This window comes from Eucalyptus grandis, chromosome 9 (genome assembly GCF_016545825.1).
Source record: "Eucalyptus grandis isolate ANBG69807.140 chromosome 9, ASM1654582v1, whole genome shotgun sequence".
Classification (NCBI taxonomy): Eukaryota; Viridiplantae; Streptophyta; class Magnoliopsida; order Myrtales; family Myrtaceae; genus Eucalyptus; species Eucalyptus grandis.
The window spans coordinates 12,566,647-12,633,095 of NC_052620.1; the positions used below are offsets into that span (position 1 = coordinate 12,566,647).

At 38.0% G+C, this 66,449-nt stretch overlaps 3 protein-coding genes across 3 annotated transcripts; all 3 read left to right on the top strand.

Annotated features, from left to right (window-relative positions):
• The first annotated feature begins 1,896 nt into the window (after window positions 1-1,896).
• On the top strand, window positions 1,897-4,920 carry LOC120288099 (toll/interleukin-1 receptor-like protein). The gene is made up of 3 exons (XM_039301447.1): window positions 1,897-2,563; window positions 3,926-4,453; window positions 4,831-4,920. Exons 2-3 carry the CDS (start codon window positions 3,948-3,950, stop codon window positions 4,874-4,876), a joined length of 552 nt encoding a protein of 183 aa, XP_039157381.1. The 5' UTR covers window positions 1,897-2,563; window positions 3,926-3,947; the 3' UTR covers window positions 4,877-4,920.
• A 43-nt stretch (window positions 4,921-4,963) lies between these two features.
• Window positions 4,964-9,168, top strand: LOC104437143 (disease resistance protein RPV1). Its single transcript, XM_039301445.1, has 3 exons — window positions 4,964-5,941; window positions 6,068-6,352; window positions 7,720-9,168. The coding sequence occupies exons 1-3, from the start codon at window positions 4,997-4,999 to the stop codon at window positions 8,968-8,970; spliced, it is 2,481 nt and encodes an 826-aa protein (XP_039157379.1). The 5' UTR covers window positions 4,964-4,996; the 3' UTR covers window positions 8,971-9,168.
• A 43,561-nt stretch (window positions 9,169-52,729) lies between these two features.
• On the top strand, window positions 52,730-53,278 carry LOC120288399 (glycine-rich protein 1-like). Its single transcript, XM_039302354.1, has one exon. The coding sequence runs from the start codon at window positions 52,730-52,732 to the stop codon at window positions 53,276-53,278; it is 549 nt and encodes a 182-aa protein (XP_039158288.1).
• The last annotated feature ends 13,171 nt before the right edge of the window (window positions 53,279-66,449 follow it).

A 66,449-nucleotide genomic window follows, 5' to 3' on the forward strand; every position in this document is an offset into this window, starting at 1 on the left:
AATTACCAATATTTCCTTGGTGACTTCTTGATTTTTTCCAAATTAAGTAACTCAATGGAAAAGGTTAAAAAATTAATAAAAGCCAAATAAACATCTATAGTTAACTCAAATAAGAGTTAGTAATCAGTTGAAAGCTCAATCGAGCAAAAGGTTGACAAATAAGAGTTAGTAAATTTAAGGCACAATGAATAAAGGTGAATGAAAAATTGATTATAAAAATAAGAAAAGTTGGTAATTGAAAAAAAAACTTGGTAACTAATTTAAATAAGAGTTGCTAACTCAAAATTAATTGATAATTTAAATAGAGAAAAGTAGGGAAGTCATTCTAATTAAAATTGGCAATGTTAAGGCAGTTTTGAGAAATGCAACTAGAAGTTTGTAGATGATAAAAAAAAAAATGAAAATCAAAGTTTGAAGGTGTTACCCTTTCATTTTTATTTTCAAGCGAGTGAGGTTAGAAGTGCTACTCCAAGTGTCTACATTTCTCAGACATTTCATCTGATTCTCGCCCCGTGCGCCCTGTCACTTGTGGGGCCTAGGGCCAAACCTTTAATTATATCTCCACCACCTTGCACTTTCTTGTGTGACCATTGCCCATTGACCCTTGTTCCACACGTTGTCCTTGCAACTTCCTTGGAATGCACCATAACGCGTTTTGTATCATCCCAGGCTTGTAAAATCACCATAAAATGTGGTGTGATTTGTTTTCAGAATTTTAGTAGGTGCAGCCAAGGTGAAAAAAAATGAGCTATTTATACTCTTTCCTCAGACTTGGACTTTATATGACCACCTTACAAGTGATTTTTTTTTTTATGACATTTCTATTTTCCCAACGCTTATGTTCCAACAAAAATACATGTATGCATAAAAAAATTCCAGGTTCCATGGGGTAAATGCACTAGAGGACAAATTTTAGCGAATGGTGTTGTTATAGTTGTTGGCAAACTCACTTTGGGTAAAAATGCATTAGTAGCTTATTTGTTGTTGACACTTAAATTTTGATAACTTAATTAGTTGTTAATTGCATAACTAACCTTGATTCCTTGCATTTTGCATATTAGTTGCATTTTTTTTTCGTGCATTATTTGAATCTATATATTTGCATTAAATTGGCGACTGATAGATTTAAGTGAATTATCTCGAACTTAACTGATAAACTAGACTGAATTTATAAGAGCATAAAATTTTGGCTAAGCTAATAGAACACTAAGTGGCCGAAAGTTATAAATGGAAGAACTCAGAGGTGCCAAGGTGGAAAAAATTAATTCATTAGAGTAAATTCGGGGGATAAAGACAATAACTTTGTAAAAAAAATATTTTAAAGGACATTGCAGGAATATCTTCACAACCCCATCACGGCAAGATTCGTTCTACTTCAACGGCTGAGATCATTCTCATCCCAATCGAGGGGCCTGTATTGGTGGGAACAGGACAGGATCGTGGCCATTTCCCTTCCCTTCCCTTCGCTCCCCCCAACCCAAAAAAAAAAAAAGAAAAAGAAAATATTATAATAATTATACCTATGGACTCCTTCTCACATTTGTCCTTCCTCCACAGTAAATTTCCAAGAACTTGTACCCAAGGCTCGATTAATCTCCTCAGGATTCGATCCAAGCCCCAACGTAGACGCCCAAGTCGACGCCCGAGTCAAGGTAGGCACATCATCATAAATGCATCGCTGTCGTACGCGTTGAGGGAAACTACTAAAGGAAAACAATAAATTACAAAGGTAAAGATAATGAATATCTCAAGCAATTTCTGGGAACTTTACGTGAGGTTTGAGAGGTAAAGGAATATTGAGACTAATATATAATTATTTTAAAACAAGAAAGGGGAGACTAACAGTTCACAAAAAAAAAAAAAAAGTGAAAAAGGAAAAAACACTGTATAAAATGACCCACTGAGGAGGGATTGCTTGTGCTCGTTCGCCGGTGTGGTTTAATTTTTCGGCATCATTGCAGCTTTTGTCCGGCGGTCTCTGGTTTGCTTCCTCGTCGAAATTCTCGAGACCTTGTTTGCCGGCGTTGATCTCCGGCTCCTGTCCTTCTGCCAACGCAACCGCCGCGCCGTCCCTCACCAGTCACCGAGCTCGTTGCCGGCTTGTCCATCGTCGCGCCTCTACCTCGCTTGCCGGCACTCTTCGTCGCGCTGCAGCCGCGAGAGCAGTTTTGCCGACTTATTCTAACGCCACAGCAGCAGTCCCTGGCGGTTTCCGGTGATTCCAGGCGGCATCCAGGCTCCACTCGACGCCACCGCTTGCTGTTTTGTTTCCTCTGCTACGTTTGATTTCCTTTCGCAGGTTGCATAGAGCAGACTAGCATTGACTGAATCCACACTGTCGCCGCCAAGGAGAGTCCGGCTGACCTCAGCTTTCCAGTTAGACTGCCCAAAACCAACAAACCTTCACCGTTGCATCTTTTATTCTAGCTAACCTGTCTGCAATTTGCTGTGTCCTTGCTGAATTGCCATCGTCGCTGCTTTGGGCCTGACGTTCCTCCTCACCCGTCGCTGTAAAGCTGCCCGTCGTCAGACCCAATTCTTGGAAAGAAATACTTCAAACTAGGTAATTTCTTGAACCAATCTGATAGGTAGCAATTATTGATTATCTAATTTATAGTATTCGATAATAATCTTGGTTTGTTTGAGATTTTTAAGCATGTCCATGTTAGGAAATTTCCTATTTCAATAATTCGATCTGGGTTATGGATTGCATATACAATTTTTTTTAAAAAATAATTTTGATTTTCCTTATACGTAAATTTTAATTCAATAAAAGATTACATAAACAGCCCATCCAACCTAAATGAATAAGTTAACAAAGTTTCATAAAATTCTATTTTCCCAATCTTCTTTTAGAAATGCATGTATAATTAAAATTAAAAAGCACCTAAAATTGTCAACAATCCAGCTTTTTTAGATTTATTTTTCTTTTTGCTTTTGACTAGTAATAGTACAATAAAGTAACTGCAAAAACTAAAAAGCATCACTTGGTTCAAGACTACGACTATAAATATTAGGCCACTCGAAGCAACCTAGAATAGTAGGTATGCTTCTGACGCTATTCGCCGTCAAGGAGGCAAGTTTTTGTTTCTTATTTTGATTTATATAAGAAATCTTAATGTCAATCAAGTGCCAATTCTTCTTTTCTTTTACTTTTTTGGGTACACGTGTTTCGTATTTTCTTAGACTACGACTAAATTATGTTGACTTGACTCCAGTGGGCCCCCCTGCTAGCCATCACCGGCGTGCAGATAAATGGTGATTTTATCAACGGAAGTGAAAAATTGTTGCTTTGCTTCAATAAGGTAAAAAAAAAACATGTTATCTTAACACTTTATATTTGAATATATATTTAAATCTTAACTAGAAAGTAAAAGGTTTTGCTTTTTTAAAAAGCACCAAGCAAACTGGTCCTAATAAAATTCAACTGGCTTTGGCCAGGCATAAAAATTAGGAAAACTCCTTTTCCTTCTTAAGTTATATTTCATTATGTGTCATTTGTGAAATCCAACTATATATACATTCGCGTCTATCGATGATAAGAATATTAAGTTAAAATGAAATTGATGGTTGGTTCAAACTTAATCATCACATTTGATTTAATATAACTTGCATTACTTATTTTCAGTTTAGGTTTAGACCTTGGTGGGCCTCAGGCCAGCAATGGAAATAGGAAATTGAAACTCAATTTCACAGAATCAACTAATATAATCTTGCTCGAAATTTACCATATTGAATTTCCCATCCACCGGTGAACTCGTGGGACTTAGGCCATTAATTAATCCTTCAATCATATATCTAGCAATTTCTCTCGATCAATGCCAACCCGACGGACGTAAATGAAACTGATCCTCGCTTTCCTACCTGACCATCGCTCGTTGGCCCTTGTTAAAAGCATGTCAAATCTTTTGTGATTTGCTTTCAGAATTTTAGCAGACGCAGCTGAGATGGAAAGAAAGAGGAGCCTTTCTCTGGAAACTGGGTCCACACGCCATAGCTCATCGGGAAATAAGTCTGAGGTGTTCTTGAGTTTTCGAGGACCGGATACTCGCACTAATTTCACAGATTTCCTCTATTATACCCTGCTTGATAAGAGTATCAGTGTTTTCATAGACAAGCAGGGGATTGATGTTGGTGAAGAGATCGGTCCCGAGATCTTCCAAGCCATCGATGACTCAAAAATCTGCATTCCCATCCTCTCCAGAGGCTATGCCTCTAGTAGCTGGTGCCTGCGCGAGCTGGAACACATGATGCAGCGTAGGAAAACCAATGAACTTGAGGTTATGCCCATTTTCTATGACGTGGAACCCTCTGACGTGAAGCTTGAAACCGGAGTGTATAGGGATGCACTAACTCTACATGAACAAAAACGTGGTATTGAGATTGTGCAGCGCTGGGCGGAGGCACTCAAGGAAGTTACTAGAATCAAGGGTTGGGACACCAAGAATATAGGGTAGGTTAACTCACTCAACTCCATCTTCCCTTTTCTCTCTGTTTCTTTTGCTTGAATGCGGATTCTGATTTGAAGAGCACAATCTTTTTCTTTTTTTCTACTTCTGGACCGAAAATTGTGATAGATATCTCATGGAATTCAGCACTCCATTGTCTCAAGACTGAAGGGATTACTTGAATCATGACATAAGCATTATAACTTAGTATCTAGATTGAACAAAAACCAATCTTAGAATTATGTACTTGTTCTTTTGTTCTAGATTGAACATGAGCCCGGCATCAATTTCGTGACTTCATGTTATTGTTTGATTTTGCAAGTTTATAAGTTTCCCATCAATTCTTATAATTAACTTAATTATGTTGTGTTTCATTGCACAGCCACGGAGAACTTGCACGATTGATTAGCTCGGAAAGTGTTAGTTAAGCTTAAGGTGTCTTGTGTTCATATACCCGATCATTTAGTTGGAATGGACGAATCGGTGAATGAATTAGTAGATTTGCTAATGTCGAATCTAAGGACATAAGGCTCATCGGAATTTGCGGGATGGGTGGAATAGGCAAGACAACTCTTGCCAAGGTTGTTTACCGGAAGGTATCTATTCATTTTGAGAGCCATAGCTTCATTTCAAATGTTCGAGAAGCATCATCTAAAGATTTCGATCTTATAAATTTGCAGAGGCAATTAGTCTCTCAAATCATTGGTGACATAGGATTTGAAATTTTTAGCATTGATCAGGGGATGAATATGATCAGAGATCGATTTTGCAGAAAGAAAGTTCTTATCTTCCTTGATGATGTCGATCATACAAGCCAGCTCATGGCATTGGCAGCAAAGAAAGAATGGTTGGGTTCAGGAAGTAGAATAGTTGTTACAACAAGAGACAAAAGTGTTTTATATCGATTCCAAGATCAATTTAATTGTTGTTTGATTTATGACGCTAAGGAACTCAACTGGCCCGAAGCTCTCCAACTTTTTAGAAAGCATGCCTTTAGAAGCAACCCTACTTCAAATGGATTCTCGATTCTATCCGCGATAATTACTAGAAAAACCGGAGGGCTTCCTTTGACTATAGAAGTGATTGGCTCATTTTTATATGGAAAAAGGGAAGCGGTTTGGCAAGATGCACTGAAAAAGATGGAATATCATCCTTATAAGGATGTGAAGGAAAAATTAATGTTGAGTTATGAGGCATTAGATCATTTGCAAAAGCAAATATTTCTTGATATTGCTTGCTTTCTAGATGGAAAAGATAAGAGTTATTCACATTATATGTGGGACAATTGTGGATTTTTTCCAGATGAGGGGATTGATGTTTTGCTTTTAATGTCCTTATTGAAGATTAGTGAAAGGAATAGACTATGTATGCATGATCAGCTTAAGGACTTAGGCAAGAGCATTGTGTACGAAGAATGTCGCAAAGACCCAAAAAAGGGTTTTCGGGTGTGGTCGAATGAGGAGAAAGGTCCTGATATTGTCCAGCAAAAGAAGGTATAAATCTAAGTGCACCCTCGTCTACTTTTTTTTCATTGCAGAAATCTTCCTTAGACTGTTTTCCCTTTATTTTAGGCTCTATTTGGAACTCCTCACATTAAACCGACTCTTTCCTCAATTTAGGGAACCGAAACTGTTGCAGTGAACTATGAGAAATATTGCGCGCGTTATCAAGACTCTTTGACATCGGAAGACTTTATCAAAATGCCAAATATTAGATTTCTAGAAATGTCTGGTAGGTCCCTCTCTGGAGACTTTGAGGATCTCTTTTCGGAATTAAGATGGCTTCATTGGAACTTTTGTCCAAAAGAAATGCAGGCAACCAACTTTTGCCCAAAAAATCTAGTCATCCTCAACCTATCACAGAGCAATATAGACGAACATTGGGGTGGTTGGACTCAACTCAAGGTATGTGTGTGCAAATAATTTGGTATAACATGTTATATTTTCTTCTAGTTGCACTAGCTCATGTCACATAGGTTTGTAAATCATCATTTTATTGATCTTTTTTTTTTTTTTAAATTACATTTTATTGACTTAATTCATAGAACAAATCTTGGTCTCGGAGAAGGCTGATGACACCAATCCCTCATTCCATAGGTTTGAAGCTTAAATATATATATATATTGACTCAAACAATTGCTTTATATTCATGGCATAGAGGGGTTGTACACATTATGGTCAATGGAAAGAATGTTACCTTTGATCACAATTATTTCATTCTTTCAATATTGTATTCACGTGTAGATCTTTCAAGATTGCATTTTTTTATTTTTCCAAACCAAACAATTAATTTAACAAAAAAAAGATGTTAAGATTTGGTCATTATCATTAATTTGCATTGCATTTTTAATTTTACATTGATACTATGCTATTGTTGTTTTATCAATTATGGCAAATCTTTTCCTGATAACTTTCTCCAATTCAAATCGATTGGAGCTGCATAATTAAAGGGTATTGTAATGTGGACATTCCATGTTACTAGTAACTCCATTATTGGGATTAGATATTCATACAAGTAATTTATAGAATTGTTAAATCATCTAATGGAATAATTGTTGTTGCTTGATATTTATTGACTTACATTCCTTTTAGAGAACGTTATGTGAACATTCACGTTGTTTTGAGTTCCCTAATCAAGCCAATGAGTTGTCACTATTAGATGTTTAGATTAAGTTAAAAATAAGTGGTTAATAAGACTATCGGTACTATACATAGGATGCCAGAAAATTGAACATGCAAACTGACTTGTTTAGTACATCAATAGTATACAAAGATGCTATAATCTTCAAAGGTTATGTGAAAGCTAATAACGTCCTTATCTTAACGTATGAAACAAAAACAAAATGCAAAAAATAGTAGACTGCAAATATAGATTAGTTGATGGTCAGAAGACATAAAAAATTATTTCTATATTGATGTTTTGATAATGCATTAACATAGGAAAGTCATAAGTAATTGTGTCGGGGACAATATCGGTAATTCCATGATGAAATCGGAAAGGGATGTTTTCATAAGAGATATGTTGGTTACATTCTTGTCTTTTTATTTCTATATTGATGTTTTGATAATTCCATTTTTTTCTTTGTTGTTGAGGACAATATTAGAAGAAATAAAAAAGTGGGAGACAAAGTGTGGTTTTGGCTTAAGGAATTGATATGCATAGAGTTTTTATTAAGTTACTTTGGTGGAAAGCTTCCGTGGTCGATATATTTATTTATGCCTTGCAAGATTTTATTAATCAAACTCGTTGAATATACATAATTATTTTACAGGTGGCTAGAAGATTGAAGGTCCTTGATCTATCTTATTGTTGCTGCTTAAAGGAAACTCCTGACCTCTCTGCATATTTAACCTTAGAAATATTAATTCTAAGGATGTGTAGAAATTTGTTAAGGATTGATCGATCCATTAGTTATCTGAAACGTTTGAAGCAATTGGATGTAGCTGAATCTCGTTCTCTCCAAGTCCTTCCTAAAGAATTGGGTGCTCTAGAAGAATTGACCGAGATGTTATTCGATTTCGGGGACTTTCCTTCAAGTATTAGTCAGGTCCCAAGCTCAATCGGAGCACTCGTAAATCTTGAGCGCTTGGCCATTTGTGGAGCTCCCCACCTAACGAAACTTCCCGACTCAATCGGAATGTTGAAATGTTTAGTTGAGTTGGATATCTCAGACATAGGTATTGCAGAGTTGCCAAATACTATTATCAATCTAAAGAGCTTGAAAGCATTGAATGTGAGCGGAAGTTGCATACGAAAGTTACCCGAGACAATTGGGATGTTGGAGAAACTTGAAGAAATTTATGGAAAGTATTGCAATTGGCTGGAGACCATTCCTGGTGACATCGTGAGACTACCATTCTTGAAGAATTTGATATTAACAGAAACTCGTGTGGGGGATGTACCAAAGCTTCCTCAGAGTCTGATATGTCTACATCTGTCCTCAAGAGCCTTAGAAAAAGCTCCAGATATCTCCGACCTTGTGAATTTAAGGAGTTTGCAATTGTGTTTCGCTAAAAGCCAGTGCTTCTATCAACCAATGCGTAGCTGCCGCTATGATGTGAATTGGAGAATTGGAGTCGCACAGTGTAAATTGGAACTTCCGAGTATCTCCAGTATAAGCTCATATTTGGGTTGCCTTTGCCATATAAAAGAAGTTGAACTCATCAATTGCGAGAACTTGCGTCAGATTGGACAACTTCCCTCTAGTTTGACAGCACTTAAGGTCAACAATTGCAATCTTCTTGAAGTTGTAGACCTTTCCAACTTATCTGACTTCAAGAATCTAAAGGACCTTGGAGTATACGACTGTCCGAAACTAGTCGAGATTCAAGGTCTTGACCAACTGGAGTCACTGGAAAGTCTTGCAATCAGACGCTGCAGTTCCTGGCTATGCTTACCTGATCTATCCAACTGGAAGAAGCTAGAGATGTGGGACGTTGATGCTCTTACGACATATTCGGCGAGGGGAAAACGAGCAGCTCAAAGCAAATATATTCCATACCGGCGCTTGAGTACGGCTTAGATGATCAGCAAATCTTGAATTTCGAGGCGTGTAGGAATTTGTCATCAAATATATAAATAATATACGGACTCATTGTACAGTGGTTACTGAAGCAAATAAACTGTGACGTTTACATTTTTGTCAAGTAGCTCAAGAGGTGTTTCAGGCACTCTTCAACGAAATCCCAGTTACAAAAAGTATAGACAGTATCTTCTCGCACATTCAATATCCTACACGAAGAAGACTAAGAAATATCATTAAGCACTTGATCTCTCCAAATCTAGCTTACTTTTTGCAATAAAGTAATGATCTATGAAGATAATCATTGACGTAGCAGTATTTCTATTGATACAAGAGCATCCTAGTTACCGGCTTTAGCTGGTGTGGAGTGTACTAGTGTAAGTAATTTGTTCTAACATGGATTTGACAATTTTCTTAATAATATAGAGTTGTGCCTATGGTGTCTTTTTAGTCATTTTCACGAAATTTGGCAGAGATCAACTATTTGGTTTTGAAACATATTTTTAATTTGAAAATAACTTTTTTCATTTTAATTTTTCATTTTCTCGAGAACGTGTTTGGTTTATTATTATATAAGTGGATTACAACTCACAACGGTCCCCCATTTAACAACTCATATTAATAAAATACTTCAGAGAAATTCGTTTTCATTTGGCATTGGGACACAATTAGACTGGGGTCACGTCAGGAGAACTCGCAAGGTTCCTAATGATGCATGACGAATTAAGGGGGCTTGAAATCTCGTCCGTCGGATGTCATCGCAATCCCAACCGTCAGATAAAAAATGCTTCATGTTAGCCGTCAGATTGGGCATGACAATTTCGTTGTGTACCGGGGCACGACATGGACACGCCAGAACTGTCCTCATGCATGATGAATTGGCTATAATTTAGTAAACTATATTCATTTAAAATTTGAAAAGCACGAGTTTTTTATACAGAAACTCTATAGTTTTTTTTTTACACTAGCCATTGCCAGGTACGTCGATATGTATACTTATGATTTTAGATGATTAAGGTGGCTCATTAATAAAGATTACGAGGCTTAAATATTATTTGGATGATGTGCATATACGTGAGTTGAACAGCGATAGATGCTTATTGATATAACTGAATGATAACTAAGCTTGAGTTGAGATTTTTTAATACATTATAAATTATCTATCTGAGAATATATTTGTGATTGGAACTTGTTCCCATACATCATATACATAGCACAATATTGTCAAGGTTGGGCCTCGCCATAGCCAGTGAGGCTTGACCTAGGGCTGAGCGCGGTTCTCGGGTTGCGGGAGGCGGAACCGAACCGGAGGAGGGTCCGGTTCGGTTCCCGGTTCCAAAGGGGACCAGTTCCGGTTCGGTTCCGATTCGGTTCCGTAACCGGTCTCGGAACCGAACCGGAACCAGTCTCGGAACCGAACCGGAACGGTCTCGGAACCGAACCTATTTCGGAACCGGAACCGGAACCGGAACCGGTTACTTAGGGCAGAAAAAGCTCGACCTTGGATGTTCTAGTGACTTGTATGTGATGTTCTAGTTGAAGTTTGGCTTCGGTCTCTAAATGAAAGTTGTAAAGGACTTCTTAGATTATAACATACTCAAATTTGGGACAAAACAAACAAGTATAAGTGGGTGAAATCGTTATTCTTTGGAAAGACTGGATCTGGAGATTTTGGGACCGACCCTTGATGAATGCATGGACTGTAAGGCAACCTTTTTGTCGAAATTTCACTTCGGTTTCTTAACAAAAGTTGTAAAGGACATCCTGAGGTACAACATATTAAAAATTTAGAGAAAAAAAAACAAGAATAGGTAGGTGAAATCGTGGTCCTTTTGAGATGGTTAGATCTGGAATTACGGTACTACGAACAGGGATTTTAACCGTCCATATTTAATTATCTAGGACGAATTTGACTTCTATGTTTTCATGAAGTATCTACCTTATGGTCTTGGCTATCACATAGTCGAATTTCATAATTTTTGAAGGTCATTTGGGTATTTAATCGGAAATGTTTCTAAAACTGTGCAATCTGATGTGTTCGGATCTTGTAAGTTGCAATGCGTGGACTATATCATTTTGTATGAGGTTCTTTTGGAAATGTGTTCTGCATTAAATATCTCTCTTCATGTCTTCCCTACAACATATTTAAATTTCGTAATTTTTGTAGTTCATTTACCTATTTAACCAAAAATGTTTCAAAAACTGTGCAAGTAGAGAATAGGAAAAGTAAATCGATTTTATCTTTTAATTCAGAACGAATTAGACTACGATTTCTTCATGAAACTTGTACCTCTAGGTCTTAAATACAACGTGTCCAAATTTCAGAATTTTCTGAGTTCATTTAAGGGTTTAATCGAAATTGTTTTCAAAACTTGTACCTCTAGACATTCTTGTTCTAGTGGTGTTTTATTTCTACTTTCTAGTTTGCTATTTGTTTTGAAATTTCTAATTATATTCTATTATTGTTGTGCAGTGCGAAGTTAATGTATCAAGATAACATGTCAATGGGAAGTTACCGTGTAGTAGGGGTGAGCAGTGGTCTAGGGTTGACCCTGGACCGACCTGGACTGGCCCAACCCCGCGGTCTGGTCCGGTTCCCAAGGGGGCCCAGGTCGGTCCTTGGTCCTGAAATTCCGGGACCAACACTTTGTGCGGGTTGGTCCTCGGTCCTAAGAGTTTTGGATCGGTCCAACCCTGGACAAATCCTGTATATTATATTATATTATATTATATTATTTATATTATTTATAATTATTTTATATATTCAAACCTAAGTAAAATGTCTGTTATATTATATTATATTGAGATGTTCTATCAATAGCACTAATAGTAATTTCAATTTAAAACTTTTGTTGAGTATTAATTATGTGTCGTTTGTTTTGTTTTCAGGTGTTTAGAAGTTCAAGTGAATTAACAAGATGTTAAGTTATATATTCATGGTTTATATTAAGTATTTTGAACTTTTTATGGTTTAATTGTAATTTACTAATGAATTTTAGCTGCACTTTGCTTTTCAATTTATGTCAAATGGTAGAAGTTTTTGAAGAATAAAGTAGTATTGCAGTTGCTACGGTGATTTGCTAGTCAAGTGGTATGAAGCTCATTTTTTTGTTGAGTGGACTCTACATGATCAAATGCAGGAAAACACTTTTGCATATGTTGTTATGAATATTAAAGATAGATGATTACAAGAACTTTCCATCTTGTCCCATATCTCGATGAGTGGTTAGCAGGTACGAAATTTCTATTATTGTGTCATCTTAAATTTGCTAAATATGTATTGGTATTTATAGTTTAGTTGCACAATGCCGCATTGTCGATAGATGTGTAATTTGAATTTGTAAGTTTGCTTTTTTAGGGAATATATAAAATAAGACAAAAAAAATTATCGGTTGGTCAGGTTGACCTGGAACCGGACCCGAACCCATTGGGTCGGTCTAGTCCTTGGTCCCAGGCTCAATAGGGTCGGTCTTCGGTCCTAAAAATTGAGGACCAACACTGTACGGGTTGGTCCTAGGGTTAGGGGGTGGCCCGGACCAACCCGGACCATGCTCACCCCTACCATATAGTATACACATACATTATAATTTTTTGGTAACGTGTGCATACGTTATTTTTTTTTTTTTAGTAACGTGCGTGCACGTTATAATTTTTTGGTAACGTGCGCATACGTTTATTTTTTTTTTTGGTAACATGCGTATATGTTATAGTTTTTTTTTTTTTTTGGTAACGTGCGCGTACGTTATAGTTTTTTTGGGTAACATGCGCATATGTTATAGTTCAAATATGAAAATAACAAAAAAAAAAAAAAGGAACCTGTTGGAACACAGGAACCGACCCTGGAACCTGTGACAGGGTAGATTCTAGATTTTCGGTTCCCACGGGTAGGTTCCAGGTTCCTCATTTTGAGGAACTTGTACTCGAGGGTAGGTTCCAGGTTCCGGACGGAACCGAACCGGAACCTGGAACCGCTCACCCCTAGCTTGACCCTCATCAGATTTGGTGAGGCTCACCTCGCCAGCTTAGCACAAGGTTGTTGCCCTCATGGCCTTTGGTGAGGCTCGTTGCCGTCACCTCTGGCTTCTCTAGACCTCAGCGACCGACTAACGGAAGAAGGAAGGGAATGAAAAAAAAAAGGATTAAATAAATAAACGATTAAAAAATATTAAAATATTATTAAAATTTATCAATATTAACACTAATTATGTCACGTAGGCCAACTAATGTCTACATTACCAATATTTGGTCAAAATTAGCCGGAATGATTAAATTGATACTATGTCAAAAGATTTATGATTAAATTGACACAAATATAATAAGTGTAAGATTTTTCTGACACTTTTTCCTTCCAGGTGGGCATTACAAGCTTACGAAAGAGATGGACGCAAAAAACTCCTCAATTGTATTCACTCTAACTTCTTTTGTCCTTTTCGATTATATGACTTTTCGCCGAGTTTTCTCCAATTTATAGATCTCCAAATTCGGACGTTGTCCTTGAAGTCCATTTAATTCTTTGAAGAGAATTTCGGCAAAATATCTCCTGAAAAACATGTGGGGAATCTTCCCTTAGTATAGACTGCAATCATATGTTCTATTGATGGCTGGTTTTTATCACACCATCTCACCAAAATATTAAACGAATTTAGTTAGTCATTTTTTTTTTTTTTGCATAAATAATTTTGGGATATCATACTCTATTGATATGAGCTGGGTCTCAATTTGGGAACTCCAACGGTCATCAAATCTATATAAGAAAAGTGTCCGATGATCAGAAAATCAAGATTTTGGACATCGTCTAGAAGTGAAATTTTTATGAGATTTCTATCTTTCCTCAAAAGGATGAAGATTAAATAACTGATTGATGCAATGTTATTGATTTTTCTGGAGCTTTCTCTTCTGAAACAATACTAATTATTTAGAGTCTATATTTATGATTAGCTCTTTTGGTTCAAACTAAACTGTTTCATTTTTTTTTCTCAATCTTAATTTTATTGTTGAACCTAATCAAAAGAAATTTGATTAGTGTTTTGGTGCAAAAGCAAAAGGCGTCTGTGAAGTTGATAGATGGCCCTCTTCTCAATTGACACATATCCCACTTTGATCTGTTTATTGTTCTTTTCCTCATCCTTCACCGTTGCCACATATCGTTGTATTCTTTGAAAGACAACATAGCCAACATAAACAAATAGTATGCAGAAGATTCTTTTTTTCCATTTTCGAGTAAATTCCAGTTCAATAAAAATTTACAGAAACAAACTATCGAACCTAAATGAAGATAACTTAGCAAAGTTTCATAAACTTATGTTTCCCCACTCTTTTCTTGAATTGCATATAGAATTAAAATAAACAAGCACCTAAATTAGTCATTACTCAGGTGCTCGATGCTTGCTTGGACTGCTTGTTTGGAGTGCATGCTAGGTTTCTTCGGGAGAAACCAGAGAAAGAGAGAGATTGAGCCGTGACCGAAAGGGAGCGAGAACTAGAGAGAAAAGAGTGAGGCCGCGCGGGTGTTTTCCAGTAGTGGCCGCGCCTGAGTCCCGGCCGCATTGAGCATGTGGCCGTTGCCCCTTTTTTTTTTTTTTTTTTTTTTCGGTTTGGGTCAATTCCTCGAGGATCCCGGATCGGAGGTGCGCGAGGCGAACGGACGTGGTCCGATCTATCGAGCTTCCCCCCACCATTCGCCGCCGCCGAGCCGAGTAGAGGGCGCCACCAATGGCCCCCGTTTGCCAGGTTTTGTGCCCTGTTTCGGCTCATCGGACTGGGCCTCGTCGGGGTCCGGTTTGCGCTAGTCCCAGCCCCCATCTATGTTGTGCTATGCTGCATTTTCATCTCTGCTTGTCGAATGCTGAGCGTCTTGGGCGGGTTGAATCCTGGTTGACTCAATAGCCTCCCTTCATTCGATGCCCGTCATGTGTTCGTGCAAATGCCCAAACCGAGCTTGGGCAGATTTTCCGTGATTTTAGTTTGGTTCTAAGCGTTTGTCGGTCCTTTGACATGCTTGTGGACTCTCATTGTCATCCGTGGAGTCGAGCGCTGTTTCTTTTCCGTGTCGTGTGTGTAACGCGGCGGACGGTGATGAGAATGGGGGCTGGATGTGGCCAACAGGCAGTGTCGTGGTGTTGGCTCGAAACGGCCAACAGAGCCGGCCCGGTGGACGAGGCCAGCGGACGGTCCTATTGATTGAGCGAAGGCCAGAGACGGGCCGGCTCATGGCCGTTCGTCTCTGTTCGGACGGAGAGAGAGCAACCGAGAGGGTGAAGTGGGAGGCGTTGGTTCTGTGAAGGATGAGTGGTAGGTTGGGCTTAATTTAGGTTAGTGCGTTTAGGTCCGTTTCCGTTTTCATGGGTTTGTTAAGTTCGGGCCTGATTTGCTTTAGTCTGGCTTTAGAAAACTTGGGCTTAAACTGCTGTGCAGTGGGCTTAGTTTGATTAGAAGAGGAGGCCGGGCCAGGTATATTTGGTTTGAGCGAAATAGGTTTATTCGGGCCGAGCCTCGGGGCTGGTCCGGATTCTTGACCCAACCCGTACCTTTAGGGTCCGGGTCAGACCCATGTTCGGACCGGGTCCCTGACCCGATCCGATTTCCTTTTTAAAAAATTAATAACAATAAAAATACTAGAATGAATTTGATAGCTTCAATTAGTTTGAAAATCCCTAATCTTATCAATTATGAACTCTACCTTTTGTTATTTTTCAGAAAAAAATAGTACAAACAAATCGTATGTAAACTAATCTAAGCTTAAAATTTCATTGACAACCTTATACACGTTACAAATTAGATATTCAAGAGGATGAATTCTAGTATATATGAGACATTTTCTTATAGTTTCATTTTCTTGACACAACGTGCGTGGATGAATTCTAGTATATTAAAGAAAAGCAAAGCACAGTGTTGTGTGTGTGAAAAAAGAAAATAAATTACTTAAGGAAAAAATTGTTATAGATTTAAGGAAAATAATTGGTATGGTTATTGTTTATCCCATTGCATGATCTTCATTAAAATTTTTTGATAAAAGTGTTAGCATTAATTCTACTTTTAAGGAATCTCTGTCCCTCTTTCTTACGCAAATGCCATAAACTTACGATCGTAAATTGTCCCGAGAACAAATGCCTAAATTTAAAAAAGATGAAATAAAATAATCACACGTTAAACTTTAATTATCTATTGTACTTCATTGACTCCACATTCGTATTTCTCTCTATACTATTTGTCCTTTTTAAGTACAAGAAAACTCCACATTCTCAGTTCTCTTTTGTATTTTTACTAACTAAATTTTCCATTTTATGTATAATTAGTCACTCTTAGAATCAATTATATGCAATATATCCAAAGTTGGAAATACAGGCATTTTACATGTGCAGGAATTCTTGCACAAAAAGATGAGAAGAGAGGTTTCTAATTTTCAGGGATATTTTCTCTCTTCTCTCCCCAAGTACCTTAATTAAATTTTAAATGACAAATAAAGGAGGACAATCATGTAATTTAAGATTTTTTTTTTCTTTTATAGTAATCATAGTTAACTTTTTTTTTTTGCAATTTCAAGAAAATACTTTTCTCTTCCTTTTATGCCATTTTAAGAAAATCTAAAAAGTTTTTGTTAATGAGTGCTCTAAAAACATTTGCTAGACATCCATCAAAGAAATTTTGTCATTTTTAAAGTATTTTTCTCATATTTTGCACAATCACTGCATTATTAATGTAAATATTTATTTGCTACATATGGCTAACAAAGTGCACTGGAGGCACTAATAAGACCTAACCCAAAATTGGACGCAGTAAGCATGTGTTTGATAACCACATTTGGTACTTTTGATAATCTCTAACTCCACAGAACTTAATAAATTGTTTTAAGTATAAATCACTTAATATAATATGTAAGGATGCGACTATGGTTAAGTGCAAAAAAAAAAAGAAAAACAATAAAAATTGTAGTGACACCAATTACATAGTTAAAAACTTCCAATAATGTTCACTATTCTATATTTGGTGAGAAACAGATTAATTTTTTATTTAATGTTCATCTGTTATAAAAACAACCTTTTATTTTCATTTTCGGTACTTAAACAATTCAACAATTTTCAATACTTAAAGTTTCACCACTTAGTTTTTGTTTTCTCAAACGAGCCCGCGAGTAGGGATGAATCTAGAGAAAAGATGTTGGCAAGCCAATAAAGGCCAATTTTACTTGGCAAGAGTAAGAATTACCTAATCACACATAATGAGTGCACAAAATACATTGAACTTTCATTGTTATTTCATTTGATATCACATGCCTAATGTTTGATATCACGCGCCTAATGAATGGCATTGTACAATATCTCAACTTCATCTACTGATTAGAGTGTTGATATCCTCACCAAGACATCCATATGAGTGTTTTTTAGATCTATTCTCCAATTCAAATTGACTTCTTTCAAGTTACCTTTAGTTTGAGAGGTATTTTAGATTATATTAGGATTACTCTTTTAGGCCAAGTTATTTTGTAATTTACATTAGTTGTACTTAAGTCTGATTGCTTTTTCTATATGTATCTTATAATCTATCTTATAATATTCATTTTGGTAATGTATAGGATTTTACATTCCTGTCGTTTTCATTACAATTCTCAACTGATATATTGAGCAAATACTAGTTAGATTGAAAATCTTGATTATGCACTTTCGTTTACTAAGTAGAGGATATAAGGAATAAACAATATTGACTGGCTCAAATCTATTGTGAATTCAATAAATTTTGTCACATAAAGAGAATGTAAGTAAAAAAAATGTGAAGTATGGCATTTGGTGTAGCTCTTTCTTCATTCAGGATATTTGTTTATGGTTACATTGATGGAGTAACATTATTTTTGGTTATGTCCTGCAAATTTTCTGCTAATTCAACTTCTTAAAAAATATGATTTGCAGGTGGCTACAAGATTGAAGGTCCTTAATTTTTCGTATTGTTGTAGGCTGATTGTAACTCTAGACCTATCAGAACATTCATCCTTAGAAATACTAGTTCTTGAGGAGTGTGAAAATTTGAACTGGATTGATCCATCCATTGGTCAACTAAGGCATCTGAAACACATGAATCTAAATGGATGTTGTTCACTCTGGGAAATGCCTAAATTAGGTTCTCTGAAAGCTTTAATTTAGATGTTCATGGATGGAGTGACCTCTGCACTAGAAACTTATGGAAAGGATTGGTCATATGTAGAAGTCAAAGCTATCATGGATGGAGGCACCTCTGCACGAAAAAGTTATCGAAGGGATTGACCATCTAGGGGAAAAAGTCTAGGCATTAGGTGTGTCCCAAGCTCAATCGGAGCACTTTTGAATCTCGAGTGCTTGTCCATTTGTGGAGCTCCAAGGCTAACAAGACTTCCAGAATCAATTGGGTTGCTGAAGTCTTTAGTTGAATTGAATATCTCAAACACAGGAATTATAGAGTTACCTAGCTCGATTGTGCATCTTAAGAACTTGAAAATCTTGAAGATGAACAGCGGCAATTGGGATGTGGGGGGAAACTAGAAGAGATTCATGGAGAGGATTGTTCGGCATTAGGAATGATTCCTAGAGATGTTGCAAGACTATGTTTCTTGAAGATTTTAAAATTAACAAAAACTCATGTGAAGATAGTACCAGAGCTTCCCCCAAGTTTAATAAGTTTATATCTCTCTTCAATAGCAGGAGTTTCGGACTTGTCAAATCTAAGAAATTTGAAATTGAGTTTTCTCACCTCAACATCCATCACAGTTATGGAACTGGATAGAACATACAACTCATAATGGATTGGGAAACTATTGAGATTGGAGTACTTAAGATTGGAACTTCCAAAGCATCACCAGCATACCATCATATTTGGATCACCTTTGTTGCTTGAAAGAACTTCTATTCATTCGTTGTAAGTGTGAATGCTAGTATGAGCACTTAGAGGGGGTGAATAGGTGTAAAAACAAACTTTTGTGAAGGACACTGTAAAACTTTACTTTTAACCTGAGTTTGTTTAACAGTAGACTTTAAAGTAGAAACGAGACTCTAACAATTAAATAAAGTTATGAGTAAAGTAAAAGAGTTTAGAGAAGAGAATAAGAACACAAGGTTTATAGTTGTTCGGCTTAATCCAAGTCTACGTCCACTCTCCCGCACTGACAGTCCATCGGCTGGATTTCACTATAAATCAAAAGAGTCGTTACAGAATCACGTCATTGATTCCATAGTGTAGAGACTCTACTACACTTCCTCAAGGTCTCGCAAATGTATAAACTCTTTTTTTGAGTACAAGTTTACGCTCAACAATTGAATTGACAAAGAACAAAGAGTTTTAGAATTTGGAATTTATCTATCGCGTACACACTCGAATAACTAGAATATCTTCCTTATATACTTCTCCATGCCTTCATAATCGTTGGCACTTTCTAAAAGAGCTCTTCCAATCTACCCGTTGGACAAAATCAATTAGGGAGATCTCGAGTTATTTAAGGAATATGACAATAGCCCACCAATCCTGCTCACTCATACAATCGGGATCTAGGTTTCTATAAGTAAAACCTTCCAAGTATGTTTTGCCAATCAATGGATCTAAATTACCCGAATCAAAACGAATAATAGATTCCGAGATGCTGTATCCAGCCGAGAGATCTTCTTCAGTTGATAGAATCAAATCCTTAAAGAAATACTCAACTCTTGATAAGTCTTTTTTAACGGATTAGAAACTGTCAATGATGGTAGACTTTGAATCTTGAGTCTGGTGGTCCGACGGTTTTCAGACTTTGACAAAAGAGTCTGCAAGTCTTCAGACTAGATCAATGAAAACGTTTTGTCAACTTCAAAATAAATACGGAAGTTTTCTCCAACAGTAAGAACTTGCGGCACATTGGACTGCTTCCCTATCATGAGGAAACTTACAATTTCCCACTGTAGTGTTCTACAAAGTATAGATCTTTCTAACTTGCAGAAATTGTTGGACTTAAGTCTCAGTTTTGGGATACCAAATATTCAAGGCCTTGAAGGTTTAAGATCATTACAATGCCTGAAACTGTCCTCTTGTGAGTTTAGCAATCTTAGTGGGCTTGAAAGACTAGAGAATCTACAACTGTTATCGATTGAACTTTGGCCCCTCCTTCATACATTGCCCAACTTATCCGACTTAAAATATCTGAAGGACCTATTTCTGTGGAGCTGTCAGAAACTGATCGAGATTCAAGGTCTTGATAAACTCGAATCACTACAATCGATCACCATTGGAGGCTGTAGTTCCTTGCAAGGTTTACTTGATCTATCCAATTCGAAGAAGGTGGAGTATTGCGATAATGAATGTTGTTCTAGAGGTAATCCTCAAGGAGAAGTATAGCTCAAAGCCATCATGAACTCTCAGTCTGCCATGGTTGAAAAAGCTCGTAATTGGAGGAGCAAATAACATGAAGACTCTCTCCACTTTGTGATCATGTATCGCTAACAAACACGTGAACCATGAGTATTTTGATCCATTTAGAAATTATCTACTCTCCTGCTCCATTTTCTATGGATAGATCTATGAAAATCGTTAAGCACTTCATGCTCTAGATCAAGTATACATCCTCTACTTAGGGCTCGGCCTTTTTGGAGTATATTAATTATGTAGCTATTTAGTTCCAACATCAGTTCTTTAATTTTCTTCAAGAAATAAAAAATAAAATCAGATTTCCTAGGAGGTACACCACAACTTCGTATATTGAAAACAATATTGGAGAATAGAATAATCTTTGCAACAGGGGCATTGCACCCGGCCTCTTGTCCGGTTCAATGCTCTTCACCAGGTTCAACTAGTCAAACTAGGGGGACAAGGAACATGGTGCATATATTACAAAAAAAACATAAGTGAAGAATACATGAAAATTAAAAGTAAAACTTAACAATAACATTAATAATAGAATAGGCCTTATTTAAGAAAAATCCAATCTTTACTCGACTCTCGACATCCAAAATATAGAATCAATTGAGATAGGATAGAATAGAGTAAGGTAGATAAAAAATATATAATAAAAATTGGGAGACGTTTCAAAGTATCATAAATAATTAGGCCCAATTTTTCGCCCCTTCCTTTTGAGCATTATGCGCCTTCCCTACATCTTTAGCCCTGACATGCCTCTTCTTGGTGTTTGGCCATAACGTAATCATCAAATGATCGAAAATCCATTCTACCCAAAAGATATGAGAACTAGGGTTTATTTTTTGTGGGTCCTTGGCTCAGAAATATGTCGGGACATATGAAACACCAAATGAAAAGAAAAAAAAGAGGATAAAAGGTTTTATTTTTATTTTATTTTTTCATCTTGACGAGGTGAAAAAAAAAAAAAAAAAAAAAAACCTAGGGAGGATAGGGAAGAAGAAAGAGACTCTCTTCATTGAATCACCACCTCGTTGGCCATTCCAAAAATTATTTGAAACCATATTAATAAATGTATTATTATGGTAAGGTAGTGCAATCCCTACATAAATAAGTATTAGCATCATGATTATTGACATAGTTAATTTGACGTGCATGATTATCTTAATCTAATATCATTTCATAATTAAATACTATTTTTCGAATAGCTTTCCATACCTTTTTTTCTTTCCAATTTTTTGGTCGATTTTTTTTTCTTTCTGTTTGAAAAATTACTTCAAATGGGTAAAAAAACATCGTACCATTAATGTAAAGCAAAAAACAATGGCATGAGTAAGAGGGTCCAAACGTGGCCGGACTCTCAGCTCGCGTTCATCCGACAGCCAAGCTAGCGTCATCCATCCGATGCGAGAGAGAGAGAGAGAGAGAGAGAGAGAGAGAGAGGGCTAAGGGTCAGAAGATGCCGCGAAGATTTACGGGAAGCACGTATCCTCGCGGAAAATCGTGCTCTTTAGTTCGTATGCTCTTGAAGCACCTCTTCCTTGCCCTCGACTGCATCAACGACGAGGAGGTCGTAGGAGATTATGGAGTAGTCGAATTCACAGATTCCTCTCCAAGGTGCCACTGTTGATAATTTGTTTATAAAACAAATGAAGAGGTGTCTTGTCCCATCGAAAAGATGTGACTGCGCACATCGACGAGATTTGACACTAACCAACGATCATTATTTTTTTGATTGAAAATTCGGATTTATTTCTATAAAAAATTAATTATAAAGTCTTGTTAAAATAGTGCGACTGTTCACGAAAAGTTACAATTATTTTATTTATTTAATTCCGAATTTCTTATGTCTTTTCAACGTAACCTTTGAGACATACTTGTTCATTTTACAACATTTCCCGAAAAGTCGTCTTTGTTCTTTTGCAACCTTTTGAAGGGTTGCCTCTATTCGAAAGAAAAAGATAAGTACGTTTGTTTTGAGATCAAATATATATCTTCTTCCATTTTTTCGTTTTCTTTAGAGAGAAACTGTAGCCATTGTTTCTAATTGTTTACCATGAGAGATTCTGAAGAAATACTAGAATTGCTATCTAGTATTCTCGTTTGAGATTTTGTTATATCCTGGAGGAAATTTGCCGGTGACCATTAGCAACATAGTGGGACAAATAAATCCTTAAAGAGAGTGATATCACGCCTCAAAGTCCGACTTGAGTACTCTAAAAATCCGACTTCATTGTTCTACTCAATTCGAAGCCATATTTTTCCAGCAGCCACTTCGATTTCCAAGACTGGGTTTTGATGCAATGTTCAAGAACAAGCTGGGAGTCGGCTCGCTTTCGCCCTCCTTGGAGATGGATTCTGATCCGTCATTCATTAGAGAGGATGCTGCTGCGTTGGAGATCTCGTCGGATTCTTCATCGGTGATGGATCTGGAAGGTGAGTTGGCGAGCCACGAGAGGCCTAACTGGGAACACTCCGGGGGTTGGCTGACCGATCGATGATCGGAGTTCGTCTCAATTCCAAAAGCAAAGTCAGCATAGCTTGGAACAGAGCAGAGTTCTTGGATGATTCTTCTTGTTCAATCGGAGGGCTCTGATTCAATTGATTCGTTTTCTTTTTCTACGAATGTGAATATTGATTCCGTTACTGCGGACAAGAGATGTACAGACAGATTTTTTGGTGATGCAATAAAAAGAAAAATCACATCTTTTTTGGGGCTGCAATTTTAGCTATGCAAAATTTGACTGAATGCTCTGCACTTTTTTAGTTGATTAGCGGCACATGAAAACTTAAACATGTTATAAAGCGGATATTTGAATTTTAAATTTTTGAATATATCCAATTTAATTCTAAACATTTTTATGAATTTTCAGTGTAGTCCATGCTAAAAAATCACTGATATAATAGTCCAGTTAATATTATCGCCTTACATAGCATAACCAATGTTGATCTCAACAATTTTTATAACTTTCTAAGAAATTTATATTTTCTTTTCTTTTCTTTTCTTTTTCTTCCGTTTTCCTTTACCAATCATTGGGTCTTGATGATGGCCAACAACTAAGGAAGGAAGAAGAAAAGAAAAAGAAAAAGAAAAGGGCAAAAAATTCAAAAATATAAAAGAATTGCAAAAATCGTTCAAATCATACTAGTTGTGCCACACAAAACAGCCAGTATCCATATTAGTAATTTCCAACCAAAATTAACCAAAAAAAATATATTGGAAAATCGTCCAAAATGTTTAGGATATAATTTGCCAAATTAAATAATTTATAACTAATTTAACTGCCGTATAATAGATTTATAACTTTTTGGACGATATCCCAATGCAAAATTGATACACTATAGGTTGCACAGCAAATTCCTTCTAGATGCATAAATGAGTCTATTAGTAAAGGTGTTTTAAGATATGTTTTTGTATCTCCCACATTTTCTTGAAGGTTTTCTTCACCTTGTGTCTTGAAATGCACATGTTAATAGTGTTAAAAAAGTCTAATATCGAAAATGTAACGTAATATGGAGCAATTAATATATAATAGTTGGCCCATACTTATTATCTTAAATTTTTTAGCGAAGGTAAACCTAGTTGGATATGTTGAAGACTTTGGATTTGAGCTTTTTCTTGGTAATCTTCTTATGATAGTGTATCCAGCATCCACTGTGCATCTCATGGTCAATGCAGTTTCACGTGGAAATAGCCATTATGGTTTATCTAAAAGAGGCAACTAGAGCAAAGTGGCCTCAAGTTTGCAAAGACGGTTGCTGCAATACATAGCAACAATGTGGAACTTCATGTTAAAATAAGATGGCGCTAAAGGAAATATGGATTAGAGAAGCATGTTAGGAGGAGATTGTTAAAGTGCTGAGAAAAGTGTTGGAGAAGTCCAACTTGATAAATTTGATATGATATGGAGCAACATATATATCTTAATTAGTTCATCAACTTAAAATTTAAGTTACAGTAATTTCTATTGGATATCACGAATGAGCTTAGACTTGAACTCTTTTTTGGCGATCCCTTCTCCAAAGGACTATGTAGTGGCATCTCTTACTTTTTGTCACAAATATATCTCGAGATTTACTAAAGTCTTATTTATTGAAGAATAGGTACATGGAAGTTTCGATTAGACTAGCACCAACTACACCTTGATTCCATATCTATCAAGATGAAGTTGATTTGTAAATCAATTCCATGCAATACTCCTCAATAGATACAAATATAAGTATGGTTTTGAATATAAAGATAGTACCAATTAAAGTACATATATGCAACCTTGCCATGTCTTTATACTAGGGGTCCGTTCATTTTGCGGAAAAATATCATGTTTTCGGAAAATATTTTCTAGAAAGTCATTTTCCAAGAAAGTTACTATATTTTCTAGTATTTAGCTGAAATCTGAAATTTGAGTGGAAAATGTTTTCCATTTCTCGTTATCTAATCTTATAGGGTTGTGAAATAAAAGAGATCAAGGAAGGAAAATATTTTTCATTTTTTAAAATGGAAAACAATTTCCCTTAATTTAGAATATGTTTTCCACAAGTATTTCATTTTTTGTTAAACGAATGCCGGAAAATTTGAAAAATATTTTCTCAGAAGTTATTTTCCATAAAATAAACGGAGCTAAAGAGTATCTTTCAAAATAATGGACACTAACAAATGCTAAACATGACTGCCGTTAAGGCACTTATCATATCCTGCTCAATTCATGAATGAATCATTACGGTTGTCTTGTTTTATTTTTCGAGGGCATATAATTATTTTCAATGTCATGAACGAGCCACATAACTGTCTTCCGAGGGACGAGATGCATTTCTATTCGTCGCGAGCCCGAGAATTTTCTATGCCGTATCCAACGGATGTCGTGGACTGGACATCGGTTCTGATAATATATAGGTCTCTAATGAAACGAACCGGTCAATTTCCCGAAACGCAATGAAATGGGAAGAACACCACAGGCGCGCAGCCGGTGGACATAGAGATGCCCACCAACCTGATCCGATCAGCGCGAGCCATCACCCCCGCTCCCCATTTGCAGTTGCAATGAATGCAACCTTGGTGGGCCCCACCAGGAGGCCCCAAACGTACAGGATCGGTTTCTAGATCAAAGGGATGGCCCATCCACCGGGGGAAGTTATTGGGTGCAGCCGTGCGATTCAGTGCAGTACGTGCAATCCAAATCGTCGCTTTTCGATTTCGCGGGACGAGGCGGCGCGAATTTTTTGCCCGTGGCTCTCTACTGGTGCGGAGCTCAGGTACTGTCGCGTGTAGAGATCGCGAGTTTCGGCGGGGGGAAGGCCCCGCGGTTTGTGAACAAAAAGGGATGTGACAAGAATAATTCCAGAGAGCGAAACTCTATTCGAAGACTCAATTGCGTGCCACAATGCAAGAAGCTGAATAACTATGGCCAAAAGATTTACGATCCCTTTGAATAACCTTCGAGTACACAAAAAGATGCGTTATATATAATAAAAAATTCAACTATACATCAAATTCCTCATCTAGATAGAAGCAATCTTGAAGATATTCAAAATAAACTTCCAGATCAAGAAAATAAGAGGGGGTAATTGTTGAAATCTTCAACTAGTTATTTGAAGTATTGTCGATGATCACTCGATCACCCATGTGTGTCGATGTCACTCGATCACCCATGTGTCGACATTATTAAGTACTATCCCGTTACAAGTAACTCACCTTATTTCTTATACGCTAGATAAAACAAATAAAATAAAATAAAATAAAGCCCACCCACTCACAACAAGTCATTTCATTAGGCAACAACGTCAGAGCAGAGTTCACGGGGGCTTAAACAGGACCGTTTGCGATAGGCTTTGGCGATTCAATCTATCAGTTGATTTGCATCATGGGGACAATCGGACAGTCAAGCCCACTTGAGCTAGGTCAGCTTTTCTTTTGCCATCTTCGATCCAGATCGAACTTCAGAGTCCCTTGCTGGCGGAATCCACTCGGCAGGTTGGTTTACTCGATTTTTCTTTCGTTTTTCGACGCCTGGGTTCCATCTCATGAAATGGTCATTGCAAGAGCAGCATCAACAATTGAACTCGGATCAGGCCGTCGGAATCGGAAGATGATGGTAGTTCGGGCTTTCCAGAGAAACCCCAGAGCACCGACGGGCTCCTCCGTAATTAGATGACAAGTCAGTTCTTGACTCAAAGAAATTGCAACACCCATTTTTGTCCATTCTAGTATTATTCGGATGCAAAATCTGTACTTTCAGTCTCGGGTCCGATCACATTGCTTCCGTCCAGTGGCACAGAAGGAAGAGATGCTCTACGGTTTCCGGGGCTTGTTTGCACAGAGGACACGGGGGATGAAGTAACGCTTTCTTATGAATAGATTCTCTCTCCCGTGGGAATAGCCTTTTGGCGCTCACTCCATAAAAAGAAACGAATTTTGGGTTAGGATTTCGATTTCTAGATTTCAGTTTTGCCTCTTCTTCTTTCCTTCTTCGAATCCTCTGCTTTCTCTCTCATCAATGGCCACTCATCGTTTCGCTGCGCTGCTCATGACGTGGCTAATGGCTGCTCGACACTACGTCGCCACCAGTCCAAGATTGCGCCACCGCCGCCATGGTGTGTCTTCTCATCCCCTCATTCCCTTCTCTTTCTCTCCCTAGAGCCTGTCAAGATCGAGCCGGTTTATTTGTTAAAACAAAATGAGTGCTTTTTACTTTATCCCACATAAAAAATGTGGAAGCAAGTGAGTCAATTTAAAAATATGAGAATTCCTTTTTGTAGTTAAAAGAATAATTGGGTGGAGCTAGACCCCACCATACCCGCGTGCGGGTGCGCGATTATTTGGCACACGCCTGCGCGCCCGCAATTTAATTAGTATTAATCCCTTGCTATTTATTTATTTTTATTTTTTTAATTCAAAGGTTGCCTTTTAATTGGAGAATTTTTTTCGATTGTTTTTCTATAAAGACCCTGGAGAAATACTAGAATTGTTATCTAGTATTCTCATCCGAGACTTTGTTGTATCTTGGAGGATTTTTGCCGGTGATCATTAGCAACGTTATGGGGCAAATAAATTCTTAAAGAAAGTGATATCACGCCTTAAAGTCCGAGTTGTTTTACTCGATCCGATTTCATTGTTCAACCTATTTCGAAGCCATATTTTTCCAACAACAACGAGGCAGATCTGGTTCAATGGCTTGCGACCTGTTTTTGTCGAGGGAGCACCTATTTGTCGGGGTAGAGAGGGGGGCGACTGTGGTCGGGCCACGGTGATTGTAGTGGCAGGGCGGGATCGTGGCAGTAGCAGAACCGGTAAGGTTGTGTTGTGGCAATGGAGACGTGGCTAGGGAGAGGAGAGGAGAGGAGGGTGGAACAAGGTAATTGATTACTTATTATGCGTGTCCGATAGGAAGGAGTGATCAGTACCTGAGTGGATTTCCGACTTGGTTCAAAAAATTTAAATCGGAATAGGTCCAATTTTTTTGTCCAAAAATCAATTTTTCATATTAAAATATTAGTATTACACCATTTCATTATAAAAACATAGGTTGATAAAGTGGTGATATTGTTGTATCTTCATGCCGAGGACCATTATTTGATTCTTCTTTTGTGCAAAATTGTTTTTCTTTTCTTTTATAAAATGTTTATACATGTTTACAGCAAATAAAATCATTTTACCATATTTGGGATATTTTACGACGAAAATAATTTTTTTAGCATAATCCGACACATATTTACTATATGATGAGTCTTTTTATATCATATTTACCAGATGTTATACACGCACTTCAATTGCCGGCGATGCATTTTTAAATCAATGTATGTCAAGACACTAAATCTTGATTCCAAACCCGATGCTCACCCCATTGCTCCCTAGATATCTTTAATAACCAATAAAATTATGTCGTGTGTCTAGGCTTTTGCGTTAACGATGCATCCAGAGGTGGTATGATCTGTCCCATTACAAAAATTAAAAAGCCTAATCTCAAATTAGTAGTTTGTTAAATTGTTTGACATGTGATGCCAAGGAAACAATAAAATTCATCTCTTGCAAACTTCTTTTAAACTAGAAATAACAAAATTGAAGTTTTTCTAAAGTTGGGTTGGCGTTTCTAACCTCTTATATGAATTAATTGACTTTCGATTGCTTTTGCAACTGGAAATTGGGAAAAAAAAAATAGAGATAACTCAAAAGTAGAAAATGTGCTCAAGCATTAGTATGTATCTATATAAATATATAATGATAATGTCTTTCCTTATCCAGCGAGGTATATGTGGCTATTTTCCTTCATTTGACCACCTTAGAACTTAGAAGTGATCTTTCTATGAGATTTATATTTTTTTCAACTTTTAAGGAAGATTTGGCTAGAAAATCTTTAAGGAAGAAAGGGGAGATTACATCCGACTACTAATTTAAAAAATAATAATAATAATTAAATAATTGCGCTTTCTCTTTTGAAATAAGTGATAATAATTTAGAATTAGTTATTTCGATTCAAGCTTGGGTTGTTTCGTTTTTTATTTTATTTTGTAGTCTAATCTAATATGATTTAATTTGATCTAGTACTATATAGTTATTTGGTGCAAATCAAGAGGCCTGTGTGAAGTTTGACACATGGCCCCTCTTAAACTGACATATATCCCACTTTCATCTTTATATACTTTTTTATTTTCCTTTTCCTTTTTCATTTCTTTATAACATTATCTTCATCCTTTTCCTTTTGGCCACTTATCACTTTATTTTTTGGAAGACAAAAGAACCAACATAAACAAATAGTATGTAAAAGATTCTATTTCATTTTCCTTAAATGTAATTTTTTGATTACATAAGCTAATGATCAAACCTAATGACGATAAATTAATAAAGTTTCGAATAATTGTATTACCAACTCTTCCAATAAGATGCATGTCTAGTTAAATTGAAAAGTAACCTAAATTGGTCGCCAAGCAAGCTTTCTTTATTTTATTTTTCTCCTTGCTTTTGACTAATAATAGTACAAAATAAGGAAACTCCAAAAAAGAGTCAGTTTGATCATGACTGTTGACGCCTGATTTCGCCGGTCTAGTAGGTTGTCACTTATGAGAATACAAAAAATATATAATAGTAAAAAAAAAAAAAAAAAAGAAGGAATGGAGCCAGTTTGACCAGGCTCGTTTGGGTCGGGCTTTAGCCGTCTCCCTTATTTTCTCTCCTCAGCCCATTTCTTTTATTTTGTTTTGGCCCAGTTCTTTTCCCTCTTCAGCCCGATCCCCACTTTTCTTTCTTTCCCCAATTTTTCTTCACCGCTCGCGGAAACGAGCGAGGAAGGACGCTCGTACAGCGGAGTCAACATTGCGGCAGCGGCGGCGATCGTCGAGCGAGAATTTTGGTCGGGGAAGCGACCGACAGAGAGGACGGGGGCGTCGTCCTTGAGGAGAAGGAATCGTTGGTTGGTTGCTCTTTAAAGGAATCGCTGGTCGTCGTCGTCATCGTCGTCGTCAGTGCGATCTTCCGATGATCTCGGGGCTTGACGGGGTCGAAGATGTGAGATCATGGTTCATCCCGTTTTTGTGTATGGAATGAACCTGTTCTTCTATTTCCACCGTCACCATCTCGGGTAGGGGCTCTCGGCGTTTTGGGTGTCGTATCTCCGTTAAGTCGCTGTCCGCGTCTCGTGAGTGCTCTTTGCTTGTTTACTTTGAGTCGCTCTTTCCCAGGGATCTTGGCTTGGAGCCGGCCAGAGCGCGATTCACCTCGAAATCGCCCTCTAGTCGTCGTCTCCGAGCCGGGTAGGGACTTCCTCGTTAAACGGTCACCCACACGAGCCCCTTCAGCTGCGCCTTGTTCCGTTTGAAGGACGACGGGCTTGGTTTCTCCGGTTCTTGAGTGTTCCATGTCCGACTGAGTTGATTTCTTTGGCGCGAGGGGTCTAGATCCGAGTTCGGGCCATAGAACGGTCGGTAACTTCTCTTCGACGCACTGCACACCGTCTGTTTGCAGAAATGTCTAAATGAAGCTCTGTTGTTGTCCGCGGAAGGTCTCCTGATTTAAAACATTTTGATGACCATTTCATTTTTAAATCGCAACATCCATCTTCGATCGATTCATGTCGAGTTCATTTTTCTGTGGTTCGAGTATATAGCCGTATGTCCCGCTCTTTTTTGCTCCCCTCTCGTGCTTGGCTCCTTGTTTTGCCCATGTTTTGGTTTTACGAGTGTGATGCTTGCTGGACGGAGTGTACGGCTGGAATGTATATGATGAATGGACACAATGATTGGTGGTCAATAGTGAAGTCCATTTGTTTGTGGCTTGAGATTTTGTTGCGTTGTTCATAAATTATGAGTCTCGAGGATCATGAGTGAGTTGGTAAAGTTTAATGTCCTCTCAGTCTACTAACTAAAACAATGGACACATAAGTTTAGGATGTGTTTGGTTTTGCTCCTGGGAGTAATTTCTGTTTAGATATAATTTTTTCCATTTAAAAAGTCTTCCATTTCACAAGCTAGACCCTAAGGTGGAGATTTCCTTTCGAGCGTCCCTGTTGGAAAGCACTTCTTGGGTCTAAGAAACTGGTAGCCACTGGCCAGCGCCTTTTTTTCATTTTGTTTTTTTTAATTACCAATTTCTTCTTGACTGAGAAACCAATTCTCTTATTATTGGCAAATTTTATTTAATTATCAATATATTAAATTTACCAATTGTATAGAAAATTATCAATATTTATTTGGTGACTTCCTGATTTTTTCCAAATTAAGTAACTCAACGGAAAAGTTATATATATATATAAGCATTGATAGTTAACTTGAATAAGAGTTGGTAACCAGCTTAATCAATGAAAAGGTCAACAAATAAGAGTTAGTAAATTTAAGGCCCAATAGAGAAAGGTGAATGAAAAATTGATAACAAGAATAAGAAAAGTTGGCAATTAAAAAAATAAAACTCAGTAAGTAATTCCAACAAGAGTTGGTAACTCAAAACTAATTGATAATTTAAATAGAGAAAAGTTGGTAAGTCAATCTAATTAAAGTCAGTAATATTAAGGCATTTTTCGAAATGCAACTAGAAATTTGTAGGCGATAAAAGAAATGATAACTAAAGTTTAAAGGCGATACCCTTTCATGTTTGTTCTCAAGCGAGTTTAGAAATGCAAGTTCACGTGTTTACATTTATTAGACATTTCATTTTATTCTTCCCCGTACACCCAGTCACTTGTGGGGCTTAGGCCATTTCCTAGTCCTTTCTTTAATCAGATCTCTACCACTTCTATCTTTCCTACCTGACCATTGGTTATTGACCACTATCCCACACGTAGTTCTTGCAACTTCCTAGAAAGGCATCATAGCGTGTTTTCCATCATCCCAATCTTCTAAAATCACCACAAAATGTGGTGTGATTTGTATTCAGAATTTTAGTAGGTGCAGCTAAGATGAAAAGAAAAAAAAGGGTTGTTTGTATTCTTTCCTCATACTTAGACTTTATAGGGCCACTTCTTATGAGTGTTTTCAGAATGCATTAAAAAATGACAACTTTAAGTGGATGGTGCCTCTATAGTTGGTGATGAACTCGCTTTGAGTAAAAATGTATTAATAGCTTATTCACTGTTGATACCTTAATTTTGACAACCCAATTAGTTGTTAATTGCATAAAAAAAATATAGGAATTGATCCCAATCCCTAACAAAAAATCTATAATTGCGTCTTGCATATTAGTTGTACTTTTTTCATGCATTACTTAATTTCATATATTTCTATTGGATCAACGGCAGGTGGATTTAGATGAATTGTCTCGAACATAATTGATAAACTAGACTGAGCTCATAAGAGCATAAATTTTTTGCCAAATGCATAAAACACTGTGTGGCCAAAATTTATAAATGGAAGAAGTAAGAGGTGCCAAGGTGGAAAAAATTAATTGATCATAGTAAACTCGGGGGATAAAGATAATAACTTCATAAAAAGAAAAAAATGAGGAGATTGTAGGAATGTCTTCGCAACCATATCATGGCAAGATCGAAGAAAATAAGAAGAATTATCGTGGTCTTATACATTGAGGGAAACGACAAAGGAAAACAATAGATTAAAAAGGAAAAAATGAGAGGGAAAGGAATATTGAGAGTAATATATGATTATTTTAAAACAAGAAAGGGGAGATTAATAGTTCACAAGAAAAGTAAAAAAGAAAGAAAGAGGGGAGATTGCTTGTCCTTGTTCGCCGGTGTGGTTTAATTTCTCCGCGTCTTTGCTACTTTTGTTCGGCGGTCCGTGCTTTGCTTTCTCGTCGAAATTCTCGAGACCTCGTTTGTTTGGCGGTGTTGGTCTTTGGCTCCTGTCCTTCTAAGAACGCCGCCACCACCGCCCCCCCTCACCAATCACCACGCTCGCTGCCGGCTTGGCCATTGTTGCGTCTCTACCTCCCTTGCTTGCTCACCTCGTCGCACTCAGTACGTCCTGCTGGGGTCGTCACAGCAGCTTTGCCAACTTGTTCTGACACCACAGCAGCAGTCCCAGACAATTTCCTTAGCATTATTCAATTTCCTTCTATTCAATGAATAAAGAAACCAGCGGCCGTGATAGCTCCGTTGGATAAAGCTTAAGGTCTTTGAGGGAAAGGTCGAGAGTTCGAAGCCTCTGCGACGCAAATTGCAGGAAGGCTGGTGGGGCATTAGGTGATTGATGCATGGCGCTGGGATGGTGGTCTCCCCGCTAGCGACATCTGAGGGTTTACGTGGTGGCTGTCGGCTAAAAGTGGTTCTTCGACAAAAAAAAAAATGCAGAATAAAGAAAAATGTATCTTATATTTTGAGAGGCGAAATGTTTTACTTTGAGAGGTTAGCCGCTAAAGTCTTACGTACCAAGTTTCGTACTTCGAAAAATGGAATTATCTATAAGGATACATTGTTTGTACGTTTTAAATAATTGGCTTTATTTTCTAGTCTTTTTCAATATATTTGCCCTATTATTATTATTTTATGTTGTCTAATATTTTTCCAACAAAACCTAAGTCGCATTGGGTAGGTGGCACATCATTAATGGGTCAGTTAAGTCTTTTCGCACCCAACTGCCATCTCACAAATGTCAGTCATTCCCTCTTATGACTCGGGACTATATATAAGAGCCTGCGCAGGACAGAGAGTCCTCAGATTCTTGAACTTCTCTCTTCCTCAATCTTTTTGTTTCTCGACCTGCAATTGTTTCTTTTTGCTTTTTTCAACTCGATGGAACTTAGACTAGATCGATTTATTATGGTGAGAGAAAAGAGGGAGATATGGCCTATCCTGTTGAAATTTGGGGTTGCTTTGGCTCTGATTTTTGCTGGATTCCTCTACTCTCGCATCCGAACCAGACGAGTCATACCCAAGCTGCCTCCTAGGGGTGGCCCTTCCGGTTTTAAAAAACTTGCCCTTTTAGAGATTTTTGTTTACTTATCTCGTTTACGGATTTTGCTGAAATAGCTCGTCGGTTGGTCTGTAGATTGTGGCGGCGAGGCTCATTCTGAAGGTCAGAGGACTGGGCTTTCAGGTTTTGAATAACTTTCCCTTTTAAAGATTTTTGTTTACTCATCTTGTTTATGGATTTTGCTGAAATAGCTTGTTGGTTGGTCTGTAGATCGCAGTGGCGAGGCTCATTTCGAAGGTCAGAGGACTGAGCTTTCAGGTTTTGAATAACTTGTTCTTTTAAAAATTTTGTTTACTCATTTTGTTCGTGGATTTTGCTGAAATACCTTGTTGGTTGGTCTGTAGATCGTGGCAGCGGGGCTCATTCCGAAGGTCAGAGGACTGGGATTTCATTTAAGTTTGTTTATTAGTTTAACTCATCATCTGGCGTTCATAGATACTGTCCTACTCTCAATCACCATCTCGTGTTCTTGGACTCCAAAGCCATTTTTCTTTCTCCTGTCACAAGCAAATTTCTCATCAATGCTTGTTGGGTGACACTCTCCGGTCTCTAGACCTTAATGTTAAATATATACATCCGATTCGGTTAATGAAATTTCAAATAATCATTTATAGTTCCAATTCGCATGATCATATCATATAAAAGAGTATCCAATTCGCACATATCATAAATGAGCTAGATCCTAATTCTATTGATATCAAATTTATGAAAATTTATAAATGAGCTTAAATCTATAATTAGATTAATTATCCTAATTAGGTTAATTATCCTAATATGAATCCAATTCTAATTATAAATTAGATTATTCTAATATCTAATATGTCCTAATTTATAATTATTACACAAATCTAATTTATAATTAGGACATATTACACAATAATTAGATTTGTTCCAATTCGCACATATTACAATAATTAGACTTGTAAATAATTAGATTTATTGAAAATTATTGTGTAATATGTCCTAATTATAAATTAGATTATTCTAATATCTAATATGCCCTAATTTATAATTAGATTTGTATATTATTACACAATAATTATTAGAATTATCCTAATATGTCCTAATTCTATAATGGACCACATATATCCTAATTATGACCTAAATTAGGTTAATTCTATAATATACATAATTAGAATTGATATCATATGTCATTTAAGTTTAACAAATCTGGTTTGGATATCAGAACGGTATACGTTTTCCATCATTGATCTATGCATTGTGGTGTATATATGAGTATCTTAAACGTATGTCCCATATTTGGATAGTGGATATGTCTATTTGATTTCTCATAAATCAGTACTTGGATATTGGATGGCAAATCGCCTTTCAAATTGCTTTATGGAAAGAAGCTCGCACTGGATCATCTAAGGATTTTCAGTTGTTTATGCTATACTACAACCATGGGGCCTCAGGACAAAGTGAGTCCTTATGCCAAGCGATGCATATTCATGGGCTATCCCAACCTATAAAAGGGATACCATGTTCTCAATCCATCAACAAGAGAATTTTTTGTTAGCAGGATGTTATTTTTCACGAAAATATCTTCCCATTTCATGAGACCACACCTTCCACAGAGGATTTGGATGCCCCAACTACTTCTCATTGTTTCTTAAACGAAGAAAATGCATCTCCTGAATATATTCTCACAGCACCTCTGGAACCAGTTTTTCATCCAGCTTCAACTTCACTTGGCCGTTTGCTCCCGAAGGATGTTATGGAAAGCGTGCCTGCAAATGCACCCAACATGGAGAATGATCCTCATGTCTCGTCACAAACCAATATCGAAGATATGTCTCTTCCTCCACCACCAACAGATCATCCATGTCATTCAGGGTGAGCCATGCAACCACCAACCAGGACCAAAGATTATATCTATGCCTCACTTAATTCGCAAGGTATTCACTATCCAATATCTTCTTACGTCTCTTTTGATAAGCTTTTGCCGGAACATAGATGTTGCATTAGTCACATATCCGATGAAAGGGAACCATCTTGTTATGACGAGGCATTCAGAGAGCCACGGTGGCAACAAGCTATGACAGTAGAATTATAGGCATTGACTGATAATCATACATGGGAATTAGTCAACCTTCCTCCAAATAGAAAATCCATAGGATGTAAATGGGTCTATAAAGTAAAATATAGAGCTGATGGATCCATTGAGCGTTACAAGGCTTGATTGGTGGCTAAGGGATATACTCAACGAGAAGGTTTTGACTATCACAAGACTTTTTCTCTAGTCACTAAAGATGTCACAGTTCGCTCATTCTTATCAGTTGCAACTATCCATGATTGGTCATTACACCAAATGGACGTCCACAACGCTTTTCTTCATGGCAATTTGGATGAAGAAATCTACATGGATATTCCTCAAGGCTTATGGAGATAGGGGGAGAATAGAGTATGTTGTCTCCGCAAATCCCTTTATGGACTGAAACAAGCTTCTAGGTAATGGTATGCCAAGTTTGCTAACGCTCTCACAACTGCAGACTTCAAACAGTCCAAATACGATTACGCCTTGTTCACATGAACTAAAAGTGTGTCATCTATTTACTTAAGAAATATTTGCATACCACATTTCATATAAAAGACTTGGGAGCACCAAAATATTTTCTTGAGATTGAGATTGCTCGATCCGACCAAGGAATTTCCCTCATTCAGTGGAAATTTGTATTGGAGATCAAATCAGGAGTCGATTTATCAGGATGCAAGCCAGCAATTATTCCAATCGAGCATAATACCAAATTAACTGCAGTGGATCATGTTGGGAGAATATCTCAGAATGATGATCTCGTACTCAAAGATCCGATGAGTTATCAGAAGCTCGTTAGGACATTTTCTATTTCAATAATTTGATCCAGGTTATGGATTGCATAAACAAAATTTAAAATAATAATAATAATAATAATTTTAATTTTCCTTATACATCAATTTTAATTCAATAAAAGATTAAATAAATAAATCATCAAACCTAAATGAATATAAGTTGACAAGTTTTCATAAAATTCTGTTTTCCCAATCTTCTTTTAGAAATGCATGTATAATTAAAATTAATATGCACCTAAAAATTGTCAACAACCAGCGTTTTGAGATTTATTTTTCTTGCTGCTTTTGACTGGTAATAGTACAATAAAGTAACTCCAAAAAAGCAGCATTTTGTTCATGACCAAAACAATCAGGCCACTCAAAGCATCCTTGAATAGTAGTAGGTTTGGAATCGATGTGCAATTTTTGTCTCTCTTTTTAATTTATTTTTTATATTGTCATCTTGTCAAGTAACTCTTTTCCTTTTTTTTTTTTTTTTTATAAATGAGAAATTTTAATCTCAAGTAGGTGCCAATTCTTTTTTTTTTTTTGGTTAATATCCTGAAAAACCTCAAACTGGTACATATGTGACAAATTTATTCCAAACTATTTTTTTGACCATGAAAAATTCCAAACTGATACACGTGTAACAAATTTACCCCGATTGACCATAAAAAAACCTCATTTGGTATATTTATGACAATTTTACCCCCAAACTAATTTATTTAACCACAAAAAACCCTAAACTGGTAAATTTGTGATAAATATACCATTCGCTAATTTGGATTAATACCACAAAAAAATCACAAAAATTGTAAATTGTGACAAACGAAGTGTAAAATCCCAAATTGGTATACCAGTCAACTATTACGTGTCATTTAACTTAATAATTTGATAATAAAATTTAACGAAAACTAACAGAGGGTAAATGTGTCACAAGTGTACCAGTTTGGGGTAAATTTGTTAAAGGTATACCAGTTTGGGGTTTTTGGTGGTCAAAAAAATAGTTTGGGGTAAATTTGTCATAAATATATCAATTTGGAGTTTTTCAAGGTTTTTTAGATACACGTGCTTCATATTTACATTTTACTTAGACTTCGAACTTCCACTTTATGTTTGATTTGACTCCGATGGGCCCCAAGCCAATGGAAGTGAAAACTTATGTTTTTTTTTTTTTTTTTTTTAAATATCGATCTTACTTTATTATTATTTTAACTCTAAATCTTAGACTTTTCTTCTATCTCTTTATAAAATGTGAAAATCGAAATTCATATTTTAAATTAAATCGTTTTCACCTCACTTTTCTCTCAATTCTTTTGATAAATATGGAGATTTGAAACTCTCACTTTTCTCTTTCAAAAGGTTCCTTTTAAAAGGGGAAGAGTGAACGGGCAAACCCAAATGATTCAACAGGTGACTTTGCTTCACCAACACAATATCTTACCCTTTTTTTTTTTTCTGGTAATCTTTCTGGAAAAACAAAAAAGAAGGAAAAAAAAAGGGTAAAAGCGAAAACGTGACACATTCCAATTTCAGGACAATGCCATAGTCCATCACAGATAGTGGATTTCCAGCTTTACCCTTTCAATAGCATAAGGAAAAAAAAGAAAATAACCTAGTTTGGAGCTTGAATTGGTAAATTTAAAGTTTTACTGTTTGTTTAATTAAATCTTTATTACCGACACAATTATACATTTTTTCCTTGAAATATGTATATTTTCACAACACATGAAAATTGATAAATAATTTACATATAATTTTCTTATTCTTGAATAAATATTTTAAATTTTAACAATAAAGTAAATGGTTTTGCTTTCTTTCTTTTTTGGGTCGAACAGTTTTGCTTTCTAAAGAGCACAAACAAATAAGTCTTAAGAAAACTACTCTGTTCATCGAGATTACCTCCTTACATTCTATTTTATTATATGTCATTTGTGAAACCAGAATATGCGTATACTTACGCCTATCAATAATTCCCTCAATGTTAACTAGACATATTACTTTACCATAAGCTATCCAAAAAATAAAACTTAATCATCACATTTTATTTAATATAACTTTTATAGAGCAATACACGAACGTCAATATGCCTTCCTAATTTTAGGTTTATTTAGACTTGACTATGGTGGTCCCCAGGCCAGCCTTGGAAATTGGAATTTCACTGGACTCAACTATTATAAACTTGCTTGAAATACACGATACCGAATTTCCCATTCGCCAACCAACTTGTGGTGCTTAGGCCATTTCTTAATCCTTTAATCATATATCTACAATTTCTCTCGATCAATTTTGCAACATGACGCAAAAGAAACTGAGCCTCACTTAATTTTGCGCATGACAAAATTTCCATTCTAGAAATTGATTTTTGCCCAAAAATTAATTTCTCAATTTCTATTTCCGGACAAGTTTCTGAGCAAAGAAATCCGTTTGATAACGACTCAAAATTTCTATTTCTGGAATAGAAATTCGTTTGATAACAGAATAAAATTTATATTTCTAGTCCAAATACATAGGAAATCCTCAAATAGAAAATAACAGTCCAAATAATACTAAAACAACATAGGAAATACTAAAATTTCGATCGAGTTCGGCGCAAGAACGGCCAAGAACAGCGAAACCCCAACCAAGGAAAACAGAACAAACAAATCGCGCAGAGAGAGAGAGAGAGAGAGAGAGAGAGAGAGAGAGAGAGAGAGAGAGGGAAGACCTCGAATCGGAGAGGAAGGAAGGCACAACCCAAATCCGAACGGAGACACGGATAGAGGAGGCGAGTTCGACAAGACAACCGGAGCAAATTGGACGGTTTGAGGACGGCAACGACGAGATGAGCGATAATCTTACCGGCAAGAGGACAACGACGACGTTGGAGTCAACAGTGGCAAGAAGGATGGATTTGGAGTTGATGGCGAGGATGGACGGGTTGTTCGGAGTCGACGGCGCTAGGGTTTGGTTGAAGCGTTGAGAGGAGAAGGAGAAGCAACGCCCAAATAGAAAAGCCTGTGAATGAAGAAGGATGCCCAAATGGAGAAAAGAAAAAATAATTTATATTTTTACCTTACCAAAAAAAAAAATTCTATTCATATTTCAGAAACTGAAAAGTTAAAAATTTCAGCTTCTGATTTCTTTGATTTCTCTATTTCTGGAATAAAAATCTGTTTCAGAAATAGAAAAATCAAATTGCGTTACCAAACGGATTTCTGTTACAAACCTGTTTCGGGGAACAGAGAAATAGAGAAATCAAGAAACATAAATTTTATCATGTGCGCCCTTAACTACCTAACCGTTGCTCGTTGGCCCCCATTAAAGCATGTCATATTTTTTGTTATTTGCTTTTAGAATTTTAGCGGACGCAGCTAAGATGGAAGAAAAAAGGAGCTCTTCTCTGGAAATAGGATCCATGAGCCATGGCTTGTCTAGAACTGAGTACCATGTGTTCTTGAGTTTTCGAGGACCGGATACTCGTGCTAACTTCACAGATTCCCTCTATCATACCTTGCTAGATAAGGGTATCAATGTTTTCATAGACAAGCAGGGGATTGACGTTGGTGACGAGATCAGTCCCGAGATTTACCAAGCCATTGATGACTCAAAGATCTGCATTCCCATCTTCTCCAAGATTATGCCTCTAGTAGCTGGTGCCTGCATGAGCTAGAACACATGATGCAGTGTTGGAAAACCAACGAACTGGAGGTGATGCGCATTTTCTATGACGTGGAACCCTGTGACGTGAAGCTTGAAACCAGAGTGTATGCAGATGCACTAACTCTGCATAAAGAAAAACGTGGAATCAAGGGATGGGACACCAAGAACACAAGGTATGTTAACTCACTCAACTCCATCTTCCCTTTTCTCCCTGTTTCTTTTGCTTGAAGGTGAATTATGATTTAAAAAGCACAATTTTTTCTTAGTTCTAGACCAAAAATTATGATGGATGTTGCGGTGAATTCTACGGGAAAAGTACCAAAAAAGTCCTAAACTTATTGCATTGGTACCAATTCAATCCTAAACTTTTCAATTGAACCAATTAAGTCCTAAAATTTTTACTATCGGTACCAATTCAGTCCATCCAACCTATTTTGGCCGGCCGACGGTGACATGGACGTCGGCTGGTGACCAAATGTTGACATGGCAATTTTTATGATTTTTTAATTATTTTTTCGAATTTTTTTTTTTCTGTCTTCTTCCTTGTGTTGGTTGGCAAGCCTTTGGTGAGGCTTGCCGGCCACTGGGCGAGGGTCGCGACCCTCGGCCTCTCCCAGGGCCGAGGGCGAGGCTAGCCTCGCCCAGATCAGCCGTCGGCGAGGCGGCTTTGCCAGGATCTAGGTGAGGCCAAGCAGCCCTCACCGGCCGTCGGTGAGGGTCGCGGCCCTCGCTCGGCCTCACTTAGGGCCACGGGCGAGGCGACTTAGCCCAGATCTGGGCGAGGCCAGCCTCGCCCGCAGCCTTAAGGGAAGTTGAGCAAGGGCCACGACCCTCGGCGGCGGCTGGCGAGAGCTGCTCGACCTCGCTTAGGGCTGCGGCCAAGGCTGGCCTCACCCGGATCAAGGCAAAGCCTTCTTATCAGCGGCCCTTGGAGAGGCCGGGCGAGGGCCGTGACCTTTGCCAGCGGTAGGCAAGGGCTTCACGGCCCTCACCCAGTGGCCGGCGAGCCTCACCGAGGCCCGCCGGCCATCGCTAGGAAGAAGACAGAAAAAAAAATTAATAAAAAATAATTAAAAAATAGAAAAAATAATTAAAAAATCATAAAAATTTCCACGTAAGTGTCTGGCCACCAGCCGACATCCATGTCAGCGTTGGCCGGCCAAAATTGGCCGGATGGACTGAATTGGTACCAATAGTAAAATGTTTATGATTGAATTGGTTCAATTGAAAAGTTTAAGACTGAATTGGTACAAATGCAATAGGTTTAGGACTTTTTGGTACTTTTCCTGAATTCTACACTTCATTGTATCAACTAAAGGATTACCTATCATCCTAGATTGAATAGAATCATATTGAATCATGTATTTATTCCATTGTTTGCTCGGTCCAGCGTCAATTTTGTAACTTCATGTTCTTGTTTGATCTTGCAAGTGAAAAAGTTTGCCCCCAATTTGAAAATTCACTTGATATTCATTGCTCGACATAAGCATGATAACCTATCGTCCTAGATTGAACATAACCAGAGAATCATGTATTTATTCTTTCGTTTACTGGGTCCAGCATCAATTTCTTAAGTTCATGTTATTCTTTGATTTTGCAAGTGAAAAAGTTTGCCACCAATCTTGTAATTCACTTGATAATGTTTTGTGTCCTAACACAGCCACGGAGAACTTGCCCATTTGATTGCTCAGAAAGTGTCGGTTAAGCTTAAGGTGTCCTCTGTGCATACATCCGATCATTTGGTTGGAATGGATGAGTCAGCAAATGAAGTAGTAGATTTGCTGAATGTTGATTATAAGGACGTAAGGCTCATTGGTATGTGGGGAATGGGTGGAATAGGCAAGACAACTCTTGGGCAAGGTTGTCCACAACAAACTATCTACTAATTTTGATAGTTGTAGCTTCATTTCAGATATTCGAGAAGCATCGCAAGGTTCTGGTCTGTTAAATGTGCAGAGGCAGTTACTCTCTGACATCGTTGGTAATGTAGGGGTTGAACTTTCTAGCATTGATCATGGGAAGAATATGATCAAAAATCGATTTTGCAAAAAGAAAGTTCTTATTTTTCTTGATGATGTAGATCATGAGAACCAACTTATGGCATTGGTAGCAAAGGAAGAATGGTTTGGTTCGGGAAGTAGAATAATTGTTACAACAAGAGACATAAGTGTTTTCTGTAAACTCCAAGATCAATTTGAACATTGTTGATTTATGAAGTTAAGGAACTCAACAATCCACAGCTCTTCGACTATTTAGCAAGCATGCCTTTAGGCGCAACTCTCCTCCAAATGCATTCTTGAGTTTGTCTGAGAAAGTTATTGCAAAAACCAGAGGGCTTCCTCTGGTTATCGAAGTTATTGGCTCATTGTTATGTAGAAAAAAGGAGGAAAGAGTGTGGCAAGATACATTGAAAAAGATGGAATATTGTCAGTAGAAGGACATGAAGAAAAAGTTAATGTTGAGTTATCAGGCATTAGATCATCTGCAACAACAAATATTTCTTGATATCGCTTGCTTTCTAGCTGGACGAGATAAGAGCTATCCATATTACATGTGGGATGGCTGTGGATGTTTTCCAAGTGAGGGGATTGATATTTTGCTTTTAATGTCGTTAGTGAAGATTAGAGAAAAGAATAAACTATGGATGCATGATCAGCTTAAGGACTTAGGCAGGAGCATTGTGTATGAAGAAAATTGCAAAGACCCCACAAAGGGTTCTCGAGTGTGGTGGGATTGGCAAGGTGGTCCGGATATTGTCCAACAAAAGAAGGTATTAGTCTAAGTGCACCATTGTATTCTTTTTTCATTGCATAAAACTTGGTATGTTTTGCCTTTATTTTAGGCTCTATTTGGAACTCCTCAATTTGAACCAACTCTTTCTCAATTTAGGGAACCGAAACTGCTGCAGCGTACTATGATCAATCTAAGGTGCCTCTCCAAGACTCTGTTTAGACATCAAAAGACTTTATTGAAGCGCCAAATATTAGATTTCTTGAATTATCTGATTGGGCCCTCTCTGGAGACTTTGGGGATCTCTTTTCAGAATTGAGATGGCTTACTTGGTGTGGTTGTCCAAAAGAAATGCAGGCAACCAACTTTTGCCCAAAAAATCTAGTCATCCTTGACCTATCGTGGAGTAGCTCAATAGATGAACATTGGGTTGGTTGGACTCAACTCAAGGTATGTATGTGTGTGCAAATAATTTGGGATAACATGTTATATTTTCTCCCAGTCACACCAGCTCTTGTGTCGCACGTGGTCGTCGATCGTCATCCTTGATCTCTTTTTTTATTATTATTTTATTGAAGTCTATTGGTTTAATTCATGAAACAACTCTTGGTCTTGAAGAAGGCTTATGACACCAATCCCTCATTCCGTAGGTTTGAAACTTAACCGTTGTATTTTCACTAGAAAAACATCAAATCAAACAATCAATTTACATTTATGTCGTAGATGTCATTCAAGAGATAATGCCACTTGTATATCCTTGGTGAAGACACACTTTGGTCAACGGAAAGACCCGTACCTTTGACCACTTTTATTCGTTGATTCAATATTGTGTTCATAGATATTTTGTTTTAATGGAAAGAATTTAACTTGTGCAAATTTTTCAAGTTGCATTTGTCATTTTTACCCAATTAAACAATTAACTTACTGAAAAAAAGAAAAAATATGTTATGATTTGGTTGATGGTCATCAATCTACATTGCATTTTATAGTTTTACATTGATATTATGTTATTACTGTTTTACCATTTATGCCGATTCTTCTCCAATGGCTTTCTTCAATTCAAATTGATTGTAGATGTATGATTAAAGGGTATTGTAACTTGTACATTCTATGTTACTAGTAACTACATTTATGGGTTGCACAATAAATAAATGTAATGATTTGATTAGATATTCATACGTATGTCGAGGTTTCTATAATTTGTAGGGTTGTTAGATTGTCTAATGGAATAAATGTCATCGCTTAACGTCTATTGACTAACATTACTATTTAAAGAACAATTTATAAACATTCACGTTTTTTCGAGTTCCCTAATCCCCCCAACCAGTTGTCACGAATAATAAATGTTTAAAGTTAAGTGAAATATAAGTAATGACCATCTATAATATACAAGGATGCGATGCAAAAGAAAAGCAAACAACGGGGAGAAATTAGCAAATCAATAAAAATTGGCAAAAAAATTTGAATATGCAAACTGATTTATTTTGAACATCAATACTATTAAATGAACAATATACTCTTCTCAGCTTATGTGAAAGCTAATATGGCCCTTATTTTAATAAATGAAATACGCAAAAAGAAAAAGTAAAGTGCAAATATAAATTAGTTTATAGTCAGAAAACATGTAAGATTATTTTCTATATTGAAATTTAGAACATATATTCACATAGGAACAACTGTAGAGTTTACAGCCATAAGTACTAGTGGTGGGGACAAAATTGCTAATTTGGTGATGAAGTTGGAAAGGAATGTTATAATTATAGGATTTGTTGGCTCGATGGGGGAATAATTTGAGAATACATCTATTTTCTTTTATTTGTGGTTGGGGACAATTGGAAGAAATGAAAAAAGTGTAATGAAGAAAGGTTTTGGCTTAAGTTAGGAATGCATATATAGAGTATTTATAAGGTTATTTTGGTGGAATGCTTGCTTAGTCGATATATTTGCTTATCTCATGCAAAACTAACACAAATTAAACTTGTTGGATATACTTAATCATTTGATAGGTGGCTACAAGATTGAAAGTCCTTAATCTGTTGCACTACAGAATGTTGAAAGAAACTTCTAAGCTCTCTGCATTTTTATCCTTAGAAAAATTAATTCTAAAGTGGTGCAAAATGCTTATGAAACTTCTCGACTCATCGGAATGCTGAAATATTTAGCTGAGTTGGATGTCTCACAAACAAGCATTGTGAAGTTGCCAAATAACATTGTCAATCTAAAGAGTTTGAAATTGTTGAAGATTAACCACAGTCGCATGCAAAAGTTAAAAGTTACCTGATGCCATTGGGATGATGGAGAAACTTGAGGAAATTCATGGAGTAAGTTGCCGGTAGCTAAAAGTGATTCCTAGTGATATTGTGGGACTACCATCCTTATAGATTTTGAAATTAACAATAACTCATGTGGAGAATGTACCAAAGCTTCCATAAAGTTTGGTAAGTCTATATCTATCCTCACATGTTTCAAAAAAAGATTCGGAGATCTCCAATTTAGTGAGTCTAAAAAATCTAAAATTATGTTTTTCCATAACATTCTAGGTGTTACCATTTATAAGAGTAGTGTTAGTTATATTTTGTCCCTTTATTATTCGATGCGGGGGTAATTTAACAATAGATCCATTTTCTTTTATTTGTTGTTGGGGACAACTTTGAGAGAAGTGTGACGAAGAGTAGAGGTGTGGATGGTTCGGGTGGACGGTTCTCGACCTAGAACTGGGAATCGTCCGTTAATGACCGATTCCGAAAAATTGGAACCAGGATCCACCCGTTTGTTGGATGGATCCACCCGGGAATCGGACCACCAGTCCGGTCCGGTTCCCAGGTGGATCCATGGAACCGATTCATCTTTCGTATCGACAAACCGCTTTCACTTGCTTTAGGGAACAAATTGAGCATTAAGAAGCAACGAACCCCATGAATTTAGCAGGGAAAGAAAATGCATCCGCACCCACAAATCGGAAACATAAAGTCAACGTTGCGGGCACATACACTGACTCATAAAATTACACCCAGCTAAAACTTCTATCCATCAAACAGGTTAGCTGCATAAAAAATCCCTATTCATATCTCACATGGTACAAAGATATCTTCTTAACTCACAAACTTACAATTACACAACATCCCGAACTCAAACGAAGAACTTGGCAAAAAACCCAGCTAAATACCACATTCAAAGATCACCGAAATAGACAAATCAATAGCCTGATTAGGGTTTGTTATTAGTAATTTTTTTAATATTAAAAATTAATTGGTCCGCTCCGGGTGGATGGGTGGACAGATCCGCCCATAGAACCGGGAACCAAACTGGTACTCACCGGTTCCCATAAATTGGAATTGAGAACCAGACCGGTTCCCTCAAGAACTACCGGTTCCGGGTGGTTCCGGTAATTCCTTTTTCACTTAATGAGTTTTTGACTCCCGAATATCTAGATGACTAATTAATTCTTTATAACGTATTCTATTTTTCCGGGCGATCCAAGTAGATCTCGGTTCTCTTGCACATCCCCAACAAAGAGTGGTTTCGACTTAAGTTAGGAATGCATATATAGAGTATTTATAAGGTTATTTTGGTGGAATGCTTACTTAGTCGATGTATTTGCTTATCTCTTGCAAGGTTAACATAAATTAAACTTGTTGGATATACATAATCATTTGACAGGTGGCTATAAGATTGAAGGTCATTAATCTATCGCACTGCATAATGTTGAAAGAAACTACTGAGCTCTCTGCATTTTTATCCCTAGAAAAATTAATTTTAGAGGGGTGTGAAATGCTTACGAAACTTTCTGACTCGATCGGAATGCTAAAATATTTAGTTGAGTTGGATGTCTCATGCACAAGCATTGTAGAGTTGCCAAATAGTATTGTCAATCTAAAGAGCTTGAAAGTGTTGAAGATTAATGACAGTGACATGCAAAAGTTACCTGATGCCATTGGAATGATGGAGAAACTTGAGGAAATTTATGGAGAGGGTTGCCGGCAGCTAGAAGTGATTCCTAATGATATTGTGGGACTACCATCTTTGCGGATTTTGAAATTAACAGAAACTCGTGTGGAGAATGTACCCAAGCTTCCGGAGAGTTTGGTAAGTCTATGTCTGTCCTCAACAGTCTCGGAAAAAGATCCAGAGATCTCCAACTTAGTGAATTTAAGAAATCTGGAATTATGTTTTCCCCTTACATACCTTGTTTGTCCCAGGTCTCCAAAAAGTTACATGTCCAGCCCATATTGTAAGTTAGAACTTTCAATTATCACCAGCAGAAGCTCATATTTGGGTTGGTTTCACTGTCTAAAAGAACTTGAACTTGAGAATTGTGACAACCTGCGTTGTGTTGGACAGCTGTCCTATGATTTGAGGATATTTACAGTTACCAATTGCAGATTTCTTGAAGTTGTGGACTTTTCCAACTTATCTAACTTCAAGAATCTCGAGGACCTCAAAGTATGGGACTGTTCGAGACTGGTTGAAATTCGAGGTCTTGAAAGACTCGAATCATTGAAAAGTCTTTACATCGAATGTTGCGGTCCCTTACTACGCTTACCTAATCTATCCACCTGGAAGGAGCTGACGGAGTGGGATGTTGATGCTCTTGTGACAAATTTGGTGAGAGAAAAACAAGTAGCTCGAAGTGATGATCTCCCACTCTAGCACTTGAAAAACTTGTAGGATTGGCAAACCCTTATTATGTTGGCTCGTGTTTTATTTGATCCGTGATACTAGTAGGGTCCCTTTTTTTTTTGGTCGTGGGGTATTTCATGTGCCCAGGCCTCTACTTCTGATGAACAAAGGATACATACCCTGTTAGGCCTCTTAGAACTTTGTTGGAACTTTTTGGGCCTATGATATTATTGGGTTTTGACCACGCAATGCAAATCCCAAAACATTGCATCCTATGTAGAATAGCCACATTCTTGGTCATTATGGAAGTCCAAACTACTTAAATTTCTATTTTTCAACGTCTTTGGAATTTCTACAGCCTCTCAGGTTCAACAGTCTCAACTTGTGTTCGAGCAAAAGTCTTAATTTTTGAAAGCAAACTCATATTCATATCGATAAGAAAAAAGAAAAAGAAATAAATGTCGGATATTTTGGCTTATATATAGAAGTATGTGCAACGGCATCGTCAAACCATGCTTCGAATCACTCTCTCCATCTGATGATTTCTTAACTCAATTTCTCCTGTGATAGGACTAATCGCTACACTTCAGACAAACAAGTCTTATCCCTATCATCGTCATCACTGACGCCATTCATCAAACTAGTGAAGAAGTCTCAGGAAAATTAAAAATTAAATAAATAAAATGTCAAAATATCACAAAAATGGTGGTCCTAGTCTACTACGTCCAAGCAAGGTTGCGCCTAGGGTCCAGGCAACTTGATTTAGTAATTGGCATGAATTTGTTGGGTCTTGGTCAAATTTGGCAGGCTGTCTGCTATTGGCTTAAAATCATAATTTTGCCATCCCCTCTCAACATGTCCCTGCAAAGATTAAGTTGCATCCCGATTAAGTTTGTCAACATCGTGCTACATTCATTTCCGCTGATAAATTTTTCCATATTTGGCTAATGCTAATTGAATAAAATAATGACGGCTTTTCCAACCAAAAATATAAAATAAAAATAAATGATGACGGCCTTAAAACAAGGCAGATCGGGCAATTCATGAGGAGTCCACAGATCTCATGATATGGAGATTCACCTTAGGGTTTAGACAAGTAGGATTAAAGCACTTAGTGTACAATACAAGTGTCATAATACAAGGCATCGAATACCGAATACGACGTCGCTAACAAGGATTTTATGAGCACACAATGTCGGACAATCCTTTTCTTGTCCAAACATCGCTTTCCTTATGCTGTACTCTCTCTTCAATGGTAAGACGCCCAGTAAGGTAGTGGCTCTCCAAATCAAGCCACTGCTGATAAGTCGTCGGATCAGTTTTGCGACAGGCAATGCGGCCGAAGCCCTATTTGGCAATTTGTGATAAAACCTTCTACGAGAATCTTCAAGATACCAAACGGGGCCATTCACTATGTTGCCAAGAGAATACATTATGGGCCTTCACCTCTCCTCTGATAGAAGACATGGAACGCTTGCATTTTCTGATTCGAAATGGCCGGTTGTCCTCAAACTAGGCAATTCACCATTCATTTAGCTACTCTTTATGATGCTAATCTCTAAAGTTTCATATACAACACCCTGCTCCACGTTCCAGCACAAACGTCGAATACCTTGTCCTTGTACCCACAGTTGCAGAATTTAGCCTGTGTTTCAAAATACAATGTGGGGTATCGGTATTTTGTCGCCACTGACCACCAGTGCTCTCCTGAAACAACGTCGACTCCTGTGTAATTTGTTGCTGATCCTCTTCCCCATGCTGGTGCCACACATACATTGGAGATGGATGTTGAGTTAGCAAAGGGAAAGGTTACTGGGGTTCCCTTTATCTATCTCCTGCTTCGCCCATTCTCGAGATCAATGTGTTGTAAATTTATTTTAGACTCTAAGATCAGTAATGTGGTCAATGTAATATAAAACCTCTCGTAGAAATTTCACGTTTGATGTTGCACACTATCACGCGTAAACAATCCACCATATGGACTGCATACTAGACTCGTTCTTACTTGGTCTATGACATTAATAGGGTATCACATTATTGGGGTCTGACCATGCATATGGATCCAAAAAACTGCATCTGACAGAGAGGAATGTCATATACGGGGGAAATTTGTCAAAAAAAAAGTCATAATTCTATCATGTGGCCACTAACTTAGTCTTAAACTTTTCAGTTTGGCCGATTTAGTCCGAAATCTTTTGAGGAATTTTTTAATGTGGTCCATCCAACCAATTTGCTTAGAAATCGCTAATGTGGAGATTCAATTAGTGCCAGGGATGAAATGGCATTCTGCAATATTTAGAATTCTTTGAATTTTTTTCCTTTTTTCTTTACTTTTCTTTCTAATTTTGTTTTCCTTTTTTTTTTTCTATTCCCTCCGCCGATCACCAATCCAAGGCGATTAGTGATCGCCGGCAAAGGTTGCTAGGGTGGGGCGTAATAATGAGCATGTGACAACGGCAGATTCACATTCGCGAGAAGAGATTGACATGAATGCCAAACCTGCTACCATAAGTTCTTGAAATATGGAAAGTGAAATCCTACAAGCTTATGATTATGAGTGGATGAAAGAAGAAGAGCACACAAACTCAACCAAACTGTCAGATTTAGCATATTCGATCAAAGTTTGTGTTTCTTTTCTTTTGTGAGGCTTTCACACTTGACTTTGATTTAAGTTTGTGCCGTCAGATTTTAGTTTTGATTCATTATTAAGTCTTGTTCTTGTTGCGATTAAGGCGAGCGATCGAACAAAATATAGACGGAAGAAAAAAATAAATCGAACACCAGATTTACATGATTCAATCGAAAAACCTACGTCTACGGAGAGAACAGCGGCGAATTTCATATAGATCAAGCGATACAAAGAGATTATACACTCGAGTCACTCAAACACTTTCTTGGTGTTTCCCAAGCCCTAATTACACCCAATAACACACACAGTGTTTAGCCCCGAAATTTCTCAATAAATAATCTCTCAATCTCACGAAGGAATTACACGCAAATCTTACCACAAAATTTAATTGGCTTCAACACTAAACCTTCTTGGATGTAATTCACGACAAAGAAAATCCCTCCCAAGCACTCGACAACGAGGCGGCGCTTCAAGACCAATTCTTCACGATCAACGGCGGAACACCAAGCACTCACGCGGCGCTTCAAGACAATTTGCGATCCACCTCTATCACCCGCGGCCTCAAGTCTATATATAAGTAAAACCCTTATTCTTTTGCCAACTTCTCATAGGATTTTGTTTCCTATCCAAAACATATCTTTGTATATTTTAAACAAAATCCAAGTCCTAGTTAAAGTTTGACTTTCCTATTTTAGTAGCAAGACTCTCCAACGTAGATTCGAATTTGGGAAGTTGATCTTCGGATCTTCTTTGCTCGATTTCGAACATTCGCAACATATCCAATTTGGAATATTCGTAATTTTGCATTGGGCTTAAACTCGAGACATATTTTAACAATCTCCACCTTGGCCGACGTTTGAGCTAAGTCGCAATCGCTTCACAAAAATTCAAACTTTGCTGCTACTTTCCCATAGCCCCCGATGGGCTCAACCACAACAGATATTGTCCAAGTCCAAGTCTCGCTTGAACTTCGCTATAACCAAGGACCTCATCAGAATACTAACTCCACATGCACCTTTAATTGCTCCGCAAGGATTTTCCGACATAACTTCCTTAACCGCAGATAAAGCAAAACCATTGTTACATCCATATCTGTCAGGAGATCGAATACGTACCTTGTTAATTTCAACAGTTACATCAACCATTGGCTTTATAAGCTCCACCTCGCTACAAGCACCATCTATGTCGATTATTGTCGCGACCAATTTTTTCGGGTGTGAACCACCTAAAATTTGGCTAATGGATTATTAAGCCTAGACTTAATTCGGGCTCTCCCAAGCCCATATCAATTCGCGACTTAGGTTCATGTTTTTAGCATGCAATTGATTTTTTAATCAGGAGTCGCCACTAATTGATTTTTTAATCAGGAGTCGCCACTAATCTATTTTTTGGTGGGTCGATTAGAAACCCAAGTAAAGTAATGGGAGTTTCACTTTACTCCTACGAACCAGAGACTATGGGTACGAGGACTTGGTTACACTATATTTCTCTAATGCCCTTTCGGTACCATTATTTTATTTTCAAAAAATGTTTTTGCAGGCAGCTTAAATTGATTTTAAATATATTTTCCTAACATGTGAGGTGATCATGCGAATGCGCAATCCACTAATTTAACACCCAGATAAACAATAAATAAATTGCAAAAACTTACCTCAAAACAACGAAAGCCATCGCAATGTTAAGTTAAAAACCACATCAACAACCCTAGATATGATTTCTAATTACCACGCAATTTCTTTTTTTATTTTTCACTTAATTAATGAGAATCATGCAATATGCAATGCAATATTAACTAAATGACCTAATTCTAATGTCATGCAATTTCTAATTAAATGGGTTTAATAACAATCCCTAAATGACATGCATCTAAATGAAGCTAACCCTAAATTGATTTTTTTGATTTTTTAAATAAAATTCCTATTCTAAACATGTAAACCCTAAGACATGCAATATTCTAATTCAAACATATCTCGAGATAAACAAGGCAATTAAGACGAGACAATTCATTCAAAATCATCAGAAATACCGCACATCGTTCAGATCAAGAGACAATATTTCGCTAATAAAATCAATAAATTGATCTTAAGCCTTAAAGATCAAAATATCAATTTTATTCCCGCTTAATTAATTATTTCATCTAAGGCCTTATAGATGAAATAAAAAATCCTGCGCGGTTGCGAATCCGGTAATATGTTGAATTTCCAATCATATACTAAAGACTAATTATACTAAAAAAACAAGATAAAAGTAAAATAAATAAAATAAAATAAACTAAAGAAAACTACCTAATGTGTTTTCTCTTGTTTTTTTTTTTTATTGGGCTTCGCAGCCGTGGGGTCCAGCCAAGGATGGCTGGACCGGAGGTCCGGCAAGGCACCGGGAGCGGCACGTCGGCGGCGAGGGGCTTGCGGGTCGCGCGAGGCAAGGCGGAGGCGTCGGGCTCTGGTGGTGCAGCAGCGGGGATGGTGCCGACGTTGCAGGTGCTTGGCGCGGCAACCGGCGGCGTCTAGCGGATCGGCACGGGCGAGGTGGAGTTGGGGCGCTCGGGTCGCGGAGGTGGCTGGTGTCGCGGTGGCGCGGCTCCGGTTGGGGTGCGTTGGGCTGAGGCGTAGCGACTAAGCGGTGCTGGCTCCGGCGATGTCGGGCAACGGATCCGGAGTTGCGGCGTTGGCCGGGCCGTGCTCGGCGCCGATCGCGGGTTGCGAGACGCGGAAGCGTCGGGCTCAGCGATGCGCGGGGCGGGCGATGCTTGGCGTCGGGCGAGGCAGCGATGGCGTCGGCAAAGGCGCGGCGATGCTCGGGAGCGGCGGGACCGGTGGCGGGGGCGTCGGTGATGAGTCTTGGGCTGTTGGTTGCGGTGGGCTTCAGCCCCTAAGCGGCGTCGGGCGGCGCGAGCTTCGGGTGTCGGGTGAAGCCAAGGGCAAGCAAACCAATGGCGGTGTGGAGGCGCGGCGGAGCTTTGGAGATCAACGGGCGGCGTCGCGGGCGAGCGAGGGGTGTTGCAGCGGCGCGGCGTCGGCGAGGGCGAGAGCGCGGTCGTCGGGGTGCGGTGCGAGGCCGGGAGCGGCGGTGGTGCGGTGGTGGGTGGCGCTCGGCGATCATCGGGAGCGGCGGGCTTCGTCGGAGCTCCGGCGTCGGGTCTCCGCGAGTTGCAGCGCGGGTGAGGAGTGGATTTGGGGAAGATGATGAACAGTAAAGGTCAAATCAACCTTTACTGTTTTTACTTTCTCTTTTCTCTCCTACTCTTTCTCTCAAGTTCGACTTTTTCTTCTTCTTCTTTTTTTTGCAGTTTTTCCTTTTGCACTTTCTGCAGAAGAAATTTTCTTCTCCTTCTCCCTTTTTTTCTCAATTTTTTTAGAGAAGCCCCCCTTTTGTGGCCGTGTGGATTGATATGTGTGGCCCCTTCAAACAAATTGCACGCGAGGTATTATTAGGTCTAAAAAATGTATCTCTACGGTATATATTTTTTCCTTTTTTTGTTTGCGCATGATACCCCTAAATATATCATTGAAATATATCCACCTTGTGCAATATTCCCCTTTTGTATTTTCACATATTCTATCCAAAATTTTCCTTTTTGTTCGAAAATGCATAAATGTGTGAAGAATCTGAACGGAATATGTGAAAAATTTGCACTTGCCGTCGGTCCAATAAAATAAACAAAAATGTTCCTAAACTATATGCCATCTGATTTTATTTTTTCAGGGATAAAATTAACCCATAATTTTTAAATGTCTAAATGGGTCGCCAAAATTTAGGTGTCAACAATTACTTTGCTCGTACTCGTACTCGCTACTTCAGGAGTTTCTGGTCGCAACTCCACCTCAAGCTGAACACCATTCAGATCCATTTGAACACTGCTATAATCACTCCTAGCCAGAAGTACTGGAGACTCGTCAAAAGTAACTTCTCTGATGTTAACATGTGAATTTATATCTAAGCACCACAACCAATCGCCTCGCTCACCTTGTGCATAGCCATGGAATATGCACATTGCTCTCCCATCGAGCTTACCATCACTCACTCGAAAATAATATGGCAACGTAACATTCTAATGATAGAATAACTAGCAACGTTACCTAACCACACTTCTTCAGGAGTCCGCGATTCAATAGCAGTTGATGGGGATCTATTCACTAGGCAGCTTATCGTACTAAGCACATCAGCTAAGATTTTCCTAGCAATACCAGCACTAGAAATAATTTTTTGAGTCGTCTCTAGTAATATTCTGCTCATCAATTCTGCAAATTGTTGTGATTTACTAGCACTAATGCGGTGTTTCACTATCTCCTCTTTCATGCAGAATTTATTTGTCAGCTTCAAGCAGAACTCCATGCTATTGTCAGTCCGCACATGCTTGATCGACTTACCAGTCTTTGTCTCGATCAAAACTCTCAACCGCGTGATCTTGACATCGGCATCAAACTTGTGCATTGGCACAAACATCCAGGTCTTCCTTGAGCGGTCAATAGACTCTCGAACAGATGCATCCGACGTCTCTGCAGTGAAATTTGTCATTGTCTCACTTTGAAGTTTATATAGGCCTTCGTGCTTAATTCCTTTCATTATCACTAGGGCACCTCGAACAACCTTTAGAACTCCACCTTCTGAAGAATTCTTGCAACCAGCTAAATCTATGGCACCTAAGGAAATTAAGTTCTTCTTCAACTCTGGAACATGCCTCACTCTAGTTAATGTCCTCACAATGCCATCATGCATTCTGATTTTAACATTACCAACACCCACAACATCGCACTTAGCGTTGTTCCCCAACCGAACTTTACCACTACCCGTGCACTGATAAGTGATAAACCAATTTCTATTTAGTGTGACATGAAATGAATAACCATAATCCATAATCCATCCATCAAACGATGAATCATTAGTGACAGACAAGACATAATCGACATTATCTGCTACAGCCGCAACATTATCTGCAGAATCAACTAGAATTTCCTTACCTTTCTCATTCTTCAGCTTAAGGTAATCCCTTCTAAGATGCCCCCTCTTACCACAGCTCCAACAAACAATATTAGCAGTCCTAGATTGACTACGTCTGTTCATATTGGTACTACTTTTACCCACACGTGTTACAGATCTTCCTCTATTTTCACCTACTAAAGCAGTAGAAACAGATTGACCAGATTCTCTTCTATGAATATCCTCGCTCAGAATCAAATCTCGAATCCCATCAAACGTCAAACTTGTTGACCCAGAGGAATTACTAGCAGCAGTAACGGTAGTATTCCAATTATCAGGCAATGAGGATAACAGAATCAAAGCACTTACCTCACCTTCAAAATCAATCTCAACTGAACTCAATTGACTAACAATCACATTAAATTTATTAATATGATATGCAACTAATGCACCTTCTCTCATCTTCAAATTAAACAAATGTCGCATCAAACAAACCTTGTTGATTGCAAAGGGCTTCTCATACATATCCGACAAGGCTTGCATCAATCAGCAGTGGTCTTCTCCTTCATGATATTAAACACGACGTTACGAGCCAATGTCAGCCGAATAACACCTATAGCTCGTTTATCCGGCAAATCTCAATCAGCTTGCTTCATTGTCTTTGGTTTCTCCCCAAACAAGGGCAAGTGCAGTTTCATCTGATAAAGATAATCTTCAATCTGCATCTTCCAGAAACTAAAATCCTTCCCATCAAATCTGTTGATTCTCACTTTTACTTCTTCTGTTGCCATCGATTTGCTTCAACTTAGCTAAACCTGGCTCTGATACCACTTGTTGCGATTAAGGCGAACGATCGAACAAAATATAGATGGAAGAAGAAAATAAACCGAACACCAGATTTACATAGTTCAGTCGTAAAGACCTGCATCCACGGAGAGAGAAGCAGCGAATTTCACTATAGATCAAGCGATACAAGGAGATTACACACTCGAGTCACTCAAACACTCTCTCAGTATTTCCCAAGCCCCAATTACACCCAATAACACACATAGTGTTTAAACCCGAAATTCCTCAAGAAATAATCTCTCAATCTCACGAAGGAATTACACGCAAATCTTACCACAAAATTTAATTGGCTTCAACACTAAACCTTCTTAGATGTAATTCATGACAAAGAAAATCCCTCCCAAGCACTCGACAACGAGGCGGCACTTCAAGACCAATTCTTCACGATCAACAGCGGAACACCAAGCACTCACGAGGCGCTTCAAGACAATTTGTGATCCACCTCTATCACCCACGGCCTCAAGTCTATATATAAGTAAAACCCTTATTCTTTTGCCAACTTCTCATAGGATTTTGTTTCTATCCAAAACATATCTTTGTATATTTTAAACAAAATCCAAGTCCTAGTCAAAGTTTGACTTTCCTATTTTAGTAGCCAGACTCTCCAACGGAGATTCAAATTTGGGAAGTTGATTTTCGGATCTTCTTTGCTCGATTTCGAACATTCGCAACATATCTAATTTGGAATATTCATAATTTTGCATTGGGCTTAAACTCGAGACATATTTTAACAGTTGTTGTACCTTTTTACACTGTAATCGTCCAATCAATTACACAATGACAAGTTCTCAAATTTGCTAATTTTAAACTCGGTCTTTACTGAAGAGAGTTTATAAAGAGAGCTGGCTTTCATTTGGCTGTTTGTTTTGCGATAACAGGACCAAATCGGTCTCCTAGCATATCGCTTTTGTACTATTAATATTGACATTGTTGCCCGACTAAATCCCGCTAGCATTATTTTCATATCTCTGTCCACCCTAGTTATATCATAAAAATATTCTAAGATATTTCAGTATTATAAGAAGAAGAAGAAGTGAAGCGTATAGTGATTAATTAATTAGTACTCTCAACTTCTCCTTCCCTGTGCTCCTTTATTATCCCATCCAACTGCACGTTCTCCTCAATTGCTTATCAAAATATGGAATAAGGACATACATCTTTTCTTGACAAAAATGAAAGTCAGGTCACGGGATATATGTTTTTCTTATTCTAATGCACAAATACGGTCAAGAAGTATGAGTATGAAGAGAAATTTTTATACTAAATTTTTTTCCTTCTCTACAGATCAAGAATAGTAATCTCACTAGATCTCTTGGCAATGGCTTCAAAAAACTCAATCAGGCATGATGCTAATAGATTTGTCATAGCTAAGTGGATTGCTCAAATTTATATTACCAGCCACCTATTTCCTATTAGGATTTAGTGACATCAAAATAATTGAGAAAATTACTAAACTTATTGCACTTGTCTCAATTCAATTCTAAACCTCTCAGTTTTGTTAATCTAGTCATAAACCTTTTGATAATTTGACAATAAATTTTTTTTTTTTTTGGTGCTGGAGGAACCGGCTTGCAGCCGACAGCCGCACCGTAAACCCCCAGGTGACACTTAAACAGGAGGACCCACCACCCCTAAGTCACACTTAATGCACCTAGCGCCTCCCCTGGGTTTTGAACCCTTCACCTCTGAGCTGAGGATTAGCAGGGCCTTATCCAGTGGGGCCACCGCGGCCGGTGGTTTGACAATATAGTTCATTTAGCTAATTTTGGCTGGAAATCGGTAACGTGGACACCAGCTGGCGCTAACGTGATTTTTTTTGAATTTATTATTATTATTTTCTTTTCTTTTTTTCCTTTCCTTTTTCTTTTCTTTTCCTTTCTTTTTGCTTTTTTTTTTCTTTTTTTTTTCACTGGTAACATATCCTACATTGCAGTGTCAAGACTAATTGCCCTTCATTGAAACAATCCTAATTCAACCATTCCTTGTGCTTACAACTTAGAAAAGGTCAACATTGCCAAAACAAATATCTTACTTTAAAACCTTCTAAAACTCTAGAAGAATGATGTATTGTTGCTAATTAGGGGCGGGTGTGGTTCTAGAGTAGAACCTTAAAACTTGATAATTGAACCGATGGGAACTTGTAGGTTCTAAGTTCCAATGTATGCAAGGTAGGTTACAAGTTCCAAAAAATGAGAAACCTATTTGAACGGGTAGATTCAAGGTTCTTGATTGGAGAAACTTGGAACTTGGAACCTAGAACCTCAAACAAGTTTTAATGTTTTTATCGGTTCATGTCTTTGCGTGATCCTCTAATTTTCCATGTCGCTTGATGATGAATGTATAATTTGGAAATACTAATTTGAGCTTTTATTTTATGACTAAGACTTTTACTTTTTTAATTTTCATATTTTTTGTATGTCTATATGGTCAATAAATTGTAATAGTAAGTTGAGGTCATTAAAGGTTTTAATTCATTGCAATCATTTAATTAATAAAAATAAGTGGAACCTAGGTAAACCCTAAAACTTGTGACAGGGTAGGTTTCAGGATTTAGGGTAGGTATGGCAGATTCCAAGTTCTAAAAAATGAGGAACGTGCTCCAATTGGTAGGTTTTATGTTTCAAATGAAACCTATACAGAGCCTGGAACTACTTACCTCTATTGCTAACCATAGATAACAAAATACAATTATTTACCCACAACCATGCAAACAACTTTATATCTTCAGTCGATCGTTAACACCACAATGTATACATTTACATAAGAGGAAAAAGGATTCCAAGAACATCAAGAAGAAGCCCCACCAAAAGACAACTGAAACATAGCGAAACAAGTGTCATCGAATATCGTTTGCCTTCTCTTATTGAACTTACTAGTGTCGGCCATCACTGCTAGACCTTCAGTAGATGAAGCGGTAAATGCCAAGATTACGGCGTTACCGGGACAGCCTATGGACGTGAGTTTTGCTCAGTATTCGGGACATGTGACCATAAACGAAAAAAAGAAGCTGTTCTATTGGCTGGTTGAAGCGTCATCGGATGCAGAGTCTAAACCTCTGCTTCTATGGCTCAATGGAGGACCGAGCGCCACGACAATCGGGTACGGAGCCTTTCAAGAGATTGGACCCTTCCAGTTCTTGCCCGACGGGAAGCTTTTTAAGAGACAATTTGCATGGAACACTGGTAATTTTGTTTCCGCAACGCTTTGCATATTAAATCTCGATTAAGACTCGTTCGTTGAATGTCTCGAATGGCTATTACCTTATGTGACTTGCTGTTTGGTTTTATTGATCAGGGAAAATCAAACTCAAGAAACTTTAGGCCCGCCTCTCTCCAAGACGAAACTCAATTGAGAAGGTGCCAAGTTTTTTTTCTTCTTTTTTTGTCAAAAAAATGTGCCAAGTTTAAATAGTGACATAATTAGTGTGTAGATTGTAGTATGGAGTCTCGACATTTTCATTATATCTGTCGGTTAGTTTTACCCTTTTAACTCGTTATATGGTATAACTTCAGACCAAAGTAACGGCTTTTTCATGGCGGCAGACTAAATGATCCATTTTTGTCTTTATATTTGGATTACATTTTTCAGATTCATAAGCAATGCGTCGTCACTAAATCCATATTTAAGATGAAGATTGAATAATAACATCTTGTGGTTTCTATTTTCCTACCCCTGCTGGAGCTGGATTTTCTATCCTCAGCCTCGCTGAGTCAATCGGAGATAACAGCACCGGTCGGGACTTAATGACTTGCTCTACCTGTTTGCCCTGGTTTGATTATTGAGTCTTCCACTCTACACTTTCTTTCAAAAAGTCTCAAGTTATTTCCTTTTCTTTCCATCTCAGCCATGGACAGTCACAGATTCTTAAATAAATGGCTCGAAATCTTTCCGAAATACAAATACCGAGACTTCTATGCTGCCGGATAGAGCTAAGCAGGCTCGCGTTTTCTGTGGCCATTTTAATGTATAACGTAATTTTAGGTCACGCACGTGTTTTTAATAATAAACGCTTATTCCAGGACATTGTGTGCCTCAACTCGCTCGACTGATAGCAAACCGCAACCTGGGGATCGTGCGACCAATCATCAATCTGAAGGGAATATTGGTGAGATGACTAATGTCGAATCTCAATGTCGAAGCATATCTATTTTGCTATTAAACTGGACTAAGCTAGTGCTCTTTTCTTGGGTAAAAATTTCCTAGCCAGGAAACCCTCCTTGACGACGAAACTGGAGAACCGGGTATGGCTGATTACCTGTGGAATCATGGGTTGATCTCAGACACTACATACGGAAACATACGGAACTTTTGCGCTGTCGATAGAAATTCTGATGGCTGCAATAAAGCCTGGGATGAAGCATACATGAATGAATTTGTAGACGTCAACAATTTTAACCTCTTTATGAGACCATCTGCGAGCCCCATACAGGTGAGATAACTCCTAAATTTATTCTTAGAGGCCGGAAAATGAGCAGTAAGAAAGCTTGACGGCACTTTGATACTCAATCCTCAGTTTTCTCTGCAAGTAGGATTTGATGTTCAGAGATGGGTTTGGACATTACTCGGATAATGACAAGGAAAGAGGTGCAGGAAGCTTTCCACAGCGACCCTTTGTATATTCCAGTGAACTATACTCTAGCCTGGAATTGTTCATGATACAAGAACTTCAATCAAATCAAGGGCATGGAAAATTCCTAGGGAATGATAAATCATGCGGTTTCGCTGACACAGTGACCTGGTTCGACAGAACACTACATAGAAAGTGACACAGAATCATCGATGTTGCAGATTCTAAAAGAACTCATAGAGACCCAAATGCAGATTTGGATATATAGGTAAGGCGTATTAGATGTTAGAAAGAAGAAGAAAATCATGCCAATGCATTTAATCTTGAGTTTGCAACATTTAATTAATTTGAGATACAATCATGATTGTATTACAATTGGTAGAATTAGTGCATAAACATTAATTGACAATTATGGAAGTTATATATTGATTCATCATCAAGATGTCTTTTTTTGGTTTTAGACATTAATAGTACCAAATATTTACTTTCACAGATTAAACTTTTATCTTTTTGAGCAGTGGGACTACAGATATAGCCATTCCTTTGTCATCGGCTTGGCGCAACGTTAAAGCCCTTAAACTCAAACTACAGGATAAATGGTAGCCTTGGAACCAAAACAATCTGGTAAGCGCAATTCAAATCAAGCTGGAGAAAAGCTTTCATGCAGTAACTCACATTAAACAGAAACAAGACTCTTTGGTTTCTGATCAGCTCGGAGGTTGGATCAAGGTATACGAAGGGCTTACGGTCGTTGCTGTGTTGGGATCGAAATACGAAGTCCCAATGTATCTCCCCTCTCATGCACGTGCTTTGCTCAAGAGCATCCTATTGAATACACCCATGCCATGGGCACCAAGTCAACAATGAGAAGTTGGACGCGGTATCGCTCAAGTGACGGCTCAAGAAAATATCCATGCTTGATTTGATGAAGCCGTTGATGTGGATCATTTGTGATCTTCTAGGTCAGCCTGGAACAAGTGAAGTGCTTTCAAACACACGACCGGCCAGTAAATTCATGTTTCTGCAGGAAGTGATGGATAATTCCTGTGGGTTCTTGATTCCAAATTCTCAACTGCAATGAGGAAGGTTATTGTGTTTCATTCCTCTACTTTTACCTCTCGACTTTTGCTTCTTTCTATTTTTTCCTCTACCACAAGAAAACAAACTGAGATGGGCATGCAGCTTGCTCCTGGCCCATTCCAGGAAGGAAAACGAAAATTTATGAAAAGCCAATATTTTCTGATTTTTAAAAAGAAAATTATTTTCCTGAATGCAAGGTATAGGCCTCTTGCTGACTACGAAATGATAGTGCATTATCTCATCTTACTAGATGATCTAAACATCAGAAAATGAAAAAAATGTTATCCAACAGAAAACTGTTGAAAGTTTGCTGTCCAGCCACTTGTATGGTCTGAACGGCAGGCTACGGACCTCATCTCGCACGGCACACAACCCCAAGCAAAGGCCAAGACACCTCAATGCATCTATGTGCCACTGGGCTGATGAGGACCGGCCCGAGACACTTCACAATAATGTTAATGAACCAATAGCCTTGCAAATGCCCACTATCCAGCATTCACACAATTTTGACAGCTTTTTGAAAGGCATAAATTCTTAAAATGGTAGAATCTACGACCATTCATAATTATTTATTTATTAGTTTTTATAATTTATAATATATTGTTATTCTCACAGTAAATTAAAGATTGTCATCTAATTATTTTTCTTAATTTTTTATTTAACTCAAAAACGGTCTAGAAAAGTTCAAAAAGTCGAGATGATGCACCCCAAGCCATAAGGACCCATGAGGGCTAGCTTGAGGTTCATCAAATGACTAAGTCAAGACCAACAACTCGCCAGCCGTATTTGCCGGATTATTCGCCACAAATAATTTCTTCATCATATATGTACTCTTGGTAACCCCATCATGCACAAAGTAATACTGTATGTCGACATGTCTTGTGCTCTCATGATATATCGTACTCTTGATCAACTAGGTCGCACTTTGGTTATTACCAAAAATAACGGAAGCTCCCTCCTACTTCACTCCAAGTTCTGTAATCAAATGCTTCAACCAAAGATCTTCTTTTACCATTTCTGCTATTGCCATGTACTCTATTTTGGTGGCAGACAAATCAATTTTATCTTGCAAAATTGCTCTCCAACTAACCGAAATCACTTATGTAGTTAGAATCAACAACCGAATGTCCTATATTACAATCTTTATTAAAGACCAGACCCACATTTGAGGTACCTTGGATGTACCGAAAAATCTATTTCATGGCTTGCCAATGAGCTTTACTCAAATGTGCCTTATATTTACACTAACAGACTGTGAAATATCTTGATGAGGGCAAACCATAGCATATATGAGACTATCTACAGCATTAGAATACGAAACTCTGGACATCTCATCTTTCTCTTCTTTAGTTTTAGGCAATAAAGAAGTCGAAAGCCTAAAATGGAATGCCAAAGGAGTATTACCGGTTGGGCATTCTTCATACCAAAGCGTTCAAGCACTTTTTCATTATACTACTTCTGCGAAAGGTAAAACTTCCCAACTTGTTTATCTCTACGAATCTCCATACCAAGAATTTTCTTGGTAGCTGCAAGATCTTTCATCTCAAATTCCCTACTAAGTTGCCTCTTCAAAATTTGTATCTCACATATGTTCTTCGATACAATAAGTATGTCATCTACATATAATATCAAATAAATAAAAGAGTCATCATGCAATCTCTTATAGCACACACAATTGTCATGCGTAATTCGTGAATAGTCATGACTTAACATAAATCTATCAAATCTCTTGTACTATTGCCATGTAGATTACTTGAAACCATATAAAGAACGTTTCAACCTGCAAATGTGATCTTCTTTACCCTCAACAACAAATTCCTTGGATTGAGACATATATGTTGTCTCTTTAAGGTCGCCATATAAAAAGTGGTCTTAACATCAAGTTGCTCAAGTTTCAGATCATAAATGGCTACTAACACGAGTAACACATGAATGGAATTATGTTTCACAACCGGAGAGAACACTTTACTGAAGCCGATCCCCTTCTTTTGACTAAAATGTACCTTGAATTTTTAATCTTCAACCTCCAAAATTTGCTCTTTTCTTTGAAGGCCTATTGGCACCCAAAAACTCTTTTGCCTTCAGGCAATTTCACAAAATCCCAAGTTTGGTTCTTATGGAGAGACTATATCTCTTAATTCATCACAACAAGCCACTTCTCAAATTTAGAATAAATAGTAGCTTCATGAAATGTAGAAGGTTCTTTAATACCAAGCTCTTCAATTACTGTAAGACCATATGTTGCCAAATAAGCAAAACCATATCTTTAGAGAGGCTTAATTTGTCGTTTAGCCCTCCTTACAACCATACTCTAAGGTTGCTTAATTTTTTTCTACTTCATCTTGTCGCGACCTACCCCTCGGGGGGAGGGATAGGTTTAGGGGTATTACCTAAAGGACGGACCTAAGGCCCATGATTGGGCGCGGGCTCTCCCAAACCTATATCTCACTTGACATTGGAGTATTCTAAAGAATTTCGCAAAAAGGAGTTGCCATTAGCTTATTGGGGTATGCTAGAAACCAAGTGAGGTATGAGAGTATACCTCACTTCCTACGCAACTAGACAATCTAGGGTCGAAGACTTGATTACACTAATTAACCAATTAGTGCCATTTCGGTATCTAATCTTGTTGATTTTAAGATAAAAGATTTTTGTCAAGCAATTTTGATTGATTTTATACCTATCCACTAACATGTGAGGTGGTCATGCGGATGTGCAATCATTAAAATAACAATCATAGCTATCAAGATCCTAATTGCAATAAAATTCAGCACATGCAATTAAACATAATTCAATATGCAAATTAAACACATGATATAATCAATATACGAGAAAATAAAGGCCTATATACACTAAGAGTGTAAGACATAGCAATTCCTAACCAAATCCTACACTTTTTGGATTTTTGAAATTTTTTGAAATTTTTTAAAAAATAATATTTTTATTTTTAAAAAATAATATTAAAAATAACTCTTCCGGGCGGGTTGGGTCCGATCTGACCCGACCTTGGTTTTCCCGATCGGCTAGGATTGGGTCCGGTTGGAGATCCTACTCGGTTTCGGTTCGATTAAGGGGGCCGAGTCGATTGGCCCGCCCGAAAGACAAGGAGTTGGGCCCAACCACCTCCGGTTGGGCCATCACTTAAAATGGGGTTGGGCTTGGCTTGCGGGTCCAACCCCTCTTTTACAAAAATGGGCCCATCGCGGGCCCACCACATATCGATAGCCCAAAACAGCCTAGACCTGATCAAAATTATTCAAAGCCCTACCCGGCTCGTGATCCGCGCCTGACCCGGCTTCTTCTTCGTAGACCCGGATTCTGGAGCCCTCAAATCCAGCGATTTGTGGCGCCGAGGGGGTGGCTAGAACGTCGACGGTGGCGACGACTCATCTAGCGACTGCCGGCTTCTCGAAAAAAGAGGCGGTGATGGAGAGGGTCACTTGATATAGCGATAGCATTGGGTGGCGGCGGCGGCGGCAGCAAAGACGGCGTCAGGCAACATTGACGAGTAGAGGTGCGGCGTCGTGCGTCGCAAGCATCGGCTTTCGGAGGGTAGCGGTGGCGTGGTGAGGGGGCTTGGATTGCTGGCATCGCAGCGGCAAGCGGTGGCGCGGCGAGGGTTGCAACGGCAATGGCATCAAGGTGTGGCATCCCAAAATTCATAATGACCTCTAGTTACATTAAAGTCTATGAATAGGTGATGGAAGTACCGTTAGGTTATTTTATGGCCATTTAATCCATAATTTGCAATAAGATATATGGCCAAGCTTTTAATGGATAATTATTTGATAGGAAAGAAAATCCTATCATTGGCCATGTGTATTATAACTTGGAATTTATGGATTTGTGACTACAAGTTTTATGGCCTTATTACTTTTGCAATATATGTATTTATTTAAGTGGAAAATGTTAATAGATTATTAAAAGGTTAGTGGGCCGAAGATTCTAAGGCCAAGCATTGTAAGGGATGATTGTTTGGATGGAGGTGTCTCTTCAAGTGACCTAAGGAATCATTAAAGTGCAAATTGATATAGAAAATCTTATTCTTGGTGGTGCACTTTATAAGTAGAATTTTATTGATTTAAATTATAGAGTTTTGTGGGCTTATAAGTTGAAATTAGGTGTTTATTTAATTGGGGATTAAATGGAATAGGAATAGGAGGGGGTGGGCTGATTTTTAGGCCCAAAGCCCATCCAACCAGCTCACACCAGCCCCCTATTCGACCAGCCCATGAAGGCCCAAGCCCAAGCCCAAAGCCCATCTTGCATGTGTTGTGACAAGTGGCAAGAGGGGTGGCATGCATTGGGCATTGGGGAGGCAAGCTAATGATGAGGTTTAAGGGGGAATAAAAGGGAAGGAAAGGAGAGAGAATGGCTGGTTAGCCATTCGGCCAAGAGAGAAAGGGAGAGAGAGAGGAAGAGGGTGCGGCCGAGAGAGGGAGGCCGAGAGAGGAAGGAGCCATCGCCGTCCGTCCGCCGTGATCACCGCCGTGTGCCGCTGTTCGTGTGGTCTAGAGGCAAGTTGGAGTCCTCTACCTGCTCTTGCATGTGTGTTTGTTGTATGTATGGTTGATATAGTGTCGATTTTGGGTGATTAGGTGAGGTATACCGAAGTATGGATGACTTGTTCTTGAAGTGGTGTGACTGTTTTCGCTCGAACGGTTTGAGTCAGAATGTTGTGTGAGCTTGCATGTAGCTAACATCTTAAACTACAACATAATAAAATTTTGTGGAAAATGATGGATATTTAAGGGGTTGAACTCTCATCTTACGGAGACCTCAGATCTGGAACGATTTCACTGACATCTTGATGGATTTGTGGTTGCATGTTGATTTGTGCTAAGAATCTTTCTTCGATCTCTTCATAAAAGTTGTATAGGACATCTTAAACTACAACATACTCAAATTTGAAGTGAAATGAACAAGTATAGCCTAGTAAATCAA

Excerpts from the sequence above, each read along its gene's own strand:
- LOC120288099 (XM_039301447.1), top strand. The coding sequence starts at position 3,948 with ATGGAAAGAAAGAGGAGCCTTTCTCTGGAAACTGGGTCCACACGCCAT. Across the intron at positions 4,454-4,830 it reads TGGGACACCAAGAATATAGG|CCACGGAGAACTTGCACGAT; the intron begins GTAGGTTAACTC and ends TTCATTGCACAG.
- LOC120288399 (XM_039302354.1), top strand. The coding sequence starts at position 52,730 with ATGTCGGGCAACGGATCCGGAGTTGCGGCGTTGGCCGGGCCGTGCTCG.
- LOC104437143 (XM_039301445.1), top strand. The coding sequence starts at position 4,997 with ATGGGTGGAATAGGCAAGACAACTCTTGCCAAGGTTGTTTACCGGAAG. Across the intron at positions 5,942-6,067 it reads ATATTGTCCAGCAAAAGAAG|GGAACCGAAACTGTTGCAGT; the intron begins GTATAAATCTAA and ends TCCTCAATTTAG. Across the intron at positions 6,353-7,719 it reads GTGGTTGGACTCAACTCAAG|GTGGCTAGAAGATTGAAGGT; the intron begins GTATGTGTGTGC and ends ATTATTTTACAG.